We start from the raw sequence: 72,089 nt of genomic DNA, 5'->3' as shown, positions 1-72,089 counted from the left end.
CTAAATGCCTTGTAGCCTCCTGTTTATAGATGTGGCGCGCAACACACCATAAACAAGACTCTACTAGACACGGCTCGTAGACACTTCCTAGGACTGAACTGCTCTTATACCACTTTTGTCATGACCCGACTAGGAGCCGCAACGGGCACCCGGGGCTAACCACTGAGCACCGCTCATTATACTGCTTACTATACTCATTATACTCTTCTTTATCAAATTCATATACAATTCATTATATCCGTATATCCATAATATAACAACAACAACTACAGCCAATCCCCCGATATTCCAGCCCACAAAACAGTCCATAACGACCATAAAAAAGTCCCCAAAATATCATCGCAAAACAGCCACAAATATTACACCAAACAGCTCCAAAATATAGTCACAAAATAGCCACGAAAATTACATAAAACAGCCCCAAATTATTGTCACAAAACAGCCACGAAAATTACATAAAACAGCCCCAAAATATTGTCACAAAACAGCCACGAAAATTACATAAAACAGCCCCAAAATATTGTCACAAAATAGCCACGAAAATTACATAAAACATCCCCAAAATATTGTCACAAAACAACCACGAAAATTACATAAAACAGCCCCAAATATCGGCACAAAACAGCCCGGTATACGCTTCGTATATAATATCTTTATACACTTTATTCTCCCAAATTCAAGAACAACAACTTATCAACAACATCAACAACAATATCAACAATTATTATACATCATAACTCAGCTGATTCCATCCATTTAATCCACCTAAAACAACCCCTTAATCCATAAATCCCAACAAAACAACAAACGAGTTTATAATGTTATTTTCTCCGTTCTAATCCGTTAAAACTCTAAATAAACTTGTTAACAATGAAAAATGGTCCTTAATCTTACCTTAAGTATGCAGCAACCACGTCCACCCTCTTCTTCTTGGCTGATCTTTAGCTCAAATTGAAGGCAACGCGACGTACAACACTTTTCTCTTCATGAGCTTCGGGATTCGGGGCTCAGATTTTGATCAAAACTTGGTTTCTCTCTCTAACTATCCTCTCTCTCTCTCTCTATGAAATATTCTGGATGTTGAGGTCTGAAAATGAAGGAGAAAGGCCGAATATTTTCATTAAATGGCAAAGAAAATGGGCCTGACCCGACTTGGAATCGGGTTGGGCCGAATTCATTGTCCAGCTTGACCTTTCTGCCTTAAAATGTCCATATATCCTTATTCTGATGTCACATAAAGACCCACGACCTATGGTTGGAAATCTATTTCAATTATCTACAACTTTCGTTCTGGGAGTTTTCCCAAATTCCCAAATTCTGATAGGGTTATGGCCTCCCGAAGTCAAATCACCCGAAAACGTATCTTAAAAATATTGTTTTGGAGGGCTTTTACTTTGATTTGACTCAAGGGTCCTTTTTGAGTTATGTTTAACTTCACATATATTATTCATATAACTTGTCATATGTCCTAAAAACAAATCTCGACATGTGGACCCCACCTCAGCTTATGAATAATCCAACGTACGAAAATACGGGATATAACAATTAATCTGCAAGTTGGTACAATATATTTACCAATCATGTTTACCATGTGGGAGGATTATATTAAAAGAGTAATTACATTACTATTCATGTTAAATTTTCTTTTTTATTGAACTAAAGTTTGATCAATTGATGTTGTATTTTTTAGAAAATCCTTCTAGTAGAGTATTAATTTATTATGAACTATGATTTACTCATTTGGTAAGATTGTATAAGAATTGAGAAAATTTTAATGGTTTTCACAACCTGTAGGGTTTTTATGTTTATAAAAAAAGCTGCAACTTATGAAATCTAAATTGCATGTCCAAACATGATTTAATTTCATCTCAGAGATGTAATCAAATGTCCAAGCGGCTCCTAATTACCTATGAATCAGCATTCGATTTATTTTACATCTTTCCTTTGCTTATCTTTGGTCAGTAAAAGGCCACACTATTGATTTTGTCTTATATTTGCCCCATTTTTAACGGTTGTCCAGCTTAGATCTGACATTTGATATGGTGGAGCCACTCACCACAAACATAGATTCAAATTTCGGATTTTTACACTCTATAACAATCAAAGGTAAAATAATTACCCGCTTTAGCCCATTTTTTAATAGTTTATCCGAGTTAGCCACAGAACATATACTCTACTTCCCAATTTCTCATCTCCCTCAACAGAGATCCCTCGACCCATAGAATCCATTGTCGTTGTCATCTCAGATTTTTACACCTTTCATTGTTATGCCAGTAGTGTCGGATTCTCCGATTGCCGCTACTGTCGTCGTGGCGAAAGGGCGGAGATGGTGGCAGGGTTTAGGGATAGTGTGCCGCAAAGCTATTGTTAGAAATTTCGACAACATCCTTTTGACTCGCCGATTCAAACACTCAACGGTTCTTCTCTCTTGTTTTAATGCAAAAAATCTGTTGCTGCTATTCTATGATGTTACTTGCTCTTCTAATTTGCTTATTTTGCCTACATTGTTTGAATTTGCGTATCTTTTGAAAATTTGTGCATTGTGATTTTGTGAGTGGTTGTTTAATTGAACTTTCTGCCTGTTCACCCTGTGTATTGTGAAATTTATGGTTATACACCTCTTATACATTATTATACACTTTTATATAGCGCAGAAGTGTGTATAAACACCCCTTATACATTATGTATAAACCTCTCTTATGTATAAACACTTCTTGTATAAGTTTGTATAATATTGTATAACAATGTAGAAGTGTATATAAACACCTCTTATACACTATCATACACTTTTATACAAGGTTGATATATTGTCTACAGTAGGTGTATAAAGCTGTATATTGCTGTATAAAGTTAAATATTCAAGTTGGGCCATGAAATGTTGGGCTGTAGGTTTGTAATTTAAAATATGGGCTATGAATATGTAATTTTGACCCATAAATTGTTTATAAGTGAAATTTCCGCTTCAAATTTTATCCCTAAACTGTACCCTCTACACTAATTAATTTGAAACATGCCCATTAACAATTGGAAAGGTCCAACAAATTAGACTTCTCAGAAATTTAAAATTTCAAATACACACTCTTATCAATCAAATCATACGAATTTTTTCATAGTGGAGCACCGTTAGTGGGAGGGGCATATGTGAGATGAAAGATAATTGTGGAAGCTTTTATGGACCGAGAGGTAACGAAAGGCAAATGTAAGACAAGTACAAATATTAGTAGTAATTTTTCATATATTTAAATGTTTTCAAGGAGATTCAAAGAGATATTTTCTAGGTTACATCTAAAGTTATATATGACTACTGTAACATACCTTAAGTTCTGCCACTACAAGAAACAGATGTTTTTCCTACCGTCATTCAGTGAGAAATTTGTGTTATAAAACATAATTTTTCTACCTCATTCCTACCGAACTAACTAACTGGGGAACACATGGTGGGAAGCAGGTTCCCATTGAAACGTTGGGACACTTCCAAAATTTTCTGTGAAAACACTAATATTTTTTCTTTTCTCACTGATTCAATCAAAATATTTGTGGGAACAGTCACTGAACATTTTTTTCATAGGAAATTTCGGTGAAAAAATAGTGATTTTTTAGTAGTGTTCCCCCACCAATATTTAGGGGAGCATGTATAATGTTTCTTAATGGTTCCATATTATTACTCCATTTATCATATGCCAGAGATCAAATTTCTAGCAGTGCGCCCTGTCAATCCTCCAGGGCCCAAATAACTTAATTTTCTCCCATGAACTATTTGTGTCAATGGATTAGTTCGATCCAAAACTTGAGATAATGGGTGTAAACCGAAAAAGAATTCATGAGTAGTTGTTAATGAAGTTGAGGTTACCAAATTCTGAGATGTCGGTATCAATTATCATATGCCAGAGATCAAATTTCTTTAAGTTCTATTCAGCTCTTGGGTGAATATTGATGCAAGGATTTCATTACTTTGCATGACATTATCGTTCAGTGTGGAAGGTCGATTTGGCTAAATTAGTTCTTCATGCAATATTCAAGTTGATTTGATTTCTTATATGCAATGGGGATTGGGGAAGTCAATATATTTACCAAAATTCCTAGAGAAGCTAATACCAAGTAGGTTTGTAATGTCTGATTTTCTTCTGTTATCTATGTTTTGACTACAATCACGCAACACTGCTAGCTCTACCATAAGTTTAATAGCACATTGTATCAATATTTGAACATCAGTATAGATATTGACTTACTATGTCCATCAAGACTTAGGGAGATATGAAACAAGAAATCAACTAACATTTTTGCTTAGCTTTATTTTTTCATCTCTAATTAATGGAATTTGAACCTTAATTTTCATCCACGGATTCCTGGTCACATCCTTAAGTGCAACAGAGGTCGCCTTTCATGCTGCAATTCCAAAAAATCTAATATTCAGTCCAAACACACAAGACACAACGACACATATATATAAACTGCTATATATATAGTGATGAACGACGACTCGCCTGAATTTGAAAAAGTATCGTACGATACTCATCCTTCTTCCCACTTTTAATTGTGAGAGAGTGATCTAATTGGTGAAGTAATTAAATTTGGATCATTTTTTAAAAAAGATTTGTACTATCTTGATGCTAGTTACACATGAATTGTGATTAAAAAAAAAAATCCTTCAAAAATCCAACCTAATGGACTAATTGAGCGATTTATGATGAAATACTTTAACGAAGCTAATTTAAATATAGTTCGTCGATTATAATAATCATGTGACCAGTTATGAATATGATTACATCAGTACTTGAAACTATATGTTTGACTAACAATCCTATTCAATTTTTCAAAAAAGATACATCTAAAGTACTACTGATATATAAACCTATTACCAAACACCTTGCGGCTTGATTAGACATCAGCCGCAAAAAGTACTTTCAATTAATATATAAACCTATATTTTCCTACTTAAATAAAATAAAGACCACGATTAATAATTAAAAACCAAGATTATAACTTCTTCCTCATTCCTGCCTAAGAATTTCACTTGCCTAAATTAGACCGAATACATTGTGTTCACTCTAAATCTGCAACCACCAAGAACCTCGAATGAATGAAATTCAAGCAGCTGGAGCATAATCATAGTCTCCACCATCATCATCATCATCATCATTATCATCACCTTCCAAAGATGCAGCAGGAGCATAATCATAATCTGCATCGTCATCATCGCCTTCTAAGATTGCTGCAGGAGCGTAGCCGTAATCTGCGTCATTATCATCGCTGTCTCTCTCTAAACATGATGTTGGTGTTGGGTTCATCCCATAATTTGAGGAAGGAAACATCTCCCTCATTTTAAGGAAGAAAACAAGGAAGAAAACATTTCCCATGTTTTGAGGAAGAAAACATATTCCTTGTTTTAAGGAAGAAAACATCTTCCTTGTATTTGACAAATCGTAAAGTGCTTGCTTGAGTCACAAATGACATCAATAGGTTCATTTCATCCCTATAAATAGGGAAGCCTTCTATCATTTGTAGCATCACCAAGAGCAAGAGACAAAAACAGTAAGGAAAACACTTGAGTGAGATATAGGTATTCAGTTTAGGATTGGTTTTTTGTAATAGTTGAGTGTGAGAGTTGCTCCTCCTATTGTAATTCTGTTCCGGTTATGAATAGAAGACTTTTCCAATCCTAACAAGTGGTATCAAGAGCTTGGTTAATCTTCCAGGCCAATCTTTTAAAGTTTCGTAAAATTTTCAGTCAAAAATGTTTTGTCCCAAAATTGTGCTCTGAGTATACCATTAGAAAGATCTCATTCCGAGGATTCCGAATATATATTTTTCAGAATTTTTCGACCACCGGATGGCCTCCAAAAGTCCAGTCAAAGTTTCTTTGTCCACCATCGCCGCCGCCGCCGCTCCGCCACCTTCCGGCCACCAGCTCGCCGAAGAAGACGACCGGAGAAACCCGATCCAACCAACCCGTTTGACCAGAACCAGATCTGGTCAAAGTCCAATTGCCACATCATCCTTTTGTTGACTCTTTCAACCAGCCAGTGGTTAAACCGGCCCGATTCGGTTTGAATTAGTGCAGCCCGGTTCACTCTGTTTTTGTCCGGTTTTCAGATTGTTCAGACCGGTTCCCTAGGTTTTCGACCATTCCGGATTCAACCGTGAGTCCCGTTTTGCCTGATTCTGCTTCCACAGTCCAGTACAAGCAGATTAGGTGCACTTTATCATGGAGAAATCATCATCGGATACCATGATTCCGCTAACATCCTCAAATTATAACATGTGGAAACCTCGTATGGAGGACTTGTTAAATTTGAAGGATTTAGCCGAGCCGCTCTAAAATAAAGGTGTCAAACCCGACAAGAAGACAGACGAAGAATGGGCAAGAATGAATAGGAAAACGGTCGCACAAATTCGACAGTGGATTGACCATAGTGTATTCCATCATGTCGCGTAGGAAACGAGTGCTTACAAACTTTGGGAAAAGCTTGGGAGCATGTACCAAGCAAACACGGCTCGAAATAAAACATTGTTGATGAGGCGATTGGTAAATCACAAGCTACGTAGCGGTACCTCTGTCACAGAACACACAAGTCAGTTCCAAGATCTCGTGAACCAGCTAAGTGCAGCCGAATGGGTTCTCAAAGATGAGGAGCAAGCAATCTTGATCCTAAGTTCTCTACCTGATAGCTGGGAGACTCTTGTCGTCACTCTCAGTAATTCTGCCCCCAATGGTAAGGTGACCATGCAGATGGTCACGGACGCCTTAATAAACGAGGAATCGCGAAGAAAAGAAGCCGGGGTAGATCAATCATATGCCATTGTTTCTGAAAATAGTGGACGCAACGGAGATAGAAGCGGAGGTAGAGGAAGAGGCCGAGGCAAAGGTAGAGGTCGAGGTCAAAGTAGAGGAAGATCTCAAGTTCGAGGGAGATCACGAGAGCGGGGAAAGTCCGTCGATACCAACACTTGGTTCGAGGGCTATTGTAACTATTGTGGCAACTATGGACACAAGAAGGTGGAGTGTCGAAAGCTTAAACGGGAGCAGCCTCAAACTAACCAGAGTTCGAGCAAGGAAGATGGTGAGACCATGGCCACCGTGTCACCAGACATTGCACTTTTTACATGCGGAGAGGAAGCATGCCTACACGTGGGCACAAATGATATTGAGTGGGTGATTGATACTGCTGCATCATTCCATGCCACTCCACACCGGGATTTGTTCAGTACTTATAAATCTGGAGACCACGGCGTTGTGAATATGGGCAACACCAGTTTCTCGAGCATTGTTGGCATTGGTGATATGCACATAAAAACCAGCAATGGAAGCTCACTTGTGTTGAAAGAGGTTTGTCATGTTCCGAATCTGAGATTGAATCTGATCTCAGGAGTAGCTCTGGATCGACAGGGGTATGGAAATCTGTTCAAGGATGGTACATGGAAGTTGTCCAAAGGCTCTATGGTTATTGCTAGAGGACATATTTGTGGTACTCTTTACAAAACCAATGTAAAGTTGTATCGACCGAGTCTCAATGCAGTTGAAGAAGAGACATTGCCAAACTTGTGGCATAGACGATTGGGCCACATGAGTCTGAAGGGATTGACGACTCTTGCAAAGAAAGAAGCCATCTCAATAGATAAAGACGTAACTTTGGATCCCTGTGATCACTGTTTATTTGGGAAACAACATAGAGTTTCTTTCAGTTCCACCAGAAAGAATCGTTCCGAGTTGCTGAGCCTTGTCCACTCTGACGTGTGTGGACCCATTGAAGAAGAATCTCTTGGTGGTAGCAAATACTTCGTGACATTCATCGACGACGCATCACGGAAGGTTTGGGCTTATTGTCTCAAATCGAAGGATCAAGTATTCGGTCGTTTCAAGACATTCCATGCTATGGTAGAAAGGGAGACTGGAAAGAAGCTGAAATGCCTCCGATCCGACAATGGAGGCGAGTACACTTCCCGGGAGTTTTTGGCATATTGTGCTAAACATGGGATCAGACATGAGAAAACGGTGCCACGAACACCACAACATAACGGTGTAGCTGAAAGAATGAACTGCGCTATTGTTGAGAAAGTCTGATGCATGCTCAGTATGGCTAAATTGCCAAAGCCATTCTGGGGCGAAGCTGTTCTGACAGCTTGTTATCTTATAAACAGGTCACTTTCAGTCCCATTGAACTTTGAAGTTCCAGAAAAGATATGGTCTGGGAAAGATATTTCATATTCTCACTTGAAAGTGTTCGGGTACAAGGCATTTGTGCATGTATCCAAGGAGTTGAGGCAGAAGCTTGATCTCAGATCAACTCTGTGTATCTTTATCGGCTATGGAGATCAAGAGTTCGGATACAGGCTGTGGGATCCCGAAATGAAGAAAATGATTCGAAGTAGAGACGTCGTGTTCCATGAAAACCAGTTTCATGAGTGTGCTCCAACAGTCAACAAGCAACGAAGTTATCATGCTCCAGATGATGTCCCTGAATCACCACACATTCCTCTCAACAACGAGGAACTTCATGATAATGTCCATGATGAACAAGAAAACATTGATCAGAAAACATTGATCCGGCAAATGTTGATGATGATCAAAACGAAGAAATTCTTGAGCAGGGGGAGCCTTCACCCCAAGACGCAGCTGGAAATAATCAAGTTCGACGTTCTGCACGAGGGTTAATCCCTCAAAGGTCATACTCGCCAACAGAATGGATCCTTCTTACCAGCGAGGGGGAGTCAGGGAGCTTTCAAGAAGCTCAATCTCATCATGAAAAATCCAATTGGCGACAGGCCATGGAGGAAGAAATGAATTCTTTACAAAAGAATCAAACATATGAGTTGGTGAAACTTCCTCCGGGAAAGAAGGCCTTGAAGAACAAATGGGTCTTCAAGCTCAAGAAAGATGCTAGCGGAAATATCGTGAAGTACAAGGCAAGGCTCGTAGTCAAAGGTTTCCAACAGAAGGAATGAATCGACTTTGATGAGATTTTTTCGCCGGTTGTGAAGATGATGTCTATCCGAGTGGTTCTCGGATTGGTGGCAAGTATGGATCTTGAACTTGAGCAGATGGACGTGAAAACAGCTTTTCTGCATGGTGATTTGGAGGAAGAAATATACATGGAGCAGCCCGATGGTTTCCGAATCCCAAAGAAAGAGCATCTCGTTTGCAAGTTAAGGAAGAGTCTCTACGGTCTCAAACAAGCCCCAAGGCAATGGTACAAAAAGTTCGACTCATTCATGCTGAAACATCAATACAAAAGAACAACTGCAGATCATTGTGTGTACTTGAAGAAGTTCCCCGATGGAAAATTTATCATCCTTTTGCTCTATGTGGATGATATGCTGATAGTAGGCCAGGATGCAACTATGATCAACAACTTGAAGAAAGATTTGTCTAAGTTCTTTGATATGAAAGACTTAGGCCCTGCACAACATATCTTGGGCATGAAAATCATTCGTGATCGAAAGGCAAAGAAGTTGTTCTTGTCACAAGAGGAATACGTTGAACGCGTGATCAAAAGGTTCAACATGAAAAATACCAAGCCTGTTGGTACTCCACTAGCAAATCACTTCAAGTTGAGCAAGGAAAGTTGTCCTTCTTCCGAAGAAGAAAAGAAGAAGATGAAAGCAGTGCCCTACTCTTCAGCAGTTGGAAGTTTGATGTATGCAATGGTGTGCACAAGGTCAGACATTGCTCATGCTGTCGGTGTTGTGAGCAGATACTTATCAAATCCAGGAAGAATACATGGGGAAGCTGTGAAGTGGATACTACGGTACCTGAAGGGTACATCCAGACTATGTTTGTGCTATGGGGGAGCTAAGCCGATTTTGGAAGGTTACACTGATGCTGACATGGCAGGAGATTATGATAGCAGGAAATCAACTTCGAGTTATATATTCACATTTGCAGGGGGGCTGTGTCATGGCAATCCAAGTTACAAAAGTGTGTAGCACTATCAACCACAGAAGCCGAATACATTGCTGCAGTTGAAGCTGGGAAGGAGCTTATGTGGCTGAAATGTTTCCTTCAAGAACTGGGTTTCCGACAAGAAGAATACACAGTTCATTGTGATAGTCAAAGCGCTATGGATCTCAGCAAAAACTCGAGGTACCACTCACGCACAAAACATATTGACGTTCGTTATCACTGGCTCAGAGAAGCAGTCGAGCAACATGAACTGAAGCTCTCCATGATCAACACAAACGACAATCCTGCAGACATGCTGACCAAGGTGGTACCGAGAGACAAGTTCGAATTGTGCAAAGAACTTGTCGGCATACACTCAAACTAAAAGCCAGTGTACCCTCCTTCAGGTGTATGGGACTGGAGGGGGAGATTTGTTGGGTCCATCCCATAATTTGAGGAAGGAAACATCTCCCTCATTTTAAGGAAGAAAACAAGGAAGAAAACATTTCTCTTGTTTTGAGGAAGAAAACATATTCCTTGTTTTAAGGAAAAAAACATCTTCCTTGTATTTGACAAATTGTCAAGTGCTTGCTTGAGTCACAAATGACATCAATAGGTTCATTTCATCCCTATAAATAGGGAAGCCTTCTATCATTTGTAGCATCAGCAAGAGCAAGAGAGAAAAACAGTAAGGAAAACACTTGAGTGAGATATAGGTATTCAGTTTAGGATTGGTTTTTTGTAATAGTTGAGTGTGAGAGTTGCTCCTGCTATTGTAATTCTGTTCCGGTTATGAATAGAAGACTTTTCCAATCCTAACAGCTGGGGCATAATCATATCCATCGTCGCTGTCATCATCTCCATCTAAACACGACCTTCTCTTCTGAAACCCAATAGTCTTGAAAATGCTAGACATTCTATATATTACTTAGTTCTTAGAAATATAGAAATATAGAGAAATGATATTGGACGTTGTATGTATCTCTTTGATTGGATATGAGAAGAAATATTTTTGTGGTTGGAATAGGTAAGGAAACCATTTGCTTATACAGAGGTGAGAGACCAGTGTGGACTCGTTCTGACACGTTAGGAAGTGTGCTATGTTACCTGAAAAATGTGCACAACCATACACTTGGCTGAATTAAGCTACTTTTTGGGGCAGCCACATCAAAATTCACTTTACATGTAATCATGATATTATATGATGAACTTTAAAGACAAAGATTTTTCTCTATATCTTGGTGGTGGTCTGGTGGAGATAGAATCCCTATCTCTAACTTTGTGATTTGTTGGTTTTGGTGGGGGGAGGGGGAGGGGGAGGGGGTGGGTATGTGGGTGGGATTTGAGGATAAACCATCAAGATCCATTAAAAGGAACATAAATCAAAATTCATATTCAACATCATTGTTGCAACCTTTTCGCTTTAATTCATAACGTAGTCTCTTCGCCACATGCAATTTCCTCCCAATAATTAATAGGCATTTAGACATATTGCGGTTGAGAATTTAGTATCTAATGTTGAGGTTGAAAAAGGATTTAGAAGTCAAAATTGTGTTTGAATATAATAACAAAAATTGAAGTACTGGAGTGAAGACTTTTCATTCTAAAGTCTGTTTTTCAAAACTTCAAATTATATTTTAAGTTTAAAATTGAAATTATAGATCTGTTCGATAAACAAATGCTTGTTTGAAAATAATCTTCAAATATTATTTCAAACTTTGAAATCAAAATCTATGGTCAAAATGGTCAAACGAGGATCAATCCTTAAATTTTACCACAAAATTATAAGGACAAAGCTTAAAGTAAAATCTCTTGGAAGGGGAGTATTGGTTCTAGAGTGCAACTTGGTATAGAAATTAAATGTGTGCATGACACGTGGAAGTGTGCACTATCTATGTGGATGCCTAGTTTCCATGCCACGTAGACAGGGTTATACTGCGGAACGAATATGTTGGCAGCCATATTATGGACATGTCTTTTTGACGAGAAATGTAAAAATGTCGACATTATATTCTTTTGTGCATGAATTATCAAGTATATACTATATGAGTATTCTAAGAGGTTAATTACCCTTCATACATGATACTTATAATTAAGTGCAGCTTAATTAGTGTATGGAATATCCATAAGAGTTATTCCAAGGCAGACCTTTGGATAAAAGAAAAAAGCAAACCATATTTATTCTCTTACAGCATCTTGCAATACGATGTTGGTTGAGTCTGCAAATTGGTCGATGACACATAATAGCAATATATGAAAGCTAGAGATTCGATTTATCTAAATTTGTCCTCGGGAAAATACATAAAAACCCCCAATGTATACTTGGATTAATTATGACACTCAACCTTTGCGGGCGATCTATTACCCCCCTGGCCTTATTTTTTCTGTATTTTTGTACCATTTTTCGGCGACGTGACACAATCAAAATTTGATGCCCAGTTGCACAGTGGAGAGTGTGCAACACTCTCCGCCACATTGACGCCAACCACGTCACTGCCACGTCTTCTTCTTCTTCTTCTTCATTTCAAGAAATCAATCAACCCATTTTCCTCCATTAACACACACATATTCAGTTTCATCATCAATCATAAAAAACTTATTTTCAAGAAATCAACCAACCCATATTCTTCCTCCATTAACACACACACACATTCAAATCATTTTCTTCCTCCATTAACACACACACATTCAATTTCATCATCAATCATACATATCTTTTCAAGAAATCAACCAACCCATTTTCTTCCTCCATTAACACACACATTCAACCCATTTTTTTCCTCCATTAACACACACGTTGAAGGGCAACCAGTCCATTTGAAGGGCAGTTCGTGCAATTTCTTCATTGTTTATTTTGAAGAAATAAACAATATAAACAATGAAGGGCAGTTTGTGTAATACACATTGACGGGCAACCAGTCCATTTGAAGGGCAGTTCGTGCAATTTCTTCATTGCTTATTTTGAAGAAATAAACAATATAAACAATGAAGGGCAGTTCGTGCAATAAATATTTTTGAGCAACCAGTCCATTTGAAGGGCAGTTCGTGCAATTTCTTCATTGTTTATTTTGAAGAAAAGGGTTGAATGTGTGTGTGTTAATGGAGGAAGAATATGGGTTAGCTGATTTCTTGAAAAGATATTTATGATTGATGAAAGAAATTGAATGTGTGTGTTAATGGAGGAAGAAAATAGGTTGAATGTGTGTTGTTAATGGAGGAAGAAATTGTTACACCCTGGAAAATTTTGCGTTACCAAGACTGTCGACGACTTAGTATGAGCTCAAGGGAGAGCAAAGTTATACAAGTATTAGGGATGAAGATTATATTATCTGAGTATAAGAATATATATATGACATTTGGAGATCGTATGGGGTAAATCAGTTAACAAGTTACTTGATGATAGCCCTCGTAACCATAAGTTAAGGTGGGGCCCACATGTCGGGATTTTATAAAGGACATATGAAGAGATATATGAGTAGTACATGTGAAGTTTAGCAAGTCCTAAGAAGAACCCTTAAGCCAAATATGAGCATAAGCCCTCCAAAAGGATGATTTAAAGATACGTTTTCAGATGATCTGACTTGGAGGGGCCAAAACGCTATTATAAGTTTGGAATTTGGAAAAACACAAATAATGAAAGTTGTAGATAATTGAAAGATATTTCCAACCATAGGTCTTGGGCCCTCACACCATAGCGGGATCAAATTTTATGGCCATTTTAAGAACAAGACCTTAAGCTGCCAAAATGGCTCCGCGGGCCCCACATGAGGAGGTCGGTGAAACCGACCTAGGAGGGGTATAAATACCCCCATCAACCTCATTTTTTCAGCATAATAACATTCCAAAAGGTCCTAGAAAATTCTCCACACCTCCCCCAAACATTATAGTCCGATAAATCAAGAATTTGACAAGATTACGCCAAACTAGTCCGTGAAAGGTGATTGTTCTTGCTTCTACTTAAGCTTGGTGTTGGAAAAGGTTGATGTGGCTGAGTTTCTTCAAGTAAAAGGTATTTTATTCATCCTATCTCTTATGTTGAATTTATTTGAAGGTCTAGCAAGCCTTAAAAGTGGAAATATTATGGAGGAAAGGTCATAAAGTGTTGTGTTGTAGTTGTTGTGTTTATGGGCTATTTTGAACATGTTTTAGCCGTGTGTCTGGGATGATTTATATGTGTAAATATGGTATCTAATGTTGTTAGTGTGTTGATGAGGTTATACTCCTCGATTGGGACGAAAGGAAGTGCATATTGTTGTTGTATGTTGAAAAACATCGTGTGGGATGTTTATGGAATATATTGGTATAAATAATAGTATTGTGATGTTGGTATTGTTATTGTTGTTGATTGGTTGCTGAATTGTAATTTTGGGCTAGGCATATAAACAGGGGAGATGCTGCCCGATTTTCGGCAGAATATGGAATAGTTTGATTTGAAACCGGGAACAAGTGTGCAATAAAGAGTCTAACATTAGTATAACTCCTCTTAAATGTAGACTTGCGAGATTGGATGAATAAGCGTAGCTAATAGGAGGTCAAACAGGTATGTTAAGGCTCGTCCCTTTCTTTCAAAGGCATGATTTCTATGATTACAATTCCATAAATGTTTTCATAGCCTCCTTATTTCCAAAAGTAGATGTGTATGATTCCAAGGCATGATTTCTTTTCCCGATAACCCATAAATGTTTTCCAAAGTGTCCGTATTTTTCCAAACAAAGGTTTATGACTCCGTAAGCTTTTGTGACAACAACGATGGATATGTTTTACAATGACGACGATGATGTCAAGGGTGAGAATATTTCTATGATGACTATGATGAGAATGATTTCATGTTTAAAGGTTCCAAGTTTATGATTTCAATGACGATATAAGAATGTTGAACTATTTCTTGATGTCTCAATTTTATTCATGGATGATGACTTTTTTTTTAAGATTCCGAAAGTATATGAATTGATGCCTTATGAGACTTATGATCTTATTCTATGTTTTCTCTTAATGCTATTCTTCATTGATAGTCTCACCTTATAATAATTGCTCCTTCAAGGTAAGACAAAGCGACGATGATTATTCCATAACACAATCGGAGGTTACCGACCTTACGTCACTCCGATGTATTTATAGCTTTTACTTGGCTCTCATGCATGCATTATATATATGTATGTATTTTCTCACACCGCGCCGCGTTATAGTCGGCCGGGCATGACACGTAGATGTGCACACCACTGCAGTGGGCATGTTATGAAATTGCCCCGTACGCGGGAGGCCTGGACGCAGGCTAATGATGATAACACCGAGCCTTAATGGTCGGGCATGGTACTACGTATATGTATAGAAATATTTTTTTTAAAGGTTAAGCATGCATGACATCCGCCCTACGAGGCATTCAGATGTACAGGTTATCTTTCTTATTCCTTGTTATTTTTCATATCTATGTTATGTTGTTACTCATGCCTTACATACTCAGTACATTATTCGTACTGACGCCCCTTCTTGTGGGCGCTGCGTTTCATGCCACGCGGGTGTATACAGATGAGTAGAGGATATTGCTAGAAGATGTTCCAGCTGGATTGGCGAGCTCCATTTCTTTCCGGAGTGTTGCCGAGTCAGAGTATCTATGTTATGGTATATTGATTTATGTTAGAGACTTTGCAGACAGAGTCATGTATACAATATGCCAGTCTCGTAAGCGTCTACTTAAGCCGATGTATCATTATGCATTACTTTACAGATTCATATGATTACAGATTTTATTTGATTCGAGAAAGACGAAAAGAATGTTTTCGAAAAGCTATTTCATTTCATGACTTCAGAGTCCTGTGAAATTATGAGTATAACGAGAACCAGCGGGTTCGCTCGGCTCTAAGTAAGGGTCGGGTGCCCATCGTGCCCTATCAGGATTAGGGTGTGACAGAAATGGGTTGAATGTGTGTGTGTGTGTGTGTTAATGGAGGAAGAAAATGGGTAGATGGATTTCTTGAAATGAAGAAGAAGAAGGAGGGTTTAGTAATGAAGAAGATAAAATTAATGGAGGGTTTAATGGTTAATTAGTGTAAACATAATTAATAAAAGAAAGGAAAAGTTGCACTGACGTGGCAGTGACGTGGCGCCAATGTGGCGGAGAGTTGCACACTCTCCACTGTGCAACTGGGCATCAATTTTTGACTGTGTCACGTCAGCCGAAAAATGATACAAAAATATAGAAAAAATAAGGCCGGGAGGGGGGGGGGGGGTAATAGGTCGCCCGCAAAGGTTGGGTGCGTCATAATTAATCCGAGTATACGTTGGGGGGTTTTTATGTATTTTCCCTTTGTCCTCTACTTAGTTTACGATCCATAAAAGTCTCACACTGTTATAATTTCGTCTCATATTTGTCCCTAATTTCGTCTCATATTTGTCCCTTTCTAAAGGCTGATCAACTTAGCTCTGACATTTGAGACGTTTGAGTCACGTATGACAAACATAGATTCAATTTATTTATTTTTGGGTGAAATACGAAACATTAATATAACTAAACATTAGTACAAAAGGTAGTTGTGGGGGTGTGTGTGTTGGGGGCGGGGGAGAGAGAGGGGGGGGGGTTGGTAATATTGGTGTTAGAAGATCTAAAGTTCCAAAAAGAGATGGCTAGAATGGTGGAGGGAAGTGGTGCAGCCAAGCAAACAAGGCTACACTAATATTTCTTTAGAACTTAGACTCAATGATAATTAATTACAAATATGTTGAAGAGCAGAGGAACCAAGAACCTCAAACTCAAGCATGTTAGTGACAGGATCACTAGGATTATGGATTGTAGTATTTCGATTGGTAAATACAAATTAGGAGATTTACGGGTTTCTCCTCAATGAAAACGGATCTGCACCAATCACGATTTGTGTCACCGATCGTTGGAAATCCTCAGGGAGCGGATGGATTTCCTTTGTCCACAACCTAAATATCACTGATGTAGAGATAGATCTTATGTGTAAAGCCTAGCCGTCTCTATATGATGGATAACCCTTTCTTAAACACCCGTAATGTTGTTTATATAGGCTAGCTCTAGGGTGAACGTGGAATATCATTTAATTAATGGGCTTGTGGACCATCTAACATTACTTATGGGTGAACCCGACTCAATAATATTTCCAACATAGAACAAATATTGAAATTATCACTTACTACTTCAAACAGGGAAATCAAATTGCAGATTGCCAGGCCAAATTAGCTGCCACTCAGACTATCAAGATGATTAATAACAATTACTGGCAACTACCTAGACAAGCTAAAGGAGCATACCACCTGGAAAAATGCCAACTGCCTAACATTAGGCAAGCTAAAGGAGCATACCCCAATGCCTTGAAATTTCTTCTGTTTTTGGGCGATTGAATCACCAATGTGTTGTTAATGGAGATTTAGCCTAGTTCCCCTCCTTGTGCTTTTTGTGCTTAATACAACACCACCCAGATTCTAATTTGGTTTAAAGAAAAAAAAAAGGTTTATGTACCTTATTTTCTTTTGAGTGTATGTTCCAAAAAATTTATGACCCTTTTTTGAAAACTGAGACAATTTAATTTAAATTGTTTATTTTATCATCAATGATAAATTTTTATACGCACAAGAATAGTAATATACTATCTTAGTTTACGTCATGTGCGTGTTATATGTAAACCTATATGTACCTAAAAAGCAAAAGGTGGATTAACTGGAAGATTAACAAAGCTTTTTACTGTCTTAATGCTGGTTTTATATGACTTGTGATGAAAAAAATCCTTCAAAAATCTACCTGCACACATATAAAAGAAAGCCTCAACAATTAACAATAGACTAAAATTGGGCGATGTATAATATGGATAGAGAAAGCTACTTTATGGTTTGCTGATTATATAATAATAATCAGGTGCCCAGTTATAGAATATGAATACAATATAATTATTGTCAAGTGAGACTATGTTGGACTACAGTCCATGTCACTGCTGCAAGTAGGAGACTCAAATATTGTACAAACGGTTCATCTTAAAAATAAGCTATTTATCTCAGAAACCCTTAATAACACCTAGATGTAGACCTCAGTCTCAAAAGGTTTCAACTGATAAATAAACCTACATATTTCTATGCTACCTAAAAAGAAAGACTATGACTAATTAATTCCTCATCTCTGCCTAGACACATGGAAATTGACTGAACACGCTTCTAGTCTAGATTTGCCACTGCCAAGAACCTCTAATGGATTCATGCAGTTGGAGCATAATCATAGTCTCCATCATCGTCATATCCTTCCAAGAATGCTGCTGGAGCATAGTCATAATCTGCATCATCGTCATCGCCGTCTCCTTCTAAGCGTGCCGCTGGAGCATAGTCATAATCGTCATCATCATCTCCATCTGAACACGGTCTTCTCTTCTGAAATCCAATAATCTTGAAAATGCTAGACATGTTATATATCTTTTCTTCTTGAACTATAGAAATATTAAATATGATATTGGGTATTGTATGATAGATCTCTTTGATAAGATGTGAAGAATGGTATTTGTGTTGTGTATAATAGGTGAAGAAACCATTTGCTTATATATAGGTAAGAGCCAGGTGTGGACTCGTTTTGACACGTTAAGAAGTGTGTAATGTTACCTGAGGAATGTGCAAAGCCATAAGCTTGGCTCCAATGTGGAGGTGGGGGAAATAGAATCTTCCAAAGCCTGAAGAATGTGCAAATCATTGTATTTGTAAGTGATGAGTGTGTTAAAAAGGTTATATATTCTTCCATCCCGGTGGAAATAGAATCTCCCTATGTTTAATTTCTATCTCTTAAATTTTGTGGGGCCGGATACAGGTGGAATTTCAGTAATTAAATCATCAAAATGCTTTAACAAAGAACATAAGTAAAAAGGATCTGAACATAGACGGAATATACGGGGATAATATGAAAATGGACTGTACGAGGATAATATAAAATATACATTTAGTTTTTTATTAGATAAATCTAAATAAATTTTTATATTTTAAATTTTAACCTTATCTTAAAAAAAAAAAATCGAAAGAACAACATTAGAGAAGATATATTTGTCATTTTGATTGTTTTATTCCAAGATGGGCTAATCTTGGATTACTCATAATGAAATATTTTTTTAATCAAGTACAGAATAAAATATTATCACTTTTTATTTGGAAATTGTTATTCTTATTCCTGATATATGGTATACAAGAAAACTAGAAAGACAGAGCCCATGGAAACTTGTGAATGGCACGTGGAAGTGTTTACTACCAACGTGGATGCTTAGTTGGCATGCCACCTAGACAGGTTAACTCGGCATAATACGAAATTTATAAGTGCAGCTTAATAAATGGGTTGAAATAGGGAATAACTACGTGGCATAACTAACTCCACTACATATTTATATTTAGTAGCTATAATTTGAAATAATTACATTTCATAGCTAATTATAATATGTTCAATACAACTTATAGTTACATACATACATAAATATATATATATATATATATATTATTCACTTCCAAACTAACTCTCATCTCTCTTTCTCCCCTCTCCCCTACCCCTCTACCCACTGCTCTGCCAAGGAGCTTGCAGCGCCATTTTCTCCGGCGAGGAACAATCAGGCAATTTTCAATTTTCAACCTTCTCATCCAGTTGGCGTCCCTTCTTCTCATAAACCTTCTCATAACTGAATTGATGCCATCTCCAACTTGCCGTTTGACTTTAAAAATACCATTGATTTAGAAATTTCATAATTTTATTGATAATTATAAGATTTTATTTGAGAATGATTTTGTTGACGGCGAAACTGGCCGACGGTGTCGTTGTTGTTGACGGTGAACTGGCCGACAGTGAAACTTGTTGTTGTTGACGGTGAACTGGCCGACGGTGGCTTTTGACGGCCAGATCCGGTTAGACATTGGCCGGATCTGATCGAATATGCTCAGTTCTGGTCAGATTTTGCTTTGTCGGAATCTGGCCGACGGTGACTGTTCCGGTTAGATTCTGGTGCCGGATCTGGAAAATCATATTTCTTTTTTAGTGTATTCATTAATTTTTTAGCATACAATTCAATGTATTCATTATTTTTTTGGCATACAATTCAGTGTTTTGTGTATTTTATTTTCTTGTATTCTGTTTTTGAGTGTATTCGTTAATTTTATTTCTTGTATACAAATGAATACATTGATTTTTGAAGTGTATACAAATTAATAGAGTGAATTTTATTTCTTTGTATTCAATTTTTGAGTGTATTCGTTAACTTTTTTTAGTGCAAAATTCTGTGTTTTGTATACAACGGATTAAATATAATAAAGTGAATACATTGTAAAAGTAACTATAATGAATACAGTTGAGTTGAATATATTTAAATGGAATACAAATTTCAGCAAATTTTAATGACTGTGTTCATGAATACAGCGACACGAATACAATAATTAACAAGTGTTGAGTTTTGCTATATGTTTGTTACGTCATGTAAATAGGTAAAATGTAGCTAAATGCATAAATAAGGCTTCCAAGTTAGTCATTTATGAAATTTTCCCTTGAAATAGCGAACAAAATCAGCCCATAAATTCATGAACCATGTAACTCATTTAGGTTTTGGGCGGGTTAAGTACCCGTTTATTTATTAACTCTGCTCATTTGAATTTTTTTTTCCAACCCAGTTAAAAACTAGATTAATATGCAATCTAAATTGGCACTTTTCTAAATTTTACAAAAAAGATATTTTTATTTGATATGTTATACTCAGTCATAATATAAGGAAGAAAGTCTTACTAAAAGAAATTATAAGAAAACAGATAAAAAAAAATCAGTAAGAATTGATGGGTGTGCGCGCGCGTGGGAGAGGGGGGGGGGGGTTATTTCAGTCCAACCCGTTTTAGCCCAAATAATTTTTGGGCAAGTCAATAATCCACTTATTTATTAACTCGAGTAATTTGCACAATTGCCCTTATTCGGGGGTGGCCTAATTTTTGCCCTTCGCCTAAAATACCCTGAGGTTCTGGGTTCGAATTCCACCCCGGTTCAACCAAAAAAAATAATTGCAAGGCAGAATTTCATAAAAAAATTAGGCCTATTCGTGCAAAAAGACCTTTGTAGAATTTCAACAAAGTAAAAGAAAAAAAAAATCCTGCCTTGTAAGGCTTCGCAATTTTTTTTTTATTTACTGAGTGGGGGTCCGGACAATGTAACATTAGGATATTTTCAGTCACTTTTTAAGCGAGGGGAAAAAATTAAGACCAACGCCTTTGAAGGGCAATCCGTGCAAAAAAATGTATTAAATGTAGATCATTTTGACATGTCCAATTTTATCTCAACCCGCCGATTTGACATCCCTAAGGCATCTTTACATTTGTTTGGCATTGGATCTAAATATTCACTAAGGGTTAAACTCATTTGCTGAGCTTTTGGGAAAAAGAAAATAGCAAACTATTTATTCTTATTACAGCATCTTATGATGTTGGTTGAGTCTGCACGCTGGTGACACATAATAGCATTAATATGATAGCTGTAGATGTGATATATTTATGTCGAAGACATATATAATTAAGTTAATAAGCTTATACTTTTCTTAATAATTTAAATTTTTAGATGACATGGTTAGACAACACGTATTTGGTTCATGAAAAAGAATCAGGCTCGTATTGAAGGTGTATTAATAGCACAATTTATTAAGTAAATGTGTGTGCTCTCTAACCCTTTATATTTTTAGATAAGATGATCACAAATTTTAATATTTCCCCAGAGTCTAAAGAAATTTATATTCTCCTTTAATGTTTTCAAAGAGATCAAATGATATTTTTGTTTCCAACGTTTAACTTCACTGTTGAGGTTATCAAGAAAAAAATGGTAGTCGGTTTTTTTTTTTTTTTTTTTGTTGGTATTTGTAATGGGAAATTAAGATATTTACCGAAAAATTAATCTATGCAATGCTAGTATGCATTGTATGGTGAAAAATTAATCTATGCAATGCAAGTATGATTGTAAGGTATTCTAACTTCACTCTTACATGAGAGTGTAATTTTTTTTATTTTATTTTTACACTCGTATTGTATAAAAACTTAAAACTCTTGTAGCAATCTCGTGACGAATTATGAAGTATGAATATGATCACATCACTGCTCTTCCAATTACCATCAGTTGTTCAAATGCCCAAAAAGAATAAAATAGATACATCTAATAAGCTAATGATCTCAAAGTCCCTAATACCTTAAATTCTTGATGTAGACCTCAGCCTTCTAAAGCCTTCTAAACATTCCTATTAATGAAATTTGGTACTGCTAAGTAAAAATCAAACTAAGGTTCTTACGTAGCTAAAATCTGTATGTAATTGCTTGTTTTCTTGTGATGATTATTTGGACCAAGAACCTTCAATGAATTAGTTCATGCAGCAGGAGCATAGTCATAATCTGCATCATCGTCATCGCCTTCCAAAGATGCTGCAGGAGCATAGTCATAATCTGCATCATTGTCATCACCATCTCCTTCTGAGCATGTTGCTGGAGCATAGTCATAATCCCCATCATCATCTCCATCTGGAAATGACCTTCTCTTCTGGAAACCAATGACCTTGAAAATGCTAGACATTCTATATATCTCTTCTTGGACTAAAGATAAACTAAATATGATATTGGGTATTTTATGATCTCTTAGAAAAGATGTAATTGTGGTGTGAATGATAGGTGAAGAACCCATTTGCTTATATATAGGTAAGAGCTAAGTCTGGACTCGTTTTGATTCGTAAAAAAGTGTGTGATGCTACATGAAGAAAGTGCAGAGCCATATACTTGGCTGCATTAAGCTATACTTTTGGGGCAGCCACATCAAAAATTCACTTTACATCTCATCCATCATACTAGCTCCCTCCGTTCAAGTTTATGTGACACACTTTGCTTTTTTGCCAGTTTAAAAATGAATGCCATATTTCTAAATTTGAAAATAATTAACTTTACATTTATAATATTATTTTACCGTTAATGAGCCGTCTTCGCAACCACAGACCCGGAGCCAAAATGGCTTATTTTTACAGCCATTAGACAAAAATAGTATGTTTTTTTTTTAGACAAAAATGGGTATTTCGTTGGATAACCAACGAAATACCCACACAAGTACTGTTCCGGTGCTGATAAATTTCTTGCATTTCGCTACATGTGTAGCGAAATGCAAGAATTTTTTTTTTTTCCTTTTCATGAATCAATTCACGAAATAGGCATTTTTTTTTTTTTGCCATTCGTGAAATTAAAACGAAACTGATTTGTATTTTTTTTTTTTTTTTTTTTGCATTTCGTTGTGCAATCAATGAAATATGTGTTTTTTTTTGTTTTTTTTTTATTTCGTGAATTGATTCACCGAAAGTGATTTGTTTTGTTATGTTTTTTTTTTTTTTGCATTTCGTGACACAATCAACGAAAAAGGTTTTTTTTTTTTTTTTTGCAATTCGTGACACAATCAATGAAATAGGTTTTTTTTTTTCAATTCGTGAATAAAAAAAGAAATAGGAAATTATATATATATATATATATATATATATTTTTTGCATTTCGTGTAATAAAAAATGAAATAGGATAAAAAAAAAAATTATTTCGTTCATATAAAAACGAAATTGGAAAATATATATATATATATATATATATATATATATATATATATATATATATATAATTTTTATTTTTTTTGCATTTCGTGTATTACTGAACGAAATAGGTTTATTTATTTTTTTAATTTTTTTTGGTATTTGGTGAATTAATGAACGAAACTGATTTATTTTCTTTTTTTTTATTTCGTGTATTAATGAAGGAAACTGATTTTTTTTTTTATTTTTTTTGCATTTCGTGTATTAAAAAATGAAATAGGAAGAAATAGGAATACATATATATATATATATATATATATATATATATATATATATTCCTATGTCGTTTTTATATAAACGAAATGAAAATAAAATTATTTCCTATTTTTTTATATAAACGAAATACAAAAATACAAAAAAAATTATTTTCATATTTCGTTTTTAGATGAACGAAATTGTAGACACGTAATTTTTGACCCTCCCGGGATGTTTTCATTGGCTTATTGATTAATTTTTCTTTTTAGTCTAATCTTGGATTTTAACTATTATTTCATTTTTAGTAGGTTTGTTTGTGAAAATGAAAAAAAAAAGACAAAAAATATTCGCTATTTTCAAGGCATAAGTTTTGTGTTTAAAAGAAAGAAAAATTACAAAAAATAGGTTTCTCTTAATCTAGTTTTTCTAAGTTAATTCTATCTTTTGTTTTTTCCTTAGTCTATTTATGTAATTTTTTTCTTAGTTTTGGTTTAAAAATAGTTGATTAATATATTTATTTTGGTATTTTATATTTATTTTTAATGGAAAAGAAAAATAAAAATGGAACCAATGGCCCCCCACTTGTCAAAATTTCACCCTATCCACACAAATAAGGCACAATTCATTTTGGGAAGGGAATATTCTTTTCATCCTTCAAGATATTTTTATTCATGTGGGCATTTTGGGAAAAGCAAAAAAGGAATAACACACTCAAAACCCTAGCCTACACACCCTATAAATATCTAATTATATAAACCTAGAATCAGCTACAAGAAGCAGCTGCCATGAGACATTCATGAGCGGAGTGATTTTCTATATCCATTCACGTTTTTCTTTTGGACACAATACATCATTTATCTTTTCATTTTATTTTCTAAAGGGAGTAATACATAGACAGAACACATGCATATACAAGCCATTAGAACCATGGGATGGCAATCTTCATCACTCCATATCGCCTATTTAAAACAAAGTTCAATCGGGTCACGTGTTCGGGTGAGGTCGTCGGCAAAGGTCCTTGCTTTTTCTCTATTCTAGGGTAGTTGCAGTCCATTTCACCTACTGTATACATTGTCGAATGTCCCTTGATGTATTGAAGGAATTTTGCTCACGGAAGGTCCATCTCTCACTTCATAATTGATTAAATATATGATTGTTGTTCTTTGAATGGTGAATTTCGATGCGTGAATGAAGTGTTATTATTGACGAGCATGCTACTGATTTTAGTTTAATCTTCTTGTTTGATGTGTCAAGACATTATTATCTGGAATTAATATGCTAAATGGTGACGTAATTCAAGTTTGTTGGATGGGATAAATTGCAAGTGAAAGTGGGATCTAAAGAAATAAAATGGTGGGGTTAGATTTTGAAGAACAAGATCTGGATCTTGACGAAGAAAAAATGGTTTTGGGACTACTTGGTAATTTTTTATTTTTTTTCCTTTTCTCGTTTTTGTTTTTCTTCTTTGGTTACTGCCATGTTAATTTTAAAATGGCTAGAGTCATATGGCCTCGTTTAATGATTTTTAATGATTATCTGTAGCATTTTTTTTAGCTTTGGTTTATTTGGACTTTTCATAATTATTAAATGAAAATGGCAGGCAACATTTAGGCTTTTTCCTAATGAGCCGCTCGATTGTCCATTGATTTTTAAATATTCCCAGGTCCTAGACCAATGTTAAGGCGGACTTAGTAAATTAATTGTGAGATGAGCGAGATGGGGCGTGAATTATTTCAAATCCCGTTGTCAAGAGTAAAAGAAAAGAGCGGAAAAACCAATTATAATGGAGCGAGATGGGTTGCGAATTTATTCGAAACCCGTTGTCAAAAGAGTGAATTAATAATAATCGAATAATAATAAGTCTCGGATTTTAGAGACAAATAATTGCCTTTAACGCTAGATGAGCTTTAGGCACGTTTCAAGACATTTGTTTCGATTAAGAATGCGGTTACGCATCTTATTTCGAGACGTTTTTTTTTATAACTCAAGGATGCGGTTACGCACCTTGGCCGAACTCGTTTTAATAATTAATTTTGTTTCGAATAAGAATACAGTTATGCATCTTACTTTGAGAGGCTTAAAAGATTCGGAATGCGGTTACGCATCCAGTTTAAGACCAATAAATGTTCAACAATAAGAGTATGAGCAAATCAAGGCTCAAAATACATAATATATTCAAAGATTAATCTAAGCTAAGTATGAGTCGAATAAAGCGACTGCGCTAGAACCACGGGACTCGGGGAATGCCTAACACCTTCTCCCCGGTCAACAGAATTCCTTACCCGGTCTTCTGTTTTCGCGGACCATAATAAAAGAGTCATTTCCTTTTGATTAGGGATTCATAAGGTGGCTTGGAACACCAAAACTCAATTCCAAGTGGCGACTCTGTAAATAAAATAATCCCTTTTCAAAACCGTCACTTCAAATGGAAAAACCCTTTAATAATAAAAACCTGCGCGTTTATAACGCGTGAGGCGCCAAAAAAGGGGTGTGACAGAAATAAAAAAAAAAACTTATTTCGTTTTTTAATAAACGAAAAAAAAATAGTTGTAAAGTCAAGACATAACTTTATCTTGAATATAAATATAATTCTAAAAAATATAGGGAGAAAAACTAATTGTAAAGTCGTCAAACTTTAGATAGTCATAACTTTGCGCTCGGACGTCCGTTTTACACATTTTTTTTTGAACTTGCTTATTTTTTCGAGATCTATGCGGGCAAATGGCCATAAGGCGGTTTGGCCGAGCCGATTTTTTTTTTTAAAAAAACAGCTTTTATCCCATTCAATTTCAATTTTCCCCCAAATTGGCGTGAAATTTTCAGTTTTATTTACTTATAAGATGATGATACGCAATAAATTTCAACGTAAAAATCTCGGGGTAATGTAGCTGTGAATGTCAATTTCACTTCTGCGGTTTCAATTTTTGAAAATAAAGCTGACTAATTTTCTCGACATATAAAGTTGACTAAAATAACCTTACAGTCAAACACTAAGTTTTTTCAAACAAAACTTACTTCGGCCACCTTTTCAACACCTAAAATGATGATTCGAACGTCTACGTATCCTTGATGTATTGGGCCTACATTATTGTACGCAGAAAAAAATATCAGGTTCTATATAAAATATTGACGTTTCGGAGTCTTGACACACGACTAATGATTGGTCAAAGTATGGAGAAAAACACTAAGTGTTGCAAAAAATAAAGTTGGCCAATTTTATTTTTTTTGGTACTGTTTCACTGCGTTATAGAAAAAAAATATATATATATATATATTCCAATTTCGTTTTGATATGAATGAAATTAAAAAAAAATCATATTTCAAATAAAATAAAATAAATAAAATATATATATGTATTCCTATTTCGTTGGTATATAAACGAAAAAAATTAATTATTTTCCTATTTCATTTTTATATAAATGAAATACAAAAAAATATATATATTTATCCTATTTCATTGGTATATGAAATATATATATATATATATATATATATATATATATATATATATATATATATATATATATATATGTATGTATGTATTCCTATTTCGTTTTTATATAAACGAAATGAAAATAAATTTATTTTCCTATTTTTTTATATAAACGAAATACAAAAATACAAAAAAAAAAAATCATATTTCATTTTTTAATAAACGAAATACAAATAAAAAAATTACTATTTCGTAGATATACCAACGAAATGCAAAAAAAAAAAAATATATATATATGTATATTCCAATTTCGTTTTTATATGAACGAAATTAAAAAAAAAATATCCTATTTCGTTTTTTAATACACGAAATGCAAAAAAAAAAAATTATAATTTCCTATTTCGTTTTTTTATTCACGAAATGCAAAAAAAAAAAAAAACATATTTCGTTGATTAATTCACGAAATGCAAAAGAAAAAAAATCAGTTTCGTTCATATTTGTTGATTGATTCACGAAATACAAAAAAAAAAAAAAATTGTTGCATTTCGCTACAAGTGTAGCGAAATGTAACAAAAAATTCCGGCTATGAACAGTGCATTGTGTGGGTATTTCGTTGGATAACCAACGAAATACCCATTGTGGTATAAAAAAAAATGCAGCCTATTTTGATCTAATGGCTGCAAAAATAAGTCATTTTGACTCCGGACTCAACCATATAATATGTTTCTGGTCATAAGTTCTAAAGTTTTATAGTCACACAAATAATGTTCTTCCACTGTATCAGATATTCCGTTATAGTCCTAATTTGATGTGCAACTTTTATGTGGAATAAACTGAACGAGCCAAAATAAAATTTAGCCCGTGCGCACTTGTGCATGACACCTGGAAGTGTGTTTTATCTACATGGATGCTCAGTTGGCATGCCACATAGACAAGGTTACACTTGCAGAACAATTGATGTGTTCATTTACGACAAATGTCTGCAAAGATGACGACATTCTTTTGTGCATGAATTATATTCTTTTAGTATATGAGTAACCAACTTAAGAGTTTGACTATATACCCTTTCATGAATGACAACATTTACATTCGTTTGAAATTGGACCTAAAACAGGATATTCATAAGAGTTATTCTCAGAAACTGAGCTTTTGGGGAAAAGAGAAAGCAAACTATTTATTCATATAGCATCTTATTACATTGGTCGAGTCTGCACAATTGCACATTTGTGACACACAATAGTCAGTACAAGAAAACCGTCTTTTTATGACGGGCTAAAGTCTTTACAAGGATCTGAAGAGGTAAGGCTTACATGCTTTATAGAGCCCGTTTGGATTGGCTTATAAGTTGCTTATAAGCTGTTTTTAGCTTTTTTGAATGTTTGGTTGGCCAGCTTAAAATCATTTTGTGATTAAAATAAGTTCAAAAAAATAATTAGGCTCATTTGATTTTGCTTATCTAAAGCAACTTATAAGCTGTTTTCAGCTTATAGGCATAAGCCCATCCAAACAGGCTCATAATCGCGACATTATATCGATATAATAGCATAAATGAAGATGCTAAAACATATATTCTTCCAATGTCCAACGGTTTCCTCAATTTGGAATATGCTAAACATTACCTCTCCACGGAAAATTACCAACTTTAGACACAGTTTCTGTGTACTTCAAGATTTCATCATCCTTCCTAATAATATTACTATCCTCTTATCAATTATAATACCATTTACGCTCGGGAATATTTGGTCGAACCGCAATGATAATACCTTCAATAAAACAACATATTAAATCATACCTAAAAAGATAATTTAATCAGGCCATTGAGTATTATATACTGTCTTACAAACTGTATTAGTGTGGCAACAGTACTTCCAAGCACACAATCCTCTTGAAATGGTTTCCTAAGCCTCCGTTCGCTTATAAACACAATTAAATTGATGGAGTTAATGACGCCAATGTAAGTATTGGTGGTGTCGGAGGAGTTATCGGGGATTCTTATGGAAGCTGGAAAGAGTTTTAATTTCCAATTACATCTCACCAAACTCGGAATTCATGTTGAACTGGTGAGAGGATTATTCAAAGGACTTGAACTGGCATTCACAAAAAAATATGTATCCATTGATATTTAAAATCGATTTTCAGGTGTTGATTGATCAAATTGTTGAGTTCTCCCACATCGGCTAGGGATGGAGGACTTGGTCTCTTTATATGGACTTTGGCAATCCTCCCCTCATGAGCTAACTTTTGCGGTTGAGTTACGCCAATATCCATTCTTTATATGCTATCCGAGCCGAACCCATCCCAAATCTTTGTTTCACTGATGTTGGACCCCCATTTATATAGTCCACACTCCAATTATAGGCCTGGGCATGCGGGGAGTGTTGAGTTCTCGCACATCGGCTAGTTGGGGGACTTTTCTTTTTTTTCCAGTAACCATCTCAAGTGCCCAGTTGGGTTCTTGAGTTTATTCTCATAACACAAACGATGTTACATAGAGGAGGACTAGACCAAGCCTCTTGCAAATACACATTTGATGGACATATTGCCTCTAATAAGCTGAATAAACATACCTCCACGAAGGGGTTATCAACTAGCAAAAATCAAAACCTAAACAATTGATCCCTAACTTATGAAGTCATTAACAGAAAAGAAACCATTCCTAGGTTTAATTCTAAAGTTACATCTACCTTCTTGATCATTCTTCATTGAAGCTATCACCTGTATCGGAAGGGAGAGAGCGTCAGTGAAGAATGTCTTCCTCTTGGTTCTTACGCCCCAGTTGGCCAACAACTCTGCCACTGTATTTCCTTCCCTCCAAGTATGTTTGAACTCTACCTCATAGTTCCTCACCAATCCCCTTATCTTGTGAATCGAATACAAAATCTGCCAATTTTGTTTTGATTCATCAGTGACAAGGGATCTAACGATCTCAGAATCTGTCTCAACAATAAGGTTCCTTATGTTGTTGGCTTTGCACCATTTAATCCCCATCAACATAGACTTTGCCTCAGCTACATTATTTGAACATCTTCTAAAGAAAGCCGAGAAAGCCATTATGAAATTACCATTATGGTCCCTCACTATACCTCCTCCTCCTGCACTTCCCGGATTCCCTTTGCTACAACCATCCACATTTTATTTGAAGCTTCCTCAAGCAGGTTTCAACCAATTCACTGTTTTAATGGTTAGACATTGTTACAATCTTTCTATCAGACACATGTTGCTTGTCCAGTCACTATGAAAATTGATTGAGGGGAAAGTAGTATGTAATAACATGTTCATTAGATAACAAGCATTATGGATGACCTGCCCAGCATAATACTTGGTACCTTCAAACTTGTAAGAACACCTTGCCTTCCATATTTGCCAGCATATCACTGCAGGGAGACATTGCAAAACCACTTCTTGCACTTTATTCTTTGGTTTGGTAAGCCACCATCTCATAACCATAGCTCTCACTGTTCCCTGTTGAATGATGACTCCACAAGAATTGCTAAAAATGGACCATACCTCTCTAGCTATTTGGCTTGTAGAGAATAAATGATCAATTGATTCACAAGAAGCATGGACACAACAAGTGCACTTAGAAGTACATTGTATCTTAAACTTTTTAGTGACAATCTCATCTGTTGGCAACCTCTTTTCTAGTAATCTCAGCATGAAGAAGGAGACTTTAAATGGCAATTTGGGATGCCATGTTTTAATACCTATTAAAGTATGATTTTTGGTGCTTCTAAATGCATTCCAGGCTGACTTGCATGAGAATTTCCCTGATTGCTCAAGTGTCCATGTTACACCCCGGAAAAATTTTCGTTCGCGCACAGTGAATCGACTGGCGAAGGACAATTACGAGTATCGAACTAGTGATGTCTTAATGATATTTTGGATAAGAATTATAATGTCCCTTATGTTGGTAATTAAGTGTCAAGTAAGTTTCAAGAAGGACCCATAAGCCAAATATGGGCATAAGCCATCCAAAAGGGCGAGTTAAGGAAACCTTTTCGGAGGATCTGGTTTGGAGGGGCCAAAACGCCATTTTAAAATTGGAATTTGGGAAAACCACCACAGGATGAAAGTTGTAGATAACCGAAAGATCTTTCTAACCATAGGTCGCGGGCCCTCACAGCATAGCGGGATCAAAAGTTATGGCCATTCTACGACAGACTGTTTCAGGGCAAAACAAAATATCACCTTCTGGCACACTCCGCGACATCACTTGCTGCTCGCGGACACGACCCGCGACCATGCCGTTTCATCGCAGATTGTTCCAGTGAGGGTCGGTCATCTGGCAAGCTCCGCGACACAACCTGCGACTCGCGGAGCATGTTCGCGACTCGCGAAGTGTGTCGCAGGTTGTGCCAGTCCAGAAAATTCTGGACCCCTTTAAATGTACCCAACTCGTCCAAAAATCATTTTCTTCCATCTTGTTGGCTAAGGAAATCCCTAGAACTCTCTCCAACATCCATCTATAAGAGATATCAAAAGAAAACCAAGATCAACAACATCAATTACATGAAATCAAGTGTGTAGATTCAAGTAAAGCTTATCTTCTTCAAGGAAATTCAAGAAAGAGTGAAGTAGGGTTTTGGTGCTAAAGAGGTATTCTCTTTCAAGGCTTGTTCAACCATCATCCAAGGTGAGTTTTATGATCATCCCATGTTGTTTAAGGTATTAGAAAGCTTAGATGCTTGAAATGTAGAAGAACATAGAAAATGGGGTATTTTGAGTGAATAGTGACACAATTGGATGATAGTGGGATTGAATCACGGATGTTGGAATGTGGTGACTATGAACATGTTGTGAATGATGTTTAGGCTATGCAATGAGTTTTATGAGTGCGGAAAATACGATAATAAGCTATAACCCTAAATGTGAGTTAATTGGAAGAAAAAGGTGGATTTTGCTAAGTGCATATGAATGACGAGTGTTGATTGTGATATTATGAATAATATTGCGAATGTTGGGAGTTGATGTAGAACATGGGAGAAGTAGTATAAACAAAGGAAGTGCTGCCCAATTTTTCCTAGAAACTAACGACGCGTTCTCATAGTTATTTAGCTAATGTACTTCACATTCTTTAATGAAGGTGACGACGTGACATCGGAGGGGAACGGGTGACCGATAGCTTAGCTAAACAACAAAGGTATGTGAGGCTAGTCCTTTCTTCTAATGGCATGAGTCCTTTAGTGTAAACTCTTATCTTCTTCATGAGTTCCCTTTTTCGGAAAGTTAAGAGCCTATAGTCATAAATGTCCATATGAGATAAGAGATACGATATGATGATGCTATCCTGACAGTGAAGCTATTGGTTGCCTACACTCACCTTATGTACTAGTTCCTTCGAGGTGAGGCAGAATGACAATAATTGCTCCATAATGATATCGGGGGATCGCGACCTTACGTCACCCCGATAGAGTAGAAGTGATCTTGAGCTTCATGCATGTACTATGGTAAGATAAGCATGTTTTGATAAGTATATGATAGTAAGCATTGTATGATGAGCACGTCATGAGCATATTACACCGCGCCTAGTTGGCCGGGCAGTCACCGCTAAGGCGGGCAGCTATACGGATACACCATGACCTTTTGGCATGGGCAGACACCACTAGTGGGCGGCATGAGATGGTACCCCGGACGCGGGCTTATATTGTTGATGATCACATTGTCCCGTCTTGGACGGGCAGTCTGCATATGATGCATATATGTTATGATGATAAGTATGAGTAAGACAGCATGCATTATTCCATTTATGTTTATCGGTCAGATCCATATGCTTTGTATTGATGTTCTCATTACATTATTGATGCCTTTCTTCATTGTTTATGCCTCTCATACTCAGTACAATATTCGTACTGACGTCTTTTTCTTTGGACACTGTGTTCATGCCCACGGGTAGACAGGGAGGAGACATTGCTTCGGATTCTTAGAGCTGCTAGTTGATTGAAATCCCTCCATTGCTCCGGAGGTGCCTATGACGTTCTTTTGTGTACAGTTGTGTATGTCATCTCATAGAGGCTCGTAGATACTCGATGTGGGGTGTATGGTCTCATGGCAGGGTTATTTTGTATGTATGCACATGTGTATATTATTTTGCTAGCCTAAAGGGCTCATGTATATATAATGTTTTTGATTCCAAATGAAAATGGTTTTTTTTTTATATAAATTAAGCATGAAAGGGATAACTGATTGATAATAAGATTAAGGGTTATAGAACGAGTGGTGCTCGGTGAATTGCCCTGGGTACCCGTCGGGGCCCCTAGTCGGGTCTTGACAGTCCAAACTGGCCTGTCATCATCCATCGGATGGATCTTGATTCTACTGATAATTCTCACTAAATGATAAGGAACTAAAGCTTGTAATCTATCAACATCCCAATTTTTCCCCCTGATGAACTTTGGTACTCTTAGGAGTAGGACATTCAACCCCTAGATTAGCCAAAGCTCCTTGTCCTATCCAATTGTCCCACCAAAGAGACATATGGAGATCACCTTTACCTATCTTCCAGAGTATGTACTTCTCAGCTTCTTCATTGATCTCCATATGTCTCTTCCATATTTATGAAAGACCAGGTCTCAGCTTATATGAGACTAGATAACCCCTCTTACAGTATTTAGCCTCTATGAAAGTCCTGAAATAATTGTTACTAGTCCTGAATGTCCACCAAGCCTTAGCAGCAAAGGCTAGTAATATATCATGCAAACTTCTGAACCCAATTCCACCCTCTTTAGTAGGACAACATAAGTCTTCCCAAGATTTCCAATGATACTTGTTGCTACCATCACCAGACCCCCAGAAAAATCTAGCAATGATTTTTTCTACTTGATTTAAGACTGTTTTAGGAGGGCTAACAGCTGACAGTAGTTAAAGAGGGATTGATTGCAAAACAGCTTTAATCAACACTGCCTTGCCATCATAGGAAATGAGTTTTCCTTGCCACCCTTGTATCCTATTAGAAACTTTAACCACCATCTCATTAAAATACGATATCTTCTGTTACAGGTAGACCTTGTCGGTGTAACTTAAGGGTTATCCCTTTAGAGATTCTAGCTCAGTATGGTTCGCTCGGGCCGAGTGTGGCACCGGGTGCCGGCCATGCCCCTCCGGGCTTGGGGTGTGACAAACAACTTGCTAGCTAGCCTTTAGTAAACACCTGGATCTTTAGCAATGTGTTTGTGACCTCGCCCTTGATACATCTATCATATTCTTCCAATGTAAATTTCTAGTTCAATTTTCGGGGTATGCCTGCTTATTTTGATCCACCCTAGCCCTGACTCTGAGATAAGCTCCAAAACATACTTCTTTTGAGAACATCGCAATTCCTTTCTTTGATCTTGCAATCTCGATGCCAAGAAAGAACTTCAGCTCACCAAGGTTTTCATTTGAAATATGGATTGCAACCCCAAGGTTGTCTGGCTAAGCAAGGCTTGATTACTCCCTGTGACTAATAGATCATCTACATACACTAGGATCACTACGATGTTACTAACTGGTCTAACAAAGAATAGTCAATTCAAGTGACTCTGCTGGAATTCCATCTCCACCAAGGCTTCTTTTAACTTCTTGTTCCACTGTCTTGGAGCCTGTTTAAGGCCATACAGAGATTTTAGAGTTTGCAGACCATGTTAGCAACCATGGAAGTGAGGAACAAAGGTTGTGTATGGGAGACGCCAAGTGAGAGAGAAAAAGTATAGAACTATAAAGGAAAAAATGAATCAGTTTAATTTGATGGAATAGTACATTGGCTACAAGATTACTGTGCTAATAACTGACTTAACAAAATATCTTACAACAACTTAAGCCTAAATTAACTCTAGTACTAACAACTTGAGTTGGTCAACTGATATTTTGCATGATCAAATAATACAAGAGAGGGTGAATTAGGTTATGCCTGTTTTTCGCTTAAGTAATGGACCAGGTTACTTTAACTGTTTCTTAAGACTAAGTTGCGGAATAATAAAGAACGGTAAAGTAACAACACAATTTTAACGTGGAAATCACTCGGCTCACAATGGTGAAAGACCTACTTGATCTGCAGGATTTGTCCCAAACTTCACTAAAATTGTGAGCTTCAACAAATACAGATAACGAGATATGCAACCTAGCAACTAACTTTAATCCTTCATACAACAATCTACTTAGACTGTTGAGTCCTCTCCGAGTTGCCCTCAAGTTGGTGTTGAATTTAACAAATGTTTTACCAAAACAATGTTTCTAGGAAAGCTGAAAATAGGTACAACTCACTAACACTCCTAATAAAAATTATCTAGACTTGAAGACCGTAAAACATAATACTATGAAACAGGTTCTTCAATTTGGTCCTTTGTATCAGGAAGCACTTTAATAGCCAATCAGAAGTCTCTCAAATATGCTATCGCTTATTTGCTTGATTTCTATTTTTCTCTCAACATAAGTGCGTAACCTTCTTCAGTAAAAGACTTGCATATATATAGCAACTTGTGAGTAGCAAATTGGTTGGTCACAAACACCTTCTTGAATAAGGACTTTGAGGAGATAGTGTTTGAGATGGAGGCAACCTCTTTGCTATCAGACAGCTTGCGATATGCTTGATGACGGGAGTCCGAAGTTTATCCCAAATTATTCTTCCAAGAACTCCTAGATCTTGTCCACTATATTTTCGTATCTTGAAACCTCTTCATTCCAAGAGTCCTGTCACAGCTGAACTTTGAGATGGAACATGAAACTGCTAATTTCCGGGTTCATTCAGTATAGCCTACTTACTTCATATTAGGCATTTGATCCAAATCATTTTGCCAGTCATCACAACATGCAAGGTCCAACATCAACTGCACTCAACAGTTATGGCCTAATGTGCCTAAACTGGATTTCAAATGTCTATTGAAACTTATAAATGTCACGAATGATGATTTTTGGTCGTAAGTTACATCTTCTACTTCTGGTGTTGATTGTGCATATTTATTAGTCTTGTTCCACCACTTGTGCGGATAGGTAGATGACACTTACTGAGTACCTATTGTAGGTGTTTGCCCTTATTGTTTTTCTTCCTTTGTTGCGTACACAGGTAAGTATTTTCCTTGACAAACGTCCATGTTAGAATTTCTCCTTCCCTGCTCAGTTGCTTTTGGTAAGCCCCACTTTGTATTTCATGGAGGCTAGAGCCGCTAGACTTTGTTACTCTTTAATTAGGTAAAGCCGGGCATTTTTTTTCATTCTTGATACAAAGAGGCTCCATTATGTTATGGATTGTCATATATCTTTTGCCATTTATGTTAGGATCTCATATATGGCTATAATGAAGGAAACTTATTTTGAAATACTATTTTATAATTAATATGAGGACCAAGGTGCCAAGGTTTATGTTTTACATATACATTATCGTTTAAATGTTTTTCCATTGACCATTATACATGGAATATGTCGGGTATGTGATGGTAGAATACGGTTTGTGATAGAAGTTTATAATTGTAAGCCAGAACTAATTTTGACGATTATGAAATCAACACACAATCAAAAACCAAAAGGACCATCATATGGCAGAATACAAACTTAAACTCACTATCGTACTATTATTGTATATAACTGCCTAAATCATACATATCTCAAAGCCACTAGTGCTCATTCGAGGTAAATTAATACAACACAAACAAACAACTAAAAAGCTAGATAATTATAATAATTCATAGACAGTGAAAGTGTGAAGGGTTTTTCTAGAAAATAGAATATATTCTAAGGCTTAACATATCTAATCTTACGGTTTTTTTAGGTATAGAGCTAGCTAGGGTTTTATTACAAAGACAAGACATTTATCTGATTAAGCAGCTGGCGCATAGTCATAATCAGCATCATCGTCGTCATCATCATCGTCTCCGTCATCCTCGAAACATGTAGTCAGAGCATAATTACATCTGATGTTATGGCGGTCCTTCGCCATCGATTCATACACATGATCAATTCCATGGTGGCCCTTTTTATCATGATAACCAAAGAATTCCAAATTACAAATTGAGCTCATCAGCATTGTTGAAATTTGGGACATGATGTTGGAACTATATTTGTTCAAGGATTGAATCAAAAGTGATGATAGTTAATTAAGGGAATTTGCAAGTGAGATATAGGGAAGTGAGTTGAGCAGAAAAGATGAAGTTATTTATAGAAGAGAAAGGAAAGCGAAGGGGAATATGCCAAGGTTTAAAACTTGGTAGTGAATGCTTGAGGTAAAAAGAAAAAATGCTTGAAGGATGCTTCGTGACATTATGTGCTCAAATGGCTCCACAAATATGCACCGTGCGAGTGATGGAGTTACCCTTATTCGAGGTGAGTTAATTGACATTCTTTTCAAAAAATTACACTATATAAATAGTTAATTTTTAAACAATATATATGTATACTATAAAAAAGAATAAAGAAGTACGAGGTGAAATGAAATATGAACCAATTAATTTGAATTTTCAGATCCATTTATGGTCTAAGGCGTAATACTTTGTCAACATGACATTTTTAATAATAAAATATTTTTTAAACTATTTAAACTCATTCGTTTTTTTGGTATCAACTTTTCCGGCCAAATTTGAAGAGAACCACATGTTTGAAACTCCATCACTAAGGCCAATTTTTTGTTTGTCTAAACGTAACGGAGTTTCATCCAAATTCTTTTTTATAATTTTGCCCCGACAAATGAAAGAATATGCATTTGAAAGGAATCGACATTTTATCTAGAGATGAAATAAAAATAAATATACAGTTGAAAATTTATTATTTTGACTAAGCATAATGGAGCTTCACAAAACAAAACAAAAAAAGCACACTGAATTGGAACAAATATCAATCCTTGCATCTAATAATGAAAAAAAAAATTCATAATTGGAACTCCATTATTTTGGCTAAAAACTTTTTTATTTGGCTAAAAACAATGGAGCTTTAGCCTAATTCTTTTACAGACTTGACCCCAAAAAAAAAAATATATACTCGAATAAATATACATTACATTTAAAAAAAAAAAAAAAAGATACACACTTGACACTCCATTTTTATTATTAAAAAAATTATTTGGTTACAATAATGAAATTTCAGTCAAGTCCTCTTTATTAATTTGACGGGAAAAAAAAGAAATAAATGGATGAAAACAAATAGTCGTTGCACCTAAACAAGTCATTAAGAAAATACAATCTTGAGGTAAATACGTGTGTTATAATAAGTAGAAGAAGTAAGAAGAAATACACAATTAAAAGAAATGAATGCATATGATTATGTGGCAACTTATAATAATTCAAATATATCTCATTTGGAAGCTGATTTTTCATTATTTTTTTTCACTCTCAAACGTGTAAAAGAGGGTGTATTCACGCTCTTTGTCACATCAACATTCAGGAGAGTGAAGACTACCTAACTTGCAAGTTTAAAATATAATTAGAATTGACATAGTTCAAATTTGCACAAATAAACTATGTCAAATTTAGAAAATCTCAATAAATGCATTAATATTCCCCGACACTATGCCAAGTCAAAGTCTTGGGAAGACGGGTTACTGCAGGAAAAAGAAAATATGTTGATAACCTTGATATGTCCATTGAAGACAAATGCAAAATGTCGACATTCTTTTGTGCATGAATTCTCAAGTATATGAGTTATTCTCATATGCTGAGCTTTTAGGAAAAAAGAAAAAGCAAACTATATATTTATTCTTACAGCATCTTATGATGTTGCTCAAGTTTGTTAAAGACATAATTAAATAATAAAAGTATATTTTTAGGAAAAATTTGTAACTTTAAATGCAAATTTTACTGCAACTCCGATTGCATATGTTGCAAGTTGATTCTGAAGTAAAACATACAAAAATTTATACATTGCGACTATACCTTTAATAGGGGTCCCAAGATCGGCTATATGTGCAGTTGCCCCAATCACAAGCACATAAGCCTTGGAAGAAACCATGAATATTCTAAAGAAGGTGTCAATAAAGCGTGGAACCATTGCTTGGCAAATTTATCAGTTAATGCAGGTTGGGGCGGAGCTAGGAGCATAAGGAGTTCATCCAAACATATTTCGCTGAAAATTATATATGTATGTTAACTTCTTTTTTTCATGAAGATATACTAGATGTTGCATCCCCTTGATTTATTCAAGTATTACTTCTTTATTTTAAATTCTTTTCACAAAATCTCAAGTCCGAATGCGGGACATGGAATTTCTTTCCTAATTTGGAATAGACAAAGCTATTTTACATATAGTTCGCTGATTGTAATACTCATGTCACCATTTATGGAATATGATTGTGATCACATCATCCATCAGTATGTGAGACTATATATATAATCTCTTTATGTTCGACTACTATCACATCAGTGCTCTGCCATATACAAGTTCTTCAAATGTTAAAAAAAAAAAAAAAAAGGGTACATCTAATTAATAAGCTAGCGCGATGTCTCAAAGTCCCTAATTCCTTGATGAGACCTCTAAAGCAAATGGTCTCAGCTAACATATAAGACTAGATAGTCCTAAATAAATAAATAAATAAATAAAAAGACTAGGATTAACTAAAACCAAGATCTTAAGTACTTCCTCAGGTCTGAATTAATTAAACATAGTGTCCGATCGAACACACTGCCTCTATCCTAAATCTGTCAAAATCAAGAACTTCAATGATCGAATTCATGCAGCAGGAGCAAAGTCATAATCTCCATCATCGTCATCTCCTTCCAAGGATGCTGCAGGAGAATAGCCTTAGTCTGCGTCATTGTCATCCCCGTCTCCTTCTAAGCATGTTGCTGGAGCATAATCATATCCATTGTCGCCATCATCATCTCCCTCTGAACATGACCTTCTCTTCTGGAATCCAATGATCTTAAAAATGCCAGACATTTTATCTCTTATAGAAATATTGAAATATAAGATTTTGGGTGTTGTATATCTTTGATAGGATATGATGAATGGTAATTTTGTGCTGTGTATGATATGTGAAGAATGGTCTGCACTCAGCTTATATAAAGGAAAGAGCCAAGTGTAGACTCGTTTGGACACGTTAGGAAGTGTGTTATGTGACCTGAAGAATGTGCAGAGCCATAAGCTTGGCTGCATTGAGCTATACTGTTGAAAGTAGAAGGTATAAATTTATCCTGGGATAAATTTATACCTTGTACCAAACATAGTACAAAAATTAGTGCTGGGATATCCCAGCTTATACCTTCTTATCCCACTTATACTGGGATTATTTTATACCATTTTTTAGATGGTATAAAATAATCCCAATAGATGGGATAAATTAGTCCCGGGACTATAATCCCAGGATAATTTCGACTATCAACCAAACGACCCCTAAGGGAACACTTACAGTGAGAGAAATAAGTGTACTCCGTACGTTTCATTTCACGTGCCTTAGTAGTTTATGTCATTTCTTCTTCTGACAAGTTAATCTTAAGATTGATGGTTCCGATGGACTATACCACTTGGAATTCCCATTTCTCAATAGTAAATTAAAAGAGTGGTCGGGCTCAAACAGAAATTGCCGAAAAGCAAGGGAATTTATTATGCTCTGAAGTGTCGAGAATTTGCTTTCGGTCCAAATGTTTGAAGAACCGACGGTTCTATTGCGGACCATTCAAAAGAAGCTAGCTGCTTTGACTTTAATTAGCTAATCGAGTGTGGAGGATGATGTGTTCCCGTTAACGACCACAAAGCCACGTTGCTCTTGTTGGTCCTCATTCGTATCATTTAATCCTATTAACCCGGCTTTAGATATTTGGGATCGAAGTTTCAATTGCACATGCAATATGCCAATTTCATATATTTTAGTTTGAAGTTAGCTAGGTTTGGTAGTTCCCAACTTCAGACTCATGTGTATGAAGTTTAAAACTTCAGACAAATGATTCTCAACTTCAATTTCGCGAGTGTGAAGTTGATTATGAGATAGTTAAATTTTATAAACTTCGACTATTCTTTAAATAGGGGTCCTAAATCTGGTTATTTGTGTGCTTGCCCAAGCAAAAATGTAGGAAGGATATTTTATTAGAATATAGTAATAGTTTATATGTGATTGTGAAATGACTTTAAAATTTAGTTCTTTGTTCTATCTTTCCTTCTATTTAGCTTGAAAGTTCCCTTTCATTTTTATTTTGTTAAAACCCCTCTCACTCCCTTGAGTTTCTCTAAGTTAAAACATCAAACACTTAATAGGCACCTAAAATGGAGAACCCACATTCCTCTTCATCTTCCTCATCAAACAATTTGCTTCAAACACTAAACACCATTTCTTCGACACCAATCTCGTAAGTTCACTCATTGCAACTCAATTATCGTCGTAATCATCATCATCATACACCGTTTATTTTGATTGTGAATTTGGAGATTCAATTTTTTAGTTTTTTTTTTTGAAAAAATAATTTATATATTCATAAACTACTCCCTGTGGCACAATTGGATTTTCGAAATTCAAACTTACCGTGAGTTGAACATGAAAGCTTTAAGTTTTTCGAAATAATATTTATATATTGGGAAACTACTTTAAAAATACTATAAATCACAATAATTAATCACTTAAAATATTTTAAAAAATATATAAATAAATGTCGGTCAAAAAAATATTTGGTTGAATCTCGAAATTTCAATTAAGTCACATAAAATAGAACGGACGGACTAAATATTTTAGTTTACATGTGATTTTGAAATGACTTTAAAATTTAGTTCTTCGTTTGTTCTATCTTTGCTTTTATTGTTTTTCTTCCTTTGTTGCGTACACAGGTAAGTATTTTCCTTGACAAACGTCCATGTTAGAATTTCTCCTTCCCTGCTCAGTTGCTTTTGGTAAGCCCCACTTGGTATTTCATGGAGGCTAGAGCCGCTAGACTTTGTTACTCTTTAATTAGGTAAAGCCGGGCATTTTTTTTTTCATTCTTGATACAAAGAGGCTCCATTATGTTATGGATTGTCATATATCTTTTGCCATTTATGTTCAGATCTCATATATGGCTATAATGAAGGGAACTTATTTTGAAATACTATTTTATAATTAATATGAGGACCAAGGTGCCAAGGTTTATATTTTACATATACTTTATGGTTTAAATGTTTTTCCATTGACCATTATACATGGAATATGTCGAGTATGTGACGGTAGAGTACGGTTCGTGATAGAAGTTTATAATTGTAAGCCAAAACTAATTTTGACGATTATGAAATCAACACACAATCAAAAACCAAAAGGACCATCATATGGCAGAATACAAACTTAAACTCACTATCGTACTATTATTGTATATAACTGCCTAAATCATACATATCTCAAAGCCACTAGTGCTCATTCGAGGTAAATTAATACAACACAAACAAACAACTAAAAAGCTAGATAATTATAATAATTCATAGACAGTGAAAGTGTGAAGGGTTTTTCTAGAAAATAGAATATATTCTAAGGCTTAACATATCTAATCTTACGGTTTTTTTAGGTATAGAGCTAGCTAGGGTTTTATTACAAAGACAAGACATTTATCTGATTAAGCAGCTGGCGCATAGTCATAATCAGCATCATCGTCGTCATCATCATCGTCTCCGTCATCCTCGAAACATGTAGTCAGAGCATAATTACATCTGATGTTATGGCGGTCCTTCGCCATCGATTCATACACATGATCAATTCCATGGTGGCCCTTTTTATCATGATAACCAAAGAATTCCAAATTACAAATTGAGCTCATCAGCATTGTTGAAATTTGGGACATGATGTTGGAACTATATTTGTTCAAGGATTGAATCAAAAGTGATGATAGTTAATTAAGGGAATTTGCAAGTGAGATATAGGGAAGTAAGTTGAGCAGAAAAGATGAAGTTATTTATAGTAGAGAAAGGAAAGCGAAGGGGAATATGCCAAGGTTTAAAACTTGGTAGTGAATGCTTGAGGTAAAAAGAAAAAATGCTTGAAGGATGCTTCGTGACATTATGTGCTCAAATGGCTCCAGAAATAAGCACCGTGTGAGTGATGTAGTTACCCTTATTCGAGGTGAGTTAATTGACATTCTTTTCAAAAAATTACACTATATAAATAGTTAATTTTTAAACAATATATATGTATACTATAAAAAGAATAAAGAAGTACGAGGTGAAATGAAATATGAACCAATTAATTTGAATTTTCAGATCCATTTATGGTCTAAGGCGTAATACTTTGTCAACATGACATTTTTAATAATAAAATATTTTTTAAACTATTTAAACTCATTCGTTTTTTTGGTATCAACTTTTCCGGCCAAATTTGAAGAGAACCACATGTTTGAAACTCCATCACTAAGGCTAATTTTTTGTTTGTCTAAACGTAACGGAGTTTCATCCAAATTCTTTTTTATAATTTTGGCCCGACAAATGAAAGAATATGCATTTGAAAGGAATCGACATTTTATCTAGAGATGAAATAAAAATAAATATACAGTTGAAAATTTATTATTTTGACTAAGCATAATGGAGCTTCACAAAACAAAACAAAAAAAGCACACTGAATTGGAACAAATATCAATCCTTGCATCTAATAATGAAAAAAAAAATCATAATTGGAACTCCATTATTTTGGCTAAAAACTTTTTTATTTGGCTAAAAACAATGGAGCTTTAGCCTAATTCTTTTACAGACTTGACCCCAAAAAAAAATATATATACTCGAATAAATATACATTACATTTAAAAATAAAAATAAAAAGATACACACTTGACACTCCATTATTTTTATTAAAAAAATTATTTGGTTACAATAATGAAATTTCAGTCCAGTCCTTTTTATTAATTTGACGGGAAAAAAAAAAGAAATAAATGGATGAAACGAATAGTCGTTGCACCTAAACAAGTCATTAAGAAAATAAAATCTTGAGGTAAATATGTGTGCTATAATAATTAGAAGAAGTAAGAAGAAATACACAATTAAAAGAAATGAATGCATATGATTATGTGGCAGCTTATAATAATTCAAATATATCTCATTTGGAAGCTGATTTTTCATTTTTTTTTCCCACTCTCAAACGTGTAAAAGAGGGTGTATTCACGCTTTTTGTCACGCCAATATTCAGGAGAGTGAAGACTACCTAACTTGCAAGTTTAAAATATAATTAGAATTAACATAGTTCAAATTTGCACGAAATAAACTATGTCAAATTTAAAAAATCTCAATAAATGCATTAATATTCCCCGACACTATGCCAAGTCAAAGTCTTGGGAAGACGGGTTACTCCAGGAAAAAGAAAATATGTTGATAACCTTGATATGTTCCATTGAAGCCAAATGCAAAATGTCGACATTCTTTTGTGCATGAATTCTCAAGTATATGAGTTATTCTCATATGCTGAGCTTTTAGAAAAAGAGAAAAAGCAAACTATATATTTATTCTTACAGCATCTTATGATGTTGCTCAAGTTTGTTAAAGACATAATTAAATAATAAAAGTATATTTTTAGGGAAAATTTGTAACTTTAAATGCAAATTTTGACTGCAACTCCGGTCGCATATGTTGCAAGTTGATTCTGAAGTAAAACATACAAAAATTTATACATTGCGACTATACCTTTAATAGGGGTCCCAAGATCGGCTATATGTGCAGTTGCCGCAATCACGAGCACATAAGCCTTGGAAGAAACCATGAATATTCTAAAGAAGGTGTCAATAAAGCGTGGAACCATTGCTTGGCAAATTTATCAGTTAATGCAGGTTGAGGCGGAGCTAGGGGCATAAGGAGTTCATCCAAACATATTTCGCTGAAAATTATATATGTATGTTAACCCTTTTTTTTTTCATGAAGATATATTAGATGTTGCATCCCTTGATTTATTCAAGTGTTACTTCTTTATTTTAAATTCTTTTCGCAAAATTTGAAGTCCGAATGCGAGACATGGAATTTCTTTCCTAATTTGGAATAGACACAGCTATTTTACATATAGTTCGCTGATTGTAATAATCATGTCACCATTTATGGAATATGATTGTGATCACATCATCCATCAGTATGTGAGACTATATATATAATCTCTTTATGTTCGACTACAATCACATCAGTGCTCTGCCATATACAAGTTCTTCAAATGTTAAAAAAAAAGGTACATCTAATTAATAAGCTAGCGCGATGTCTCAAAGTCCCTAATTCCTTGATGAGACCTCTAAAGCAAATGGTCTCAGCTAACATATAAGACTAGATAGTCCTAAATAAATAAATAAAATGACTAGGATTAACTAAAACCAAGATCTTAAGTACTTCCTCAGGTCTGAATTAATTAAACATAGTGTCCGATCGAACACACTGCCTCTATCCTAAATCTGTCAAAATCAAGAACTTCAATGAACGAATTCATGCAGCAGGAGCATAGTCATAATCTCCATCATCGTCATCTCCTTCCAAGGATGCTGCAGGAGAATAGCCAAAGTCTGCGTCATTGTCATCCCCGTCTCCTTCTAAGCATGTTGCTGGAGCATAATCATATCCATTGTCGCCATCATCATCTCCCTCTGAACATGACCTTCTCTTCTGGAATCCAATAATCTTAAAAATGCCAGACATTTTATCTCTTATAGAAATATTGAAATATAAGATTTTGGGTGTTGTATATCTTTGATAGGATATGATGAATGGTAATTTTGTGCTGTGTATGATATGTGAAGAATGGTCTGCACTCAGCTTATATAAAGGAAAGAGCCAAGTGTAGACTCGTTTGGACACGTTAGGAAGTGTGTTATGTGACCTGAAGAATGTGCAGAGCCATAAGCTTGGCTGCATTGAGCTATACTTTTGTGGCTGCCACATTGGAATTCACTTTACATGTCATAATATATATATATATATGGGGTGTTAATGATTATTCTCCATCGTTCACTGTTGAAAGTAGAATCACAAGTGGTGAAGATGCCACACACCCCACCCACCCACCCCTCTCTCTCTCTCCCTCTCTCTAAGGTGCTTGTACAAAAAGATCGTTTGCACAATACTTGTGTATTTTGCAAGTCTATAGCTAGGTATCGACTAATGTTGCCACACCTGCCATTTGATCCGTTATGTTTCTACTTTTAATTAATTCTTTAATTTGCTGTTTCTGCTCCTATTACTTTATACTGGAAGTCTCTTGCTCAATAAAATTACTTACTATACATATACTATATTACACGTCAAAAATAATAAAATGTATGATAATATACAAGGGTTGAATTTCGTTGACTTTGAAACACAAGTTTGATATAGTATATTTTTATACAAGTTGAATCCCCTTAATGAAATTTTTGGTTCCACCATTACTCGAAGAGCTTATTGGGGAATATACCTTTACCGATGAAATATGATCCTTAAAGATAGTGTCCTTGACATGCCTAAGCTCTGAAGAATTTTCGTGTATTTTTGTGATGTCCAACAGTAAGGGAACACTTACAGTGAGAGAAATAAGTGTACTCCGTATGTTTCATTTCACGTGCCTTAGTAGTTTATGTCATTTGTTCTTCTGACAAGTTAATCTTAAGATTGATGGTTCTGATGGACTATACCACTTGGAATTCCCATTTCTCAATAGTAGATTAAAAGAGTGGTCGGGCTCAAAGAGAAATTGCCCAAAAGCAAGGGAATTTATTATGCTCTGAAGTGTCGAGAATTTGCTTTCGATCCAAATGTTTGAAGAACTGACGATTCTATTGCTGACCATTCAAAAGAAGCTAACTGCTTTGACTTTAATTAGCTAATCGAGTGTGGAGGATGATGTGTTCCCGTTAACGACCACAAAGCCACGTTGCTCTTGTTGGTCCTCATTCGTATCATTTAATCCTATTAACCCGGCTTTAGATATTTGGGATCGAAGTTTCAATTGCACATTCAATATGCCAATTTCATATATTTTAGTTTGAAGTTAGCTAGGTTTGGTAGTTCCCAACTTCAGACTCATGTGTATGAAGTTTAAAACTTCAAACAAATGATTCTCAACTTCAATTTCGCGAGTGTAAAGTTGATTATGAGAGAAAAGGCCCAAAATCATACAATATCTTTGGCTTTAGACCCAAATCATACACTATCTTTCACCTGGAGCACTAATAGTCCTTTTTGTTTAATAAAGTGGTGCACTTTTAGTCATAACCCTAACCACCGTTGCTTTTTTAACGGATGCCTCCTCACGTGCATATCACACTTCCCTCCAAACTTAGACTATTTTCCCACCAAAAGTATATGCTCTGTCTCTCTGTCTTCCTTTCTTCGAAAGAGCATAACACTCAGCCCTATTGAAGCCAAAAGTTGAGATTGGAACAACAAACGCATATCAAATCTGAATCGTATCTATAGCAACAAACAATTATCAGGAAGTAATAATGTTCTTAAGGCGCAACAGTGATACACAATCACCTTCTTTCTATGGTGAGAATTTTTCTCTATTTTAAGGTTGTAGAATCTTTTTGGGTTAGAATTTGAGTATTGTGTTTCTCATCTAAATTTAAGGCACAACATAGCAGAACACGTTTTTGTATTATTTATTTTGATGAAATAATTTTTCGAAATTTGTTGATTTTTTTGGCATCTTTTTCTCTGGCAAAGTAGTTTAGTCTGTTAGTTTTTAATATTGTTAACGTTTAGCTTTTAGTTAATCACGTCAGTTTGTTTTCAAAAAACAACCAATACGTATTATTTTTGTCTGCAACAACACCTTATGAAATTTACTATTTGAAATTTCAGATTCAATAACCGAGTCTTCGCTTGTCACTGTGAATTTATCACGGGGGAATTATGAAGCGTACACCAGATAAGCATTACGTTGGAGGAAACATGGATTACATTAACTATGTAAACACGGAAGAATTGAATCTTGTTGAATTCAAGAAGATGGCAGAGATATGTGGTTACGCAAATGATTCGATAACTTTTTGGCATAGGTTTGGAAGGCCTCGTAATTGATGGAAGTTGATCTCTACAGATTTTGAAGCCTACACAGTTGGCAAAAACATCCAAAAGGACAATGTGCTTGAAATATACTTTGAACATTTGGATTCTTACTTTCAAATGGACAAAGTGGATTCAGTAAATCAATCAAATATTGGAGAAAATGACAAACAACAGACTTTGTGTGAAAATTCATCATGTGATGATTTTAGTGACTCGGAAGCTGATTTAGCTGATGATGTTCTAGTTGATACACATGGGAAGAGGAATCAAAGCTATCTGGAAGAGAGAGAGCTCCTTAGTGCTGAAATAAAGAGAAAGATGGTTGATATAGAGGGGGATTCTGATTGTGTTGATTCTGAAGACACGGAGAGTTTGGATAGTGATTCTGAAACTGAAAGTTTCAACTTTCCTCAGTACAATCCAAAGACCGATGGAGATAACCCAGTATTAGGTCTAGAATATGTCTTTGAGACAAAGGACTTTAAAAATGCTGTAGAAACTCATGAGATTAAGAATGGAAAGTATATCCGATGGGACAGGAATGATAGTATAAGAATGGAGGCAATGTGCATACACCATCCAGAATGCAAATGGAAAATCAAGGCTTCTATAATGCAAAGAGATAAGGCTTTCCAGATTAGAACATACGATCCTACACATACTTGTAAGGAGTGGCATCATGAAAATAGAACGATCACTTCATCTTTCATTGCAAGAAAGTACTTCAAAGAAGTTGGATCAAACAGGAATTGGAGAGTGGCGGAATTCAGGGATAGGGTAAGTGTTGAACTAAAAGCTCATGTGACGTTATCTCAAGCTAAACGAGCTAAGATGAAAGCGATTGCATTAATTGACGGTGATATTAAAGATCAATATAAAATGATGTGGGACTATTGCAATGAAATTGATAGAACAAATCCAGGCAGCACGATTTACATGAAGCTCACTGATAATGAGGTCCCCAATGAGCCACAGAGATTTCAGAGAATATATACTTATTTTACTGCTTGTAAGCTTGGCTTTAGAGCGGGTTGTAGAAAAATTGTAGGTGTGGATGGATGTTGGTTGAAGGGTCCAATGTATGGGACTCAGTTGTTATCTGCAGTTGGCATCGATGGTAACAACAATATATTTCCTGTTGCCTACGCAATTGTAGAAAAGGAAAGCAAAGAGACATGGGCCTGGTTTTTGAATCATTTAGCTGCTGATTTGTATATACATGAGATTGGTTAGACCTTTATGTCAGACAAACAAAAAGGTCTTATTGAAGCTTTTAATGATGTTTTGCCTCATGTGAGCCATAGCTTTTGTGTGAGACACCTTCATAACAATTTTAAAAAGGCTGGCTTTGGCGGTTCCACATTAAAAAAGGCACTTTGGGCTGCTGCAAAGTCTTGTACTGTGAGAAAATTTGATGATTGCATGAAAAATATTTCAAAGTTAGATCTTGATGCTGCTACTTGGTTAAATGACAAAGAACCTAGCGAATGGTCTAGGTCGCATTTCTCTTCAGATGATAAGTGTGACATCTTACTAATAATGTGTGTGAAGTGTTTAATAGAATGATACTTGATGCTCGAGATAAGCCAATTGTGACACTTTTGGAGAAAGTGCGCTATCTACTCATGGCTAGAATGCAAGCTAATAGGGAAAAAGCACATAAATGGAAATCGGGTGATGTTTGTCCTAGGATCAAGGATATATTACACAACAATCAGATTGTAGCTGCTGAATATATCCCTAGAAAATCTAATCACTAGAGCTATGAAATTTTAGGAGCTACAATTACGAACAATTGGGCAGTTGACTTGGAGAATAAATCTTGCAGTTGTAGAAAATGGAGTCTCACTGGGATCCCTTGCAAGCATGCTATTGCAGCAATTTGGGCTAAAAAGGATAACATTCTTGACTATGTTCATGATTGTTACAAGGTGGAAACATATAGAAGAATTTATGAAAATTCAGTTCTTCCAATGAATGGACCACAAATGTGGCCTAAGTCAAGTAAAGTTCCTCCTCTGCCTCCAAGGATTATAAAAGATAATAAGAGAGGAAGAAAACAAAAAGTGAGAAGAAAGGAACAAGATGAAGTTGGAGCTAGTCGAACAAAGATGAAACGAAAGCAAAAATCTCTAGATTGTAGTACATGTCACAAACCTAGCCACAATACAAGGACTTGCAAATATAATGTTGTGCCACCAGAAACTACTCTTCATTTCGGCCGAAACTACATGTAATATCGATTGTTATAATAGCATTTGGTTTTTATTTAATAATCCTAAACTAGCATAAAAATGATTTGTTATTCTTTTTCAAGTTAGAAGAGGACAGGATGAAGTTGTACAAGGAGTAGTAGAACAGGAACAAATGGGATATGCCGAAGTAGAAATTGGACCAGATTTTGTTTGGGAAAATTCTCAATGTACACAACAAAGTGGACCTACTTTTTGAAGCTATAACAGTTTTTTAGGTAAAAGCGGCTCATTCTTTATGTATATTTTTGTGTCATTATGATTATTTTCTAGCGAGTATATGGTGTTTTTCTGGTGTATTGCAGGTGATGAAAGTTTGCTGTTGTTTTTGCTAATTTATTAAGTTGGTACAGGAATTGCTTGCTGCTCGCGCGGGAATTGTTTAGCTGCTGTGTTTGTTGGTTTGGCTGTTGTTTTTTATGAAGATGATGGCAATTTAGATGTTGTTTTTCCCGGAGTTTGGCTACTATTTTTTGCTGTAATTTACATGCTGTTTTTGCTGAAAATGACAACAATTTGGATGTTGATTTTGGCTACTGTTTTTGCTGGAATTTACCTGCTGTTTTTGCTGAAAATAATAGCAATTTGCATGTTGTTTAAGCTGGAATTTGGCTGCTGTTTATGACTACAATTAGAATGTTGTTTTGGTGGTTTTTCACAGCTGTTTTGCTGGTTTTTTGCTGCTGTTTTTGCTGAAAAATGACTCATGTTCTTTGCTGATTTTTGTGAATGGTGCTGAAATTTGACATTAGCTGTTGTTTTACTAATTTTTTTAGGGTTGTAAACTGCTTTTGAAATGAAACAAAATGTTGTTGAATCCTCTTATTTCAGTATCAATTTTTTTATGTCAATGCTTAACTGTATATGACCAGTATTCACATTACAAGAAGCTATAATTCACACAAGAATTATGATTACAATGATCATGACAAAAATAATAATGCTAACCATTAATCTAATTGAATTCTTAAGATTAAGACTAATGTAGGGGCAAAACTGAAGCTCTACAAAAAGGACATGATTTTTTCCTCTGTAACCACTTCTTGATGCATCCAGCATGAAATTTATCGCCACATTGTAGTGTGCCAATGGTGTTTTCATCTTTATATTCAAGTAAACAAATAGCACATATTTCTTGTTCCTCATTATCAACATTTGGATCACCTTCATTAACATCTATATCCATAACAAGATCATAATAATATGTTCTTGTTTCCAAGTATTCAGACATGTCTTGATGATCCACCAACTCATTATAGTTCTCTTCCTCCTCCTCTTCATTTATTTCTTCATCTTCTTCATCACCATAGCCATACGTATCACTATCAAAAATCGATTATGGGAGTTGAATTGTGTGATGAACGTAGTTATTAATGACACGCATTCGAGGCACCCTAGCTCGTGTAGGCTACACTTCATCTATTGTTCCACTTGGAATATGAGGCGGCTGTTGCGGATCAATATCCACACTAGGAGCAAACTATGTTCTTGTTCTTGTTTCCGAATTCTCAGATATGTCAACTTCAAACTCTTCTTCTTCTGTAATTTCTTCATCATCAAGAATCGACTCGGATACGTCATTCACAAATTCCTTTTCCTCTTCTTCTATAAATTCTTCATCCCCAAACGAAAAGCGAGTCATGAAATAATCAATGCTCAGTGAAGGCTTAGCCAATGTGGGCACTTCACTTGGCTACTACAGGTGAAGTGCAGTAGCAACTAAAAAACTACTGCAGGTGGTAATGTCCCATTAGCAAAACAATGATTTTCAGGCATGGGAATATAATCATACTGTTGTTGGGGTCTTTATTTAGATCACTTTTCCATGACCTTGGGGTCTTTCTCATCCATGTAGAATGAATTCAAATGCTTTCTTCAAAACTCCATTGCTAAAATTTCATGTACAAGATCGCATTTTATTGTCATTCTTCAACAAAACAAACTTGACCCACCTGATTTTCTAGTTGGTCTCACGAATATGTGAATGAAGTTATGCAAATCGGGAGAGAATGGACGAAGAGAAGAAAGAGAACATCGATTCGTTTGTAGAGAAATATTTTAGCAGGGAAGTGTGATATGCACGTAAGGAGGCATCCGTTAAAAAAGTAAGGGTGGTTAGGGTTATGACTAAAAGTGCACCACTTTATTAAACAAAAAGGACTATTAGTGCTCCAGGTGAAAGATAGTGTATGATTTGGGTCTAAAGTCAAAGATATTGTATGATTTTGGGCCTTTTTCTCTTGATTATGAAATAGTTAAATTTTATAAATTTCGACTATTCTTTAAATAGGAGTCCTAAATCTGGCTATTTGTGCGCTTGCCCAAGCAAAAATGTAGGAATGATATTTTTTTAGTAATATAGTAGTAGTTTATATGTGATTGTGAAATGACTTTAAAATTTAATTCTTTGTTCTATCTTTCCTTCTATTTAGTTTGAAAGTTCCCTTTCATTTTTATTTTGTTAAAACCCCTCTCACTCCCTTGAGTTTCTCTGAGTTAAAACATCAAACACTTAATACGCACCTAAAATGGAGAACCCACATTCCTCTTCATCTTCCTCATCAAACAATTTGCTTCAAACACTAAACACCAAAGGCTGGTGTTTCCTCGACACCAATCTCGTAAGTTCACTCATTGCAGCTCAATTATCGTCGTAATCATCATCATCATACACCGTTTATTTTGATTGTGAATTTGGAGATTCAATTTTTTAGTTTTTTTTGAAAAATAATTTATATATTCATAAACTACTCCCTGTGGCACAATTGGATTTTCGAAATTCAAACTTATCGCGAGTCGAACATGAAAGCTTTAAGTTTTTCGAAATAATATTTATATATTGGGAAACTACTTTAAAAATACTATAAATCACAATAATTAATCACGTAAAATATTTTTAAAAATATATAAATAAATGTCGGTCAAAAAAATATTTGGTTGAATCTCGAAATTTCAATTAAGTCACATAAAATAGAACGGACGGACTAAATATTTTAGTTTACATGTGATTTTGAAATGACTTTAAAATTTAGTTCTTCGTTTGTTCTATCTTTGCTTTTATTTATGGGAAAATGTGCAAATATATCCCTTAACTTTGCGATTTAGATCAGATATATCTGTTATAAAAGTGATGTAAATATACCCCTGTTGTTATAAAATGGTGCAATTATACTCTTTTTGCTAACGGAATTTTTTTTTAACAATCCTAGTTTATTTTTTATTTTAAAATATATCACGTGGCTTTAAAAAAAAAACTACTCATTTTTTAGTAGACATTTTTTTCTAAAGCCACATGATAATTTTTTTTTGGTGAGTCGGGTCTGGTTCATTTAAAAAAATTAGTAGACTTATTTTTTTTTTAAAGCCACGAAGATATTTTTTAAAACGAATCAGACCCAACCCACCAGAAAAAAATTTATCATGTGGCGTTAGAAAAATATGTCTACTCAAAAAAAATGGGTAGACTGTTTTTTAAAGCCACAAGACACTTTTTTAATTTAAAAAATAAACTAAATGATTTATTTTTTAAATCTCATTAGCGAAAAGGGTATATTTGCACAATTTGTATAAGGACAAGGGTTTTGCACCATTTTGTTATGGCAAAGGTATATATACACTATTTTTTTAATGAAATATATCTACTTTAAATCGCAAAGTTGAGCTGCATATTTGCACCTTGCCCTTTATTTATTTTGGAAGTTCTCTTTTATTTTTATCTTGTTACATAAACCCCTCACTCCTTTCAAAACACTACTTTCTTTCAGTTAAAACATCCAACACCTAATAGGCGCCTAAAATGTCAAACCCAAATTCCTCTTCCTCTTGCTCTTCCTCAGCAAACAATTTGCTTCAAACCTTAAACACTAAAGGCTGGTGTTTTCGCGATACCAATATTGTAAATTCACTCATTGAAGCTCAATTGTTGTCATCATCATCATACACCGTTGATTCAATCGAATCAGAGCTTTTAAACATGGACTTAAGATCCATCGGTGGGAAATCGTTGCCCGAATTTTCGATCCTCCGTAAATCGTCTCATCTTCAAGGCCCTAAAATCCTTCAAGTAATTATCCTTTCTCTTTATACATTGTTTACAGTAACTGTATAATGTTGTATATCGTGTGTATAAACACTGTTGCACAAATAAAGTTGACTATGCGGATGTAAATTAAAAATATGGCTACGTGGATGTAATATTTTGTGCTGGATTGTATATTATTGAAATTATCCCTTATTTCTAAATATAGAAATGTTTTTTTTTGGGATAAACTAAAAAGGAAAGTATATCACATAAATTGGGATAGAGGGAGTATCCAAAAAGAATAATATATTTCTATATTTAGAAATAATTTAAGTCAAAACGAAGAAGTATGTGGGAGAGGTGACCCTAGATTCAAGGATATTGACGTCGAGGATTAGGGTAAAAGGTTAGTAGTTAGTCGAGCGTCGTTTTAGTATTCCCCTTATCAGTGTTGGTACTATTACTCTCTTACTATCTTATTGTTCGATTTTATTGTTTCCTTTTGTTGTTGCTACTCTTCTCTTCTCCTTTATGTTTAGCATGGCTTTTCCACTACTGTATTTCCTTTCCATATTTGATTTAGATATGCTTTACTTGAACTAATGGTCTATCTGAAACAGCCTCTCTACCTTCACAAGATAGGGGTAAGGTTGGGTACAGCGTCCTCCCAAGACGACCCCACTTGTGGGATTACACTGAGTATGTTGTTGTTGTTAATGGTAAGGAAATCAAATGGTTGTTGTTCCGTGTTGGCTAAAAGTTTCTCGAAGTGTTTATTTTTTTCATAAGAGAAGTTTGTGAATAGGACTCCGTGAGAGAACTGAATTGCTTATTGCTATGAAGGTCACACAAAACTGAATTTTGAATTCTGTTTCTGCAAGAACATATAGTTGCATTTTTTGGTACAGTATGCCAAAAATTTCCTCAACATTGATAGGAGAACTCCTCAACTCTGGTTTTGTGCTATAAAGTATTGGCTTAATGGGGTTTAGCCCACATCAACACTCGCTTGATGTGATGACTTTGCCAATCTATCTTGCCAGAATTTTGTGAAGTTGTCTGTGATGTAACACTGAAAGACACAATGTTGTCATGCTTGAAATTTTGTAGAGACAATGCATTTCATGGGGCTATATATGCATATCAAAACAGGTTTTATTACAATCCACACCCATTCTCGCAGAGACGTGCTATTGTGATATACTGCACCCACTTTCTAAATTTTTGGAGATCTGTCAATGAGAGCTAGGTATGGGTACAGTGTTGTTATTCATTCTATTTGAAATATATTAGTATGTGTCCGAAATCATTGTTGTAGACAAAAGCCAAAACTGATAGTCATGTCATATGAATCATAATTACCCATTAGTCATGACTTACAAGATGTGCGTTAATTTACTCTACCAGTATCATATATTTAAGCTTTTTTCCTTTTAACATCGTTATCTCTCTCAATTTCGATGTATTTTTTATAAATTTTAGAAAACCAGTTAATTAGCTTTAATGCATGCGACTTTGATACTAACTAGAATTTCTGTCCAGACTTTCTTATTGATTTTGCCTTTTTTTTTTCTTTTTTTTTTTAATGACAAGGGAACCCACAGCCGCTACCCTTTGGGTGCGCACAGGGTAAACCCCGCTCCTATGCCATAGCCCGTACTTGGTTTTGCCTTTTGTCCTCCTTTAAGTAAGCGTTTTAAAATTTTGTGCTGCTCTGAGCTTCTTTCCTTCTTCTGTCTCCCTATTGTACATGGTCTTGAGCAGATATCTTCTGTCAGAGATATATCCCGAAGTAATATGGCTGAGAGTTCTGGAAGTTCTAGCAATCGGCGTCTACTTAGATTAAAGCTCACTGATGGTCACTCTGAAATAACTGCTGTAGAATACTCTCATATACCATCAATTCCTGATGATGTTGTTCCTGGCACTAAGGTATTCTCGTTCTCTATGACGTTTTCATAAAAAAATCATAGTAGATGGTTTATATCTCATATACATCCTATTGGCTTGTGGTTTACCGAGAATATCTCTCTCTTTTGTTGTTATTTTAATCATTTTTACAAGGATATATTCTTAAATCAAGTAATTCTTGACTCATGTAATATAGACATTTTAAAGCTTGTCACTTGTCAGAGGCGACCAGCTAATGGGTGAAATTTAGATCTAATTGCCGGTGATGAAATTTCCAGTTCATGACTGACTTGTTTGTTGGTAGTATATTACGATATGCTGAACAACTTAGCAGTGATTCCTTTTCTGACTATATTATGCTTTTCAGGTGCACTTGGAAAACAAAGCTACAGTTCACAGTGGTATTGTGTGTTTAAATGCCAAAATGATTACTATTTTAGGAGGTGCTGTTAGTTCTCTTTATGAGGAATGGCAGATGAACAAAAAATATTCAGGTTTCTCCCGTTCAACCTTGAAAGTAGCACATGAGGATGGAACTGCTGGTCCACCACCATTTGAAAAGTTGCAGATTGGAGCTTTGCACAAACACCTCCCTCAGCATAAGAGATATTCTGGTCAGAGGCGTGATACTTTTGATTTGACAATATATATTTGCCCTCCTGTTATCCTGTTATCCTGAATTTAGATTTTTAACATACCATCTTTAAATGATACCTCTTATTAGTTGATCCACACAAGGCAATGAATGTTTTTTGTTCGTGGGGAGGGTGGGTTTGGAACCTTGGCTTTCTTCAAGTATGGATGTTGCAGTTATTTAACTGGTGTTCATTTTTCCTCCAATATTACGAAGCAAATATATCTCTACTCAGTACTCCTGTGGTGTGAAAATGTTTCTCTGTCATTTGGTAAAGGAGCATGTCTCACTTATGCAGAAAAAGCTCAAAGTTCCACAGCTAGTCCAATGCATAGATTCCAGAACAATGATTCAAGGACAGAGAGGACGGGTAACGAACCGAAGCCACCTGCTCATATTGAAAGAAATGAAGAAAAACCAAGCACCTCTGAATCAAGGCCAAAAGAAGGTGTAACTTACTTGTCAAATTGTTGTCTAATGGAAATACCAAAGCTTTATTTTCACTATTTATTGAAGTAATTTTCATCATTAAAGCGTGTTCATCCTGACCTTTATATCTTTGTCTGACAGTGGCCGAGGCTGTCCCTGTTCAAAACCAAGCAGCTGCGCAAAAACTACTGCAGAAAATGAGTCAGCCTCCTCCTCGTGGTGGTTATCATTCTAGAGGGCAAAGACACAGAGGAAGGGGAAGAGAGGAAGATGAGTCACACCTTCTTACCCTAGAGGAATGGGAAAGGAGAAAAACTGGTGCTAATCTTTCTGCAACACATTATCTTCCTGATGTTAGCCAAGATGAGGATCTTGCAAGGCAGCTGCAACAGCAATTGGATTTTGAAGATTTTCACGTAAGTAAATATGGTTTTCAATATTCAAATGGTAGTGGCATCTAACCTGTCTTTTCACCCTTTCAAATTCATAATGCGGTTTCTACATACACCCTTTAAGCTATGAAAGGAACCGAGAATTATCAATAAACTACTTATAACTAAATACAATACAGACGTACAGCTTATATTTCTTCAATTATAATCGGATTTAGAATTTCTGAGAATATGATTGCTTGGGGTGGACCAGTCGAAGCAAAAAACATGTTGTAAAATTCCTCTTGCCTCTATGATTGGTAACAATGTCTCCAAAATCCATGTGAACAATAAGGTCTTACAGCTCAGATAGAGTTATAATGACAAATTTCATCAGAGCTTGCTTGGAAGTGCCATTTGATATAGTTCTTGTTCCAATTTTTCAGGAACAACAAGAAGGTACAACAACAGCGGCAGAGAATATTAGAATGAGCATGTTCACATTTGAAAGAGATGATGTTGGAGCTCATGGAACAACAGGATTTAGAGGAAGAGGAAGGGGAAGAGGTAGAGGAAGGGGAAGGGGAAGAGGTAGGGGAAGGAGAGGCTGATTTTCGTCTACCATTCAGTCTTTCCCCCTTCTCTTTTTTCAAGTGAGATTTTTAGTTTTTAAGATATCACATACCTTTCAGAAAGACATCACATATCTTTTTTTTTTCCCCTGGTGATTCCTGTTGAGTCAATGTTATTGATAAAGTTTTTTATCTTGAAGAAACTTTCTTTCATCTTTATGTATTTGAATCTGCTTGTAATTTTTGTTCTCTCCTGCGAGCTCACGGGTCCTGTCTCTGGTGTGTTCCTTTACTTTGTCGTGATCTCCCTTGTCCCTTATGTTTTGCTTTCGTCTTCTTTGGCTATTTGGTATTTGTAACTGTTTTATCAGAACCATTATCATGTCATATGCTATGTCTATTTCCTTAGACTAGATAGATGTTCCCGTTTTGATCACCTATCTTATGCATGAACGAATGTACTTTCATATGCATGCGATTTCACCTCTCCTTCTGTTCTGCGTTGTGTACTTGTGTTATGCTTCTACTGAACTATATGTAGTAGGAGTAGTACTTGGTCTCCCTAATTGTAAGCTATTTTCATTCATTCTGTTCTTCTCTTATTCTGAAATTCCTTTTTTTTTTTTTCTTGATTCCCTTTTATCTTTTTCCTGCCTTTTCTTTACGTTGTGAGAGCGATGCCTTTTATATAACTATTCGGACTGCTTAAGTGTACTAACATTAGTTAATTTAGATGGTTGTTTACAGCCATACCAGCAACACTGCCTTTTAAAAAAGTAATGAGTGTTTATGCACTTACACCACTTGTAGAGATGATGTCAATTGATGTCGACGAAACTCACGCAAGAAAAATGATAGTATGAGAGATGTTACCATGTAGTATCCGTGTAATCAGGGGCGGAGCTACCGGCTAAAAGTGGTTAGTTGAATGACATTTGTTGAAAAAATGTATTGTGTATATAGATCAAATATTACTTTTTATACATATGAAGGGTAGTCTTGAAGTAACGGAAATGTTGTCTCTGTATGACCATTAGATCACGAGTTCGAGCTGTGGAATCATTATTGATGCTCACTTTAGTAATGTTGCCTATATTACACTCTTTTGGAGTGTTGCTCTCTCTCGAACCCTGCATGAACACGAGATGCTTCGCTCACTGAATTATTCATATGTGTTAAATCTTGAACATTTCTGACGGACGTCCGTTGACACGAGTAATGCTCATTTGGGATGGCTCATTCATTACTTCGTGTGGTTGCTTGTTTTTCACTTGGCAAAGGTCATAGATAGTCCCCTAAACTTTGTCACATTTTCCTCTGGGGTACCTAAACCGAGGATTGTACCTATTGGGTACCTAAACCAGTCCAAATTCAATCCTATTAGATACCTTTTGCCTATGTGGCACCTACGTGGCGCAGCAATTGAGTCCACTTTTTGTTGGGCGCGTGGACAGCCCTTTTTTTTTCTTGATTAAAATTTTATTTCTTTTAAATAAAATTTGATAGATAAATAAATAAAAATTAACCCACCTGCCCCCCACGCCCCGCCCATCTGTCCCCTGACCCCACCCCACCCCTTCCCTTTCGCCCAAAATGTTGTGTACGTTCTCCTCTTCTTCTTGTTCTTCCCATTTTTTTTTTCTCTTCTTCTTCTCCTCAACTGTACGTCCTCTTCTTCTTGTTCTTCCTTTTTTTTTTTTTTTTTTTTTTTTCTCTTCTTCTTCTTCATTATAACAATTCATTTCTTTTAATTATTTATATAAAACTAATTTGTGAATTAGATGTTATTTTTTACCACCATTTTCTTTGTCATTTTTAGATCTGAAAAGTAGCATTATCATCTTATTCACCGAAAAAAAGTGGGGATTCACCATTACTATGACTCTTTTTTTTATCTCACCTTTCGTTGGTTAACTTATATTTAGCAGGAACTTTAAAGGTTGATGGGTCTTGTAAAGACATTGATAGACCTAAATAAGAGAAGAAAAGGGAAATAAATTATTGGTGTGGTGGGGGCCGGCGGTTGGGGTGGTGGTGCGGCGGCCAGTGGTGGTGTGGCGGCCAGTTGGGGGGGGGGGGCAAGGAGATGAAAATTTGGGGGTATAATTTATTTTTTAATTATTATGATAGACCCCACCATCACGTGTCACGTTTTCACTTGATAAAATTGTCACGTCATGGAGAGTGTAATACACTCTCTTAATTTTACTGATTATTGTAAAAAAAATATCCAATGAGATCAAATTTGTATTGGTTTAGATACTCAATAAGTACACCCTCAGTTTAGATACCTCAGAGAAAAATGTGATAAAATTTCGGGGCAGTTTTGCCTTTTCACTTCGTTGGTCAACAAAAGTTGTCACAATGATGTATGTTTCCTCGTGTCTCTCTTATTTAACTTTCCTACCAGTTTGATCGACCAGGTGAATCAGGGGTCCATATTTGCTGACCATGTGAATAAAAGACAGTTTTTTCTGAAATTTGACAAAAAGTGAAAGAGAACTCTTGTATAGATACCCAAAACAGATAATTACTCCCTACGTTTTATTATATATGATAGTGTTTGATGGGACATAAAATTTTATGATTATAAAATACTTTTGATAAGTAGTCTAAATAGATGCAAAGTTAAGTGCGCAACAAATCGTTTTATTAAGTGTAAACAGGATGTTAAAATTAAATAATTTTCAAGAAAGGGAAAAGTATATTTCTTTTTTAGATAACTTAAAAAAGGGAGTGAATCCCATTAATTTGGACAGAGGGAGCCAGGGGCGGGGAGGAAGGGCCAAGGGGTTCGAATCCCGTTCGGCGGAAAGTTACACTGTTTATACACGGTTAAAATTATTTTTTATGTATAGATAATAGACCTTGAACAAAAAAAAAATAGACCTTGAACCCCCTTTGACTTCTCTGTGTGTTTACGTTTTCATATTTTGAATTCTCTTGGTGAAAATTCTGACTCCGCCACGAGAGGGAACAATTGATTTAATTGAAAAACTCGAATAAGGCTCAAAGCTAAAAACAAAATGAGTCTTTCCTCGCCACCTGTTGCTCTAAAAGAGATTTTGGAGAAAGCACAACCCAAAATAATCTGTTCTACATACAATGAAAATTGTACTCCACAGAATTTTGACTTAAAAATATGAAACAAAATTCACAATTTTTTGTCAAAGAAAAATGAAGAAAAAGAAAAGATAACAAAAAGAACGAAAAAATAGAAGAAAAGGAACTGTAAGGAATGAAATTAAAGAAAGAAGAAAAGAGCAAAACTTCTATTTCTACTAAAGAAATATTTATTAAAAACAAAAATGAGAAGGGGGCAGGTATTATGAATTAGAATTTTTCAGAAAATAAAGTGTCATCATTCAGAAGGGGGTAGGTACTATGAATTAGAATTATACACTGACACAAGTGACTTTTAGGTCATCTTGTTACCACATAGAACAAAGTAGGAAATTTCTTTCTTTTGGGGAAGTGATTGCCAAATAATTACTATTATGGAAGAAGAGGAGAAAAGAAAATAAAACTTTTGGAGGAATTCAAACGTTACAATAGGTACCCATTAAATTTGAGGATAAGAAAATTACATTGTGCAAAAAGAGTAGTTATATATTGTTGAATCCCTTTCATTTTTTTGCACGGATTGCCCTTCTTTTGGGGTGGTCTTTAAATTTTGCCCCTCATATTTGTGTTCTTTAAGTTTTGCCCTTTGCTTGGATACCTGAAGTTTTGAATTCGAACCCCCGCTCAGGCATAAAATAAAAAAATAATTTCGCAAGGTAGGGCTGGGGGGAGTATATGCCGGATCCGGCATACAATTCTTAAGGAAAAACTAAAGTTATGCCGGAGGGGGCAGACTTTGCCTTGAGACATATATATATTATTATTATTTTTTTACTTTTCAAGGCAAACTTTTAATTATGCCTTAAGAAAAAGTTCCGCCTTATGGGGCATACTTTTAGTTATGCCTTAATTAAAAGTGTGCCCCATAAAATATAACTAAAAGTATGCCCCATAAGGCGGAACTTTTCCTTAAGGCATAACTAAAAGTTTGCCTTAAGGAAAAGTTGTGCCTTATGAGGCATACTTTTGGTTATGCCTTAATTAAAAGTCTGTCCCATAAGGCATAGTTCCTTAAGGAAAAGTTTTGCCCCATAAGGCATAACTAACCTATGCCTTGAGGAAAAGCTATGCTCCCTCCGGCATAACTTTAGTTTTTCCTTAAGGACTTTATGTCGGATCCGGCATACAATCCTTAAGGAAAAACTAAAGTTATGCCGGAGGGGGCGGACTTTGTCTTGAGACATATATTTTTTTTTTCTTTACTTTTCAAGGCAAACTTTTAATTATGCCTTAAGGAAAAGTTACGTCTTATGGGGCATACTTTTAGTTATGCCTTAACTAAAAGTGTGCCCCATAAAATATAACTAAAAGTATGCCCCATAAGACGGAACTTTTCCTTAAGGCATAACTAAAAGTTTGCCTTAAGGAAAAGTTCTACCTTATGAGGCATACTTTTGGTTATGCCTTAATTAAAAGTCTGCCCCATATGGCATAGTTCCTTAAGGAAAAGTTTTGCCTCATAAGGCATAACTAAATTATGCCTTGAGGAAAAGTTATGCCCCCTCCGGCATAACTTTAGTTTTTCCTTAAGGACTTTATGCCGGATCCAGCATACACTCCCTCCAGCCCTACCTTGTGAAATTATTTTTTTATTTTATGTCTGAGCGGGGGTTCGAACCCAGAACCTCAGGTATCCAAGCTAAGGGAAAAACTTAAAGACCACAAATATGAGGGGCAAAATTTAAAGACCGCAAATATGAGAGGCAAAATTTAAAGACCACCCCAAAAGAAGGGCAATTCTGCGAATTGCCCGATCCCTTTAACGTAAAAAAACTTTGTCGCATAGTAGCAAATGTAGTCCAAAATTTACTTTAGGTCAAGTCCAAAGTTTACATGTACTATTCTTGCATTTTTGTGAATCTTCTTATTAGACTAGACGGCGTATGGCCGTGCTACGCACGGGCCTAACACTTTTGATTATAGTGTATCTATGTGTATGTAGTTGTATTTGGGTAGTGAAAATATATATATTATATTACTAATAAACATACATAAGTTGACACTGTTTTTATGCGCGCACACACACACACATATATATATATATATACACACACACACTATGTTCAAAACACGATAAATATAACATTGTAGTTTGTGCTTCGTATCCAAAATTTTATTATATTAGTGTTTGCTACGAATACAAAGTTTGCAAAAATTTATTAATACTTTTTAAAAGAGAAAACTTGTTTAAAAGGAAACTATTTTCCTCTCTTTGAGATAAAACAATAGCAATATTTAAGCATCAGTTGATACTTCGAATTTTAATTCGATTAATTTAAAGGTGTAAAATATTCTGTTGTTTATGTATGTAGATTGGACATAAACAATAATTATTATTTTGTATCAAATTTTGATTTGGATAATTCTAATTCAAATTATTAAATTAATTTTACATGTTTAAAACGAAATAAAGTAGAAATTTGATTTTCTATTTAAACGAAGAACTACTATTTTTTAATTTTTGGTAAATATTCTTGGTTTAGCTCATTTTACTTGTCATGTTGTCTTTTGCACGGTTTTTTAAGGAAACGTCAATTAGAATTAGAATTTGACTAATTTACCTTAATCATTATTTGATCTCCATTTAATATTATTTTTTCTTTTACGACATTAATCTCTTTTTACATTTATTAGAGTAAGAATAAAAATAAAAAAGTAATTAAATTCTATCTTATTTTAAAATATAAATATTTTAAGTATATTTATTTAGTAAACATAACAAATAAATGACATGGCGGAATAGCAAATACAACAGTTAAATAACTAGATTAAATCTCAGGCTAATATAAGAAAAGAAAAGAAATTGTATGGTTTGACTACTTAACATTTTGAAGAAAAGTAATAATATGGGGTCCATGTTTTTTACTGTACGATAATTTCATTGCTCCACTAATGGGTTGATACGCATGTGACAATGAATCCACCATTATTGACCTAATGGGGGTATGATTTTTTAATATGGGGTGCACGTTTTTTTTTTTTTTTTGACATTGTTTGATTTTTTTAATATGGGGGCCACTTTTTTTTTTTTACATGAGTTTGGAGATGGTGGGGTCAACTTTTTTTTTTTTTAATATATATATTGTTTGGTGTTTTTTGTATGAGGCCCACCTTATATATTTTTTTTAAAGATGATTGACGACGAAGCATGAGTTTATAGTAGTAAATTCATGGTCCATTAATGTAGTCATTCATCGTATACATTATTTTGTATCTTAGCTTCCTTTTTTATTTGTTTGAAAAAAAATGTTATTATCTTAATTAAAATACTTTTCAATTTCAGTATCTCACATATAATTCGAAGAATATTTCGATACATTATACCTTTAACGTAAGATTACACTATGTAAAAATTGCTATTTATTTTTAAAGTTTTATGCTAAGACATGCAAATGAAAGGGGGAGAGTAATTATTTATATGGTTAATTGCATTTTGGTCCTTCAGTTATTGATAAATTTTTATTTTGGTTCTTGTGATATTATGATTAAACACATTAATTGAAGTGAATATTTACATAGATACCAAAGTATTTTTGTCTTCTGCTAAATTATTCATGTATTACTTGTATTTTTTATGGTAAACTCGTATTGTTACTTCATATATGTCGTTAATATAACAAACTTTCTACATTTGTTTGTGTACACGTGTAAGTAGATTAGGACAGCATGGATGAGCCTCTTCCCTTATTTATAATACAAAAAAAGATTCGCGGAATCACGCACCCAGCGTGTGTTGCTACTTATACTCATATGGAGTATTATAATATACTTATATATATTACTTCATATATGACGTCAATATAATTTTTAAAATAGCACAAATATTACATACTTTCTACATAAAATGACTAAAAAGCATAATAAAATGACTAAAGGGCATACATTTCAATTAATTAAAGGATAGATATATTTAGCGAAACATCACAATGACAAAAATTATAATTCATATTGATAATTGAAGGACTAAAGGTGTTATAATCCTTACTTAGGGGTAATTTGGTACACGGTATAAGGCAGGATATTCAACACTATTTTGAGATTAATTTTGTATCATACCTTCTACCAAATAAATTATAAAATGAAGCTCAAACTTAAAGATGGGATATCCACCTTATCCCATCAGTGGCGAAGCTAGAAATTTTATCAAGGGTGTTCGAATTCATATAATCTATATATTAAGGGTGTTCAATATGTAATACACGTCTGTAATACGTAATAATTTACATATCTACACGATATATTTTTTCGACGAAGGGTGTTCGATTGAACACACTTGCCGGGCAGTGGCTCCGCCACTGTATTCAATTAACCTTGAAATTATTTTATTTCACTTCGTAGATGGGATAAATTAGTTCAGCACTATAATCTTGGGATAATAATATATAGTATAAAAAAATCCGAATAATCACACACCAGGCGCGTGCCCTTACTCGCTCAGAACGCCAGAACAAGGAACAGAACGGCGCCGACTTAATTATTAATCAAAAAAACCACACTATTAAAACAATTTCAAAATATTCATTTGAGCGAACATTACTCATCCACGTCAGCATCCACGTCATCAAGTCCCTAACATTTTATATAAATACCACCTTTACCCCCAAAATTTTTGAGTCTTTCATTCTCATCAAAAGAGTCAAAAGAGCAGCTTCTCAACTCAGCTAAACACTAGGGTTTCGAAAAAAAATTGTTCATCAAAAAAGAAGATTTTGTTTAGCTGTTGTTCAGATCGGTTTTAATAAACATCTGGTAAAGTGTTTATGGATGATTAATCTAATTTTGTTGCCCCAAAGTTGTATTATTTGATCTGTTCATTTTAATGATTTTTTTAATTTTTTTTGCTTAAAGATTGTATATTTGTTGTGTAAAACGAGATTTTAGATGTGGGTTTTGGTTGTTTTAGTTTATTTGATTTTGTTTTGACGTGAAAATTAGTCCTTTATAATTGGATCCTTTATAATCTGTAAACTTTCGTTAAAAGTGTTTATGGAAGATTAAACCTAATGTTGCTGACCCAAAGTTGTGTTATTTTGATCTGTTCATTTCATTTTAGTTTATGTATAAACTTATACTGCTTTGGTTGTATCTTTGTTGTTTAAACTGGGATTTTAGATGTGGGTTTTGGTTGTTTTCGTTGATTTGGTGTTTAATCAAAAAATTTGATTTGGGTTTGATGTGAAAATTAGGCCTTTTTAATCGGATAGATGCTTGGTTTGAAAATTGGGCTTTTATAATCTGTAAACTTCTAGTAAAGTGTTTATGGAAGATTAAACCTAATTTTGCTGCCCCAAAGTTGTGTTATTTTGATCTGTTCAGTTCAGTTTATGTATAAACTTGGGTTTTGGTTGTTTTGATGTTTTTGTACAAAATTTGTTTTGCGTTTTGTGTTTAACGTCAAAATTAGGCCTTTATAATCGAATAATTGGATAGGTGTTTGGTCTCAAAATTAGGCCTTTTATAATCTGTATACTTCTGGTGAAGTGATTATGGAAGATTAAACCTGATTATGTTGCCCCAAAGTTGTGTTATTTTGATCTGTTCATTTCAGTTTATGTATAGTCTTATACTGCTTTTGATTGTATCTTTGTTGTTTAAAATGGGATTTTGGATGTGGGTTTGGTTGGTTTGGTGTTTATTCGTGAAATTTGATTTGGGTTTTTTTGACGTCAAAATTAGGTCATTTTAGTGATTCTTTGCCTTAAACTGCTTTTGATTGTATCTTTGTTGTTTAAAACGCGATCTTTGGTGTGGGTTTTGTTTGTTTAAGTGTCTGTTTACAAGTTTTGATTTGAGTTTTGTGTTTGATGTCAAAATTAGGTCTTTTTCTCTGGTCATTTCAGTTATGTATAGCCTTAAACTGCTTTCTGATCATATCTTTGTTGTTAAATTGCGATTTTAGAGGTGGGGTTCGGTTGTTTTGGTGTTTATTCTCAAAATTCGATTTGGTTTTGTGTGTGACGTGGATATTAGGCCTTTTTAATCGGAGAACTGGAGAAGTGGTTGGTTTTAGATGTAAGTTTCGATTGTTTTTAGAATTTGTTGAGATATTTGGATTTTAAATTTGAAGTAAAAAATAGGGCTTTTAAATCGGATAAGTGTTTGATTTTATTCATTAAAGTGGAGCTTGGTTTGGCATTTGAAGGCAAATTTGAGTTGAAGTTTATCGGGGATTATGGTTGTTTTAGCGTTTATTTTCTAAAAAATTAAAACTGGATTGCATTTGAAGTCGAATAAGGGGTTATTTTTTCAGAATAAGTGTTTGAGCTAATATTTCGAGCTGGAGTCTTTTGATAAATCGTGAGCTTGTTAGACTCGGAAAGTGAGAAGTGCTAATAGATTGTTGATTACATTTCTTTTGATCTGATCTTTGCTTATAGTCGCGGGTTTTAAGTTGAAGGCTAATTACACGAATAATATTACTGAAAGGTTTAACGATAGCCTATGTTGTGTGAATGTCGGTTGGTATGGGTTGTTTCCTGGTGGATTAATCTTGTTGGTTTGCTTATATTTACTTTATCATCTGTGCAACTGTTGGTAGATTAGTGAGTTGGTACAAGAGATTGGTTTGAGAACAGTAGCTTGGCATCTTCAGGTTGTATTTGACAGAAGTAACATAACAAGTTTTGAACTTTTTCTTCAGATATTTTGAGGAAGAAGAAATAAACTTCTGGTGTGCAAATTAATATACATCATAATTTTCTCAAATGGATCAGTATCAGTATGAAAAGATAAAGATTGATTTAGAATTTTCAGTTGGGTTTTGCAGCCTCAATATGTTCTAGAGCTTCGGATTTTGCTTATGGTGAGCTACATGTGAGGATGGATGCTCTCCCTTTGGTCTGGGCCGATGCTTGTGAAAACATAGCATCGTGTTTTCCATCAGGCTCTTCTGTTCTAACAGATTAAGTGACCTTGGAGTATTATGCCGAAGAGATAGGTGGGTATATATCTTTTTTGGTAAACAATGCCTGATGGGTATTCTAGTTGAAGTTCCAACCAGTTTATTTGGATTAGGTGCTCAACTTGGTTGTTCATGGATTTGGATAAATTCAGAAGGAGATGAATTTATTTGGCTAATAAAGCCTTTTCATCTTGAAAGTGCTGGCTTCTCTTGTTCTTTTTGTTTTCCCTGTTTTGCAAACTTCGAGTTTGATTTTTGATCTATGTGGCAATGTACACAATGATGACTATGTGGCAATGTACACAATGATGATATTGAGATATTCACTTTAGTGTTGAATACTAAAGATGTGCAGTCCAGCAGTTTTCTTGTATTCATTTTGGGAACCGGAGTCTATAAGGTTCACTTCCTTTATTAAATTTTTCGCCAAATACTTTACGGGTATATGATTGAACTGAGATTAAACAGGATTAGGAATGATCTCATCAGATAGAGGATGTAAATAGTGCACAAAGATGATAAAATGAGAGAGCATTGCGTAAAATAATATGTTCATATTATATGTATATCTTTATGTGTACTGGTTCGGTATGTGTGACACTGCGATGATTGGGGATGTTCTGAAAAGAGACGTATGATTGAACCTAAAATGACAGATTGAAAGATGTATGATCACTGAATGCAGACTTAGTTAAGAGTGGAAAATAATGTAAGAAAACAACAGGCAATAGCTACTAGTTGTGTCTAAGGTTTAGTTGCTGTTGTACGTACATTAGATCTGGTACTTGCTTGTTGTCTGAATGAGGTTGTTTTGGTCTTGTTAGAGATTGTATCTCAGCATTGGGTAAGCTATGAGAAATAGAGAACCTTAGGTCTAGAAAGCCGATATTGCTCTTTTAAAAACTTATTTACTAGTAACTTTTTTAAAAAAAAAATATTTACTAGTATTGGTGTGAATGGACCCGAATAAAGAGGACCTTATACATGGGATTCACTAGTTCCCATCTAATTTGGGATTTCATGCTTAGCTGATTGTTGATTGTTATGTCTTTTTGATTGTTTTTTTTTTAAAGTTGGTGGTCATACTTTTTTAGCCTGTTACGGTAAGTTTTGGTTCTGGCTTAGTTTGGGTTGTTGTCATGCTCTAGTTGTTCAGTCTTCTATCTGAACTGATGCTCATTTCTACAAAAGAGCTGGCAGTTATATGTGTCGTATGCCTTTATCCTTTATTAAAATTCATTTCTCAACTTGTAGCTTGGATGCACATGTTATTGTATCTGTTGGTCTTTTGTGAACTTCTGCATGGATTTTATTTCAGCACTGCTTACATAATTTTTTTGTCATTTGACAGTTATATATTCTTATAGAAACTAAACATGCCTAAGGAGAGAAGAGATAGGTCTGTTTCTTTTGATAGGAGCAGAGCTTCTCCTTACTCTTGTAGCTCAAGTCACTCAAGGCAATCGTTGTCCAAAAACCCTTTGGAAAACGAGGAAAATGTGAAAGACTGGGAAGATGCTCGATGCCCAGTGTGTATGGAACATCCTCATAATGCTATTCTCCTTTTGTGCGCCTCTCATGAGAAGGGCTGCCGTCCTTTTATGTGTGACACAAGTTATAGGCATTCAAATTGTTTTGATCAGTTCAAAAAGTCATTTGAAGAAGCTTCAGCATCAGTTGAGATCCCAGCGTCAGCTTCTATTACGGAAACCAGCGCAGCAATTTCAGAAGCTTTGTCTGAACTGCCAACAGTTGAGAGAACTGAAGGTGGTTCGATATCCCTAGGTGGGGCTTTGCCTTGCGAGAATCATGAAATAAAGAAGATGCTGTGCCCTCTCTGTCGTGGTCAGATAAACGATTGGATTGTCGTTGACTCAGCCCGTCGTTACATGAATGCTAAATTAAGAAGCTGCTCTAGTGAGACATGCGAGTTCACTGGAACATATACTGATCTCCGTAAGCATGCTAGGCAGGACCATCCACTTGTACGACCTACTGAAGCGGACCCTGAGAGGCAGCGTAGTTGGAGGAGGCTGGAAAGGCAGAGAGATTTAGGAGATCTGCTCAGTACATTGCAGTCATCTGTTGGAGAAGAGGGTAGTGAAAGTACCAGTTTAACCTTCGACGAAGGTGGTTTGTTGACTGTTTTTCTCTTTGTTCGGATTCTCCAACCTAGAAGTAATTCTCGAAGTAGTAGCTGGTCAGGCTCTTCAAGAACCCGGGCTCAGGCAACTGGGAGGAGACGACCTTCAAGGAGACTTTGGGGCGAGACTTATGATGGGGAAATTGATTCTAGAGATGATGATAATGAACACTCTGATGGTGGGTCTGGTCCCTTGAGGCGCAGAATGCGTCGACAACCAACACCAGAAAATTAATGCTGGCCTTGCAAACATATGTTTGCTTGCTATCCTCTGGGATGTTATCGCTATAGGTAGTAAAGAATATAGTTAGAACTCTTTTATTATGTGACTCTCGCAATTGACATTAGTTTGTGTGAGGAGGCTTTATTTTGTGTCGCAAAAAGTAGACCCAAAATTATGGACCCAAAATTATGGATCCAAAAGCGTAAGATTTGGATCCACATTTTTTTGACACATAAAAAGACTCATACAACTCATGGTAGTTGTGTGAGACACACAATTAAGTTTTCCTTATAGTTTATAATTCATTTCTCCTTGTATACCTTTTCATTTGGGAAATTTCAACAATTTGAGTGGTTTTTTGGTGATCATTTTCAGGCGGGGAAGGTGGAAGGAACCTTGTGTTCCAAGACATGTGCTGAGGCTGGGGAATTGATCCGGGCAATTGATTCTTCGATTTGAAGGGCTGGAAGAGTGGAAATGGAGGATTTTGTTTGGTTAGTTGTGTAACTTGTATACATGTGTTTCTTGATGAATCTCATCTCAGCCTGTGTGCGCTGCAAATGCTTTTTAATCTATCTGTGCTTGTATTGATAAAGTTGGAAAGCAATTGCTAGTTCTGCTTCTAGTCTTATAAATAAACCTAATACTGCAATTAAAATATTGTGTTTCATTATTTAGCTTTAACCACAACAGCATGAAGGGAATATTCACTTTGTTTTTAGCTGTTCATTTCATGGCTCTTCAAGAAATTTGACATGCAAGTGTCGAGAATATGAAGCAATCTCAGTTTTATCATTGTCCATCAGTAAGTTCACGTGCAGATTTATGCGAATTATGTAGCTTGAGAACAAAGCATGAAGAAGAACAGTTGAAGATTAGATTAATGTAAATCCTACATCATGCATCTTCAGAATTGTTGTATGCCCTTATCAAGCTTGATAATAACAGTAGGGAAACAGAAACGACAGGCCTCAGTTACCATTATTTTCAGCCGAGAGCCTAGAGCATTATACAAGGACGAGTTGGGTTCTGACCCATTGTTTCCACGATTCATGGTATATCTCGGCGTAGCTTGGGCTACTCAATCGATAGGAATAGGGAATTGTTTCCTCAATTGAAGGAGAAACCGTGTCACCACTAGTTGGTTTGTGTGGTGCAACACTCTTACAAACATCAGTGGAAAATTTGTGCTACAAAATATGATTTTTCCACCTCATTTTCACTGAACTAGCTCGTTGGGAAAATGCATGGTGGGAAGCAGATTTCCATTGAAACGCTGAGAATTTTTTTAATTTTCCATGCGATAATCCAGCTATATTTTATTTTTCCTACCGACATTCAGTGAAAAATAGCCCTTGATCATTTTTCAGTGGAAAAATAGAGATTTTCTAGTAGTGCACAATAGTTGACATTTTGGTTCTGTATCTTATAAAGTAGCTCGATGGCCCGAAATGATGCCGTCTGATTAATTTTCGACAAGCCAAAACGTAGCAAGTGCATCCATTGCCATTATCGACCTTTACCTACAATCAATTGTTGTGAAACAAACTCATTTGATC

General features: G+C 35.2%; 4 protein-coding genes across 9 annotated transcripts; 3 read left to right on the top strand and 1 right to left on the bottom strand.

Moving 5' to 3' along the window:
- The first annotated feature begins 47,286 nt into the window (after positions 1 to 47,286).
- On the top strand, positions 47,287 to 50,150 carry LOC132638763 (uncharacterized). The gene is made up of 2 exons (XM_060355539.1): positions 47,287 to 47,428; positions 47,744 to 50,150. The coding sequence occupies exon 2, from the start codon at positions 48,068 to 48,070 to the stop codon at positions 49,181 to 49,183; it is 1,116 nt and encodes a 371-aa protein (XP_060211522.1). The 5' UTR covers positions 47,287 to 47,428; positions 47,744 to 48,067; the 3' UTR covers positions 49,184 to 50,150.
- A 1,031-nt stretch (positions 50,151 to 51,181) lies between these two features.
- On the bottom strand, positions 51,182 to 51,844 carry LOC132637963 (uncharacterized). Its single transcript, XM_060354969.1, has 2 exons — positions 51,684 to 51,844; positions 51,182 to 51,524 (listed from the first exon to the last, which is right to left on the bottom strand). The coding sequence occupies exons 1-2, from the start codon at positions 51,842 to 51,844 to the stop codon at positions 51,182 to 51,184; spliced, it is 504 nt and encodes a 167-aa protein (XP_060210952.1).
- Positions 51,845 to 53,925: 2,081 nt separating this feature from the next.
- LOC132636751 (uncharacterized) lies at positions 53,926 to 58,438 on the top strand. 2 transcript variants are annotated; one of them, XM_060353770.1, is made up of 7 exons: positions 54,131 to 54,265; positions 55,376 to 55,472; positions 55,988 to 56,155; positions 56,502 to 56,748; positions 57,067 to 57,216; positions 57,339 to 57,613; positions 58,015 to 58,438. In XM_060353770.1, exons 3-7 carry the CDS (start codon positions 56,021 to 56,023, stop codon positions 58,177 to 58,179), a joined length of 972 nt encoding a protein of 323 aa, XP_060209753.1. In that variant the 5' UTR covers positions 54,131 to 54,265; positions 55,376 to 55,472; positions 55,988 to 56,020; the 3' UTR covers positions 58,180 to 58,438. The 2 variants fall into 2 exon arrangements, with proteins under 2 accessions (XP_060209752.1, XP_060209753.1); XM_060353769.1 differs by lacking the exon at positions 55,376 to 55,472 and having other exon boundaries at positions 53,926 to 54,265.
- Positions 58,439 to 65,856: 7,418 nt separating this feature from the next.
- Positions 65,857 to 71,214, top strand: LOC132636750 (uncharacterized). Of its 5 annotated transcripts, none has more exons than XM_060353766.1 (4): positions 65,858 to 66,012; positions 68,030 to 68,200; positions 69,532 to 70,598; positions 70,906 to 71,214. In XM_060353766.1, exon 3 carries the CDS (start codon positions 69,541 to 69,543, stop codon positions 70,540 to 70,542), a length of 1,002 nt encoding a protein of 333 aa, XP_060209749.1. In that variant the 5' UTR covers positions 65,858 to 66,012; positions 68,030 to 68,200; positions 69,532 to 69,540; the 3' UTR covers positions 70,543 to 70,598; positions 70,906 to 71,214. The 5 variants fall into 5 exon arrangements, with proteins under 5 accessions (XP_060209747.1, XP_060209749.1, XP_060209746.1 ...); XM_060353763.1 differs by having other exon boundaries at positions 69,516 to 70,598; XM_060353765.1 differs by having other exon boundaries at positions 65,870 to 66,012; positions 68,017 to 68,200; positions 69,516 to 70,598.
- The last annotated feature ends 875 nt before the right edge of the window (positions 71,215 to 72,089 follow it).

The sequence above is a fragment of the Lycium barbarum genome, chromosome 4 (assembly GCF_019175385.1).
Source record: "Lycium barbarum isolate Lr01 chromosome 4, ASM1917538v2, whole genome shotgun sequence".
Lineage (NCBI taxonomy): Eukaryota > Viridiplantae > Streptophyta > Magnoliopsida > Solanales > Solanaceae > Lycium > Lycium barbarum.
The sequence above is the reverse complement of the archived record's forward strand: the minus strand, read 5'-3'. Positions and strand labels throughout refer to the sequence as shown.

What these genes read in the sequence shown, in the direction of transcription:
- LOC132638763 (XM_060355539.1), top strand. Translation starts at nt 48,068, where the DNA reads ATGGACAAAGTGGATTCAGTAAATCAATCAAATATTGGAGAAAATGAC.
- LOC132637963 (XM_060354969.1), bottom strand. Translation starts at nt 51,844, where the DNA reads ATGACTCGCTTTTCGTTTGGGGATGAAGAATTTATAGAAGAAGAGGAA. An exon ending in GAAACAAGAACAAGAACATA is followed by an intron (nt 51,525 to 51,683) that starts GTTTGCTCCTAG and finishes GATTTTTGATAG; the next exon opens with TGATACGTATGGCTATGGTG.
- LOC132636751 (XM_060353769.1), top strand. Translation starts at nt 53,999, where the DNA reads ATGTCAAACCCAAATTCCTCTTCCTCTTGCTCTTCCTCAGCAAACAAT. An exon ending in ATGTTGTTCCTGGCACTAAG is followed by an intron (nt 56,156 to 56,501) that starts GTATTCTCGTTC and finishes TATGCTTTTCAG; the next exon opens with GTGCACTTGGAAAACAAAGC. An exon ending in TCAGCATAAGAGATATTCTG is followed by an intron (nt 56,749 to 57,066) that starts GTCAGAGGCGTG and finishes TCACTTATGCAG; the next exon opens with AAAAAGCTCAAAGTTCCACA.
- LOC132636750 (XM_060353764.1), top strand. Translation starts at nt 69,541, where the DNA reads ATGCCTAAGGAGAGAAGAGATAGGTCTGTTTCTTTTGATAGGAGCAGA.